Here is a 72,089-nt window from a genome sequence, read left to right as displayed (position 1 = left end):
GAGCTAAAGACAAAACAGGCTTGGGGGCAATGATTGTGCAGTCACCCACTGCCTGAGATACTCCAGTCTGAATCTCAATGTGTAAGGAGCAGTATTGGTTTGATGGTAGCACCATGCTGGAGGTGGTGGAAGTGACAGTGAATGATACTGGATGATTTATGCACAGCCAATAAAATTTTGCCTCTGAGTGAATATCTCACACAAACAATCCTTGGCAAATAATTGTAATGTCCTCTGACTCACAAAATCCTGACTGCCATAAATTCCTACATTACATAAAATACAAAAGGTGGTGTTCAACATTGAAAATAAAATCTGTATTTAAAAGAATTAAAATTAAAATAAACACAAACCACACAAGTCAAAATGACATCTGTGCCTCGCATGTGGGAGCAATGAAGTGAGATTGTGTGGCAGATTTGGGGCATGCATTTGCTACAAATAGCTCTGTCTCGTTCCAACACGGTGACAGGTTTTAAATCTGTCGCTGTGATTTTTTTTTCCATCACTGTGTTTTCTTTTGGAGTTCTCAAACAATGTCATTGTCTGAAGCTTTACAAAAAAACAATGCTTATTTAAATTACACTGATGTAATCCTGTGTAGAATAACATGAGGTATGTATATTTTCCTTTTATATTACTTGTGAGAGTTTCTGGTTTACAAACAGTTCCTAAAGAATGCAAGTCATTTCAATATCCATTTATCTGCTCACCCTGCAGTAAATATACAGGTTTTCAGATACTAAAATTTCTTTTTAAAATTATTCTTTGACTGCATGCATGTGGCACTGTCAAGGCTAACATTTTTCCCCATCCCTAATGCATTGGAGAGCTGCCTTCTTGAATTATTGTTGTTCTTGAGATTTAGGGATGGTTGTGGTGCTGTTAGAGAGACACTTCCAGGAATTTTCAATGCAAAACAATGATGATACACTTCCAAGTCAGGGTCATGTCTGATTTGAAAGGAAATGTGTAGGTGTAGTGTTCGCAGGTCTCTGGTGCACATCTTAATCTGGGTGATTGAGGTCATGGGATTGGAAGATGCTATTTGAGATAGTGGCTACAATAGATGGTGCATGTCTGGGCCAGCAGTGGAAAGTATGCATGCTTGTGGAAGAAAAGATGAAAACCAAGCCAAGATAGAACATTGAAATTCTCATTATTTCTCTTTCTCACACAATTCCTTTACTGGAGTTGAAAAGCTGATTCCACACTGCCATGTAAAAAATAACACATCACTTGTGGGTGGCACAGTGGCCCAGTGGTTAGTACTGCTGCATGACAGCTCAATTCCCGCCTCAGGCAACTGTCTATGCGGAGTTTACACGTTCTCCCCATGTCTGTGTGGGTTTCCTCCGGGTGCTCCAGTTTCCTCCCACAGTCCAAAAATGTGCAGGTTAGGTAAATTGGCTGTGCTAAATTGCCTGTAGTGTTAGGTGAAGGGGTAAATGCAGGGGCTTGGATGGGTTGCTCTTCGGAGGGTCGGTGTGGACTTGTTGGGCTGAAGGGCCTGTTTCCACATTGTAAGTAATCTAATCTTACTTTAGCTTTTAATGCACTAAACGTGAGGCACTAAGTAGAGAATCAAAATTAACTGCATTGTTGAAACTTGTGTTCAGTTGTTAAGGGGACCTAGTGTTTGTGATAGATTGTGCTGCATTTTGATGTTATCTGGAGATGTCAGGTAGAGTCAGTCAGTTGATGAGGCCTGGAACAGAAGGAACGGTCTGGAACTGATACCTTTCGCACTTTCACAATTCCCCTGGTAAGAGTGAGGACCACAACCACACTCTGAGACAGAAAGAGCAGAAATAACTTGTAAGTGAATAATTCAGAACTGGAGAGTGTCATAGGAAGAGAACAATAAATAAATCAATAAAGTACTCATAGTTTGAACACATACTACAAATTCACAATGGAAGGAAAATAAAAGGTACTCAATATTTTATAATATATGTAACTGGATATAGAGTAATAGTACTGTGTATTATAGAGCTTTGTAATTGTTGAAAGAGATATATAAGGACTTTGCCTTTTTTAATTCTGTGTTCAATTTGAAAACTGAGGACTGAAAAGAGAAAGAACTATTTTAAAAATCAATACTTGCAAGGACACTGTGTGGTTTGAAAAGTAAGTAACTTGGCATTCATTGAGTAAGCAATGGTTTGAAGAAGCAGTGACTGTGGAGCAACAGATGATTTGTTGCCAAGAGTGAAGGGACACTGACATGACTTTTGCTCAGAACAACTGGTTGTTCGGTCATGAACTGGTAACTGTTGGCCTGCCAACAACAGGGTGATTCATTCTCAGAGAATTGAATGGCTTGGAGCTGTGAAGAAGGAACAAACAGAGAGATGTGTTCAGTTCTCCAGAGTTTGGGAGCAGTCTCTCTGTTCTCTGCAGTCAAAATTCAACCTGAAGTAAATAACTCTGTGGGGCTCAGTTTCCAGTGAGATACCCCAGTGACTTATAACTGACATGTCACCCATGTCACCAAAGCATTTTCCTTTTAAGTTAGACTGGACTCATCCTGCCTGCATTTGTAAAACTCAGCAGAAAATGTCTTCCGTTGATGTGGTGACATCCATTGAAAAACCATGAGTGTGTTAGGAGCGACATGAACAGCCAGTTTATTGGTATATCTCAGGATGGTTGACTTGCTTTCTTAGCACTCACTCACTTGAATGCTCACAGTATCTCTGCCTTTCCTTCTGTCAGGCATATAGCTGGATTGCACAGTCAAGGGGAGCTATGGTCAGTCAGGAGGCTGCTCCTTCAATAGTCAGAAAAGGGAGGTTTCCCGAGGAAATACAGAAGGCACGGAGAGTTAGGAATGTCGACGGATGGTTGGCAGTGAATGAGGGAAGATGTCACATCCAATAGCGAGAGTAGTAAACCTTGAGCCGTGGAGAGAGCTATATGAGATGGAGTAAGTTAGAGTGAATAGAGGAGGTAGCAGAGAGAGGTTGGTGGCACATACTGTCACAGAGTTCAGATAGTCACTAAGCTTCTTGCAACATTGTTGATCATTTCTCCAGGACATGGACCCCATATGAACCCAAGGAAGTTGGCAATATTTGGCATGTTGTGCAATGAGACTCTAAAAATGGCCCATGCAGCAGGAATGCCGGAAGGTCCTGGCACCAGTGAGCATTTCAATGTTGCTAATCTCAGGAGAGAGTGAGTCTGGGTGCCAGGGCGATATAGTGCATGTACAAATTGGCAAACTGTGTAGAGTAATCTCATCAGAGCTCATAGAGGGAAACCTGCATGACACACCCTGAAAATGACTCATTCACTTTTTGGTAAAATCTATCCCCAAGTCTCCCTTTTTGATAATCATTAACTATAAAGTTTTTGAATCAAGAATTAACTACTTTTTATTAAGCAGTCTGTAAAGTTGTAAATAAAGATGTTCTTATTTTATTGAAATCCCTCAGAATTATCTCGCCTCATCAAAGCCATGACTGTAAAACAGTAGATGGAATGAATGCCTCCCTTTATATCCATGAAATCTATTTACATCTTGCAGCGTCATTAAAGTGTTGGAGTATATTTAGCTCAATATGCCGTGACATTTACTTCAGCAATTTTCTGAAGGAGGAGAAAAGAGTTTGAATTGATAGTGCTTCATCACAACTTTAGGACATTTCTGGAACTTCATGGTTATTTATTATGAAGAAGTCAAGCTGTCTGGCAAATCCAGCAAAAAAAAACTGTATAGTAATGTTCAAAAAATTAAAGTATGTTTGGGAATTTGATATGAAGGTGAAATGTTGGCCAGGTCTGGAAGAGCTCTGTTAAATAATATTCTAAGATATTTTAGTTTCCACCCAAACAGAGTCGAAAAGTGTGGCGATGGAAAAGCACAACAGGTCAGGCAGCATCTGAGGAGCAGGAGAATCGACATTTCGGGCATAAGCCCTACCCAAACAGGCAGAAAAGAAAAAGCATGTAGTTCAGTCAGCATCCATTGATACAGCTTGACAGAAGGTAGTTCAAAGCATTTTGAGTTTGACCATTCTAATTGCTGCAAATTTTAATTGATCCAATGGATTAATTATGTGTCACAATTATAACTATAGAATCTACCCTGATTTATGTACAAACTGGCTATTCAAAACTTGCAAATCACAGCAAATGTGAGAATCAGCTGACTTAATGCTGTTTCTCCAAAACAATTTCATCATGACCACTGACTTTTTTTAATCCCCTTACATAAACTGAAAGGAAATAGTATGCTTTATAAATTGCAGAACGCACTGTTTATATTACAAATTATTTCAAGTATATCTTGTTCCCAAGTGAAAGCTTTCAGTGCAATAAAAAACTGACTTATATCCAACTAAGTTAGCAGTAGAAAATGGTGATTGAGAGTTTGGACTGTTTCATTACAACCCAAGTGTTGTCCTTCAGGTCTGATTTGTAAATGGCAGAGGTTACAATGCAGTGAATAAACACTGAGAAGGTTCACTTTATCTTAATGGAGTGCTGCAGACTTCTGCCTTATTGGTTGCTGTCACCAACAGGGAACAGTGGATTCCCGAAGGGGAAGTCTGCTTATGCGGGAGTGAGAAAACATCTCCATTTTTAGCAACCTCTGGAAATAATGCACAAACTCAGTGTCAAGGTTGATTAAAGCTTGCAGTAAGGCATTTACCTTGATCTGCTTTACTCTGAATAAGGGCACGATCAACAGCAGGTGGCTCCTGCTTTTTTCAATGGATAGTACAGCAGAGCTGCTGTTTAACACAAAATGTATTATATCTGATTGGAGCTACTGTACTCCAGCAGGACTTGATTATCCAAACAAAGGTGATGTAAAATGCAAATTGTCACTTGCGCCCTGACATTCCTCGTGACCTGTGAGATTTATATCGACGACATTTATAACCGCACAACTGCAAAGATTTACAGCTGGGAATATTTAGACTCAAACTGGAGTGTTATTTGTTATATTCACAGTTACCATATTTATGTTTAGATACAACAAATGTTGAAATGTATGTTACTTTATTTCATACATGATGAAGAAAATTCATGGGAATGTCGTTGCTGAGTTAAAAAGTATTAAAATAAGTTACCAAAATAGATTTAATCAATTGAAATGTAATCTGGCAAGTACTGATCTATTACAATGGAGGGTGGTGATGGGAGACTGGGGCTTAAACCAACCAAACCAATGGTAAAAACTCCATTTCCAGAAATCCTTAACAATTATAACGTTGATGTGATTTTGCAATTCCTGCTGTTCTCTTTCTTCATTCATTCACGGGATGTCAGCATTGTTGGCAATGCCAGCTTGTATGACCCATCCATAACTGCCTTTAAGAGGGCAGTAGTGAGTCACTTCCTGAATCACTGTAAGCCACATACTGTTGGCATGCTCCTGTAGAAATAGATTTTCAGAAATTTCAACCTCAGGCAATAAAGTCAAATTTACAAATCAGGAGGGACTTGACAGGGAGCTTGTACAGTGCTGGCTCCATGTGCCTTGTCTTCCTGAGTGGGTGGTCATGATCATGGGTGTGAGGTCTAAGATGGTGGACTGAGAGTATCATGGATTTTGCAGCTGATCCTGAGATTACAAGATTTCTTATTGTTGTTACATTTCAGTAGTATGAGATCTTTATTTTGATTCCTTTTGATCTTTTACAGTCAAAAGTGTTAAAATAAAACACAAGTGCCAGAGGAAGAGTTGGATGCAGGTACAGGTACAATATTTAAAATATATTTGATTACGTACATGAATAGGAAAGATTTGGAGGGATATGGGCCAAGCGGCAGATGGTCGTGATCATGGTCGGCATGGACTGGTTGGACCGAAGGATCTGTTTCCGTGCTGTATGACTCTATGACTCAATGAATTGTGGAGTATATTGTGTTGATGCTGTCATAGTGGTGAAGGTAGTGATTAATTGAGGTGGTAGGTGGGATGTCAATCTTTCTGCAATACGTTATGGACAGCTTTATTTTCATTGCATGTTTTCTTTCCTTCACAGTTGCGTTCGTGCTGTTTAAAACTTCCTGTGTTTGTGCAGTAGACTGATAATGAAAGGAGATGGAAATGTGTTGCTGGAGAAGTGCAGCAGGTCAGGCAGCATCTAGGGAACAGGAGAATCAACGTTTCGGGCATTAGCCCTTCTTCAGGAATGAAAGGATGCTAGGGTGACATTGCTTACAGCACATTTAGTGAGATTGCAGTGTCATTTATATTGCTAATAAATTCTACTTGCTACATTGACATTGTGTTCCCAGAAGAAATATACAGAAGCTAATGTAGATGTTTGTAACACATTGAAGGGCCACCTGTAAGACCTGGGAACTGAATCTAGGCTAATGCTTCAGTTCCGAACAGCAGAGAACACTGCACTGACTGAGCTGTTACCTTTCCAGTCAGACCTTGGACTAAAGTTCCCTTGAACTTTCAGGAGGACGTTAAGTGCACTGGTAAATCTAGTTCAGGATATCAGGAAGGACTTGCCTGTCCCCCTTCAGACAATGCTGTAGGATCTTCTATATCCATCAGAGAAGAGAGATGAGGCCTTGGATTAACATCACACTGCAGAGCAGCAGTGCTCCCTCATTACTGCAGAGGCAGGGTCAGCCTGGATCATGAGCTTAACTCTCTGTAAAGGGACATGAACCCACACACTTTTGATTTTTTAAAATATTTTACTAAACAATTCATAGTTCACAAAACAGTTAACATTAACAGCTGTATATAGAAAAACATCAATTTTACAAGGAAGAGGAGGAGCAAAGCCAGGCCCCAAACCATACCGTTCAACCAGTTTACAGGGAAATGAGGAACCTCAAATCCCAGTTTCAATCATTACAGAACAGTAATAATAACATTTGGACATACAAGACAGTCCAATTACATAAGAAACAGTGCATATAATACAGACCTCCAGAAACTCAGCAAGCCTCCCTGTCCCTCCCACCTTCCAGCCACTCTAAGGCAGCCCACCCCTACGCACGTTCTGGCTCTCGGTCCACCCCATGCCCCTTCCAGTTATCGGTCTGCCCTGACACATCTTTCGACCACCTCTGGGACAGCCCGCCCCGGTACCTGCCCGGGGTGACAGCGGTCAGGACGGCCTAACCACCTTCTGGCTTCACTAACCGCCCTCATCTCCTTCCGACCACCTCTGGGACAGCCCGCCCCGGTACCCGCCCAGTGTGACAGCACTGAGGACGGCCTACCCGCCTTCTGGCTCTCTGTCTGCCCATACATACCATTGGGCTCTCACCCACCCCGATGCACCATCTGGCCCATGGACTGCCAATCATTGCTGGACATCTTTAACCAAGAGAGTTTGCGAAGAGTATTTAGAGTCAAAATTAGAGTGGTGCTGGAAAAGCACAGCAGGTCAGACACCATCTGAGGAGCAGGAAAAGCGACGTTTCAAGCAGGAGCCCTTCATCAGGAATAATGATTGGCCACAAACTGTCAGAGCTCATGTATCACAGAATCACATGAGAATTGTATTCTCAAAGTTTAGTTGATCATTTCTTATCAAGAGATTGTATTGTACCTTTGCTGATCTCTCTTCACAGACACACATTTCCTGCTCCTTGGATGCTGTTTGACCTGCTGTGCATTTCCAGCACCACTCTAATCTTGATTCTAATCTCCAGCATCTGCAGTCCTCACTTTCGCAAAAGTAATTAGAGCCTACTAGTCCAGAAAAGATCAGAAACATACTGATGAGAGGCTGCAGAGAATCACTTATTGCCTCCAAATCCAAGAGAGAATGATGATTGTAACTGTTCACAACTGTCTCAAATAAATTCTTCTTACAATGTGTTTTCTTCAAACTGCAGGAGCCAGTAATGATCCATTACTAATCAGAATAATGTTTGAACTTTATTTTCCATTGACTAAGGGCACAGAGGAAAGCAGAGACCAAATGGAAGTGGCATTTCATAAGATGTGAATGAAAAGAAATCAAACAAATTTCCTCTGACAATTTTCTTCATAACCTGCAATCTAATGAACATTACCTTATATAAAGATAATTAAACATATCACATTGAATCAAGTACTCCAGGTGGTCTGACTATACTTTCCTGTTAATAGTGATATACATCATATTCCTCCTATTACATCTTGAGAAAATCATAATCTCACCACATGAGGATGTAATTTAATAAAATAATGTATTTTAAGATAATTTGCTAAAATATTGAACAGCTATATTTAAAACACTGGCTAACTTGGTATGAAGAGATTTAACTAATTTAATGTATTTTTAATATAATGGATTTTGCTCGGTGCAAGCTAATGTAGTTAGCATATTGGTAATTGTAGCTGACTTCAGAGGCTTTTAATAGTGTGGTAACTTCAGGAAGTTGTATTGTCATTGATTCATACTTTCTGTCAAGCACTTAGAAAACTAATGGTCCGGTTCGTTCCCCCCATTATTGACCTGAATTACAAAGAAAGGGTGCAGGCAAAAGTGAAGACTGCAGATGCTGAAGATCAGAGTCGAGATTAGAGTGGTGCTGGAAAAGCACAGCAGTTCAGGTAACATCCGAGGAGAAGGAAAATCAATGTTTCGGGCAAAAGCCCAAAACATTGATTTTCCTGATCCTCAGATGCTGCCTGACCTGCTGTGCTTTTCCAGCACCACTTGAGTCTACACTCAGAAAAGGTGCAGTCAATTCTCTAGGACACATGTAATAAATCTTCCTTCTGCTTTTGTTTATTTGCAGTTATCACTGGATAGATGCCCAGAGGACAGGTAAGGGTTTACCACATGGCTGTGGGTCTGGAGTCACCTGGAGAACAGACTGCGTAAGTATGGACAATGTCATTCCCTACAGGACATCAGTGAATTTTAAATGACAATCTTCATTGGTTAGTTACTTGGTCACCATTAAGACAGCTCCTGAATTCAAATTGCACCAGTGTGGAACTTGAACCATGCTCTCTCAACTTTGACTTGGGTGTGGGATTGTTTGCCCAACGATATTGCCAATGTACTGCTGATCTAGAAGAAGGGAATTGAGTCTTCAAAAACAAATCAATGCAGTCTTATTTTGTGAATATTCATTACATCTTAGCAGCATAGCTACATTTCCTTGTTCATTAAGTGGTCACTAAAACATTTTACAACCATAATTGTGTTATATTCATCCAGTAATCAAGTACACTTATATGGGCTTAAACCCAAGAGAAAATAGAGAATTAGGAGAGGGGGTAATTTCAGGATGTAAACGTGTAAGGAAATACCAATGAGTATTTTGTATCAGTGTTTACTGTGGAAAAGGACATGGAAGATATGGAATGTAGGGAAATAGATGATGACATCTTGAAAAATGTCCAAATTGCAGAGGAGGAAGTGCTTGATATCTTGAAATGCATAAAAGTGGATAAATCCACAGGACCTGGTCAGGTGTACCCAAGAACTCTGTGGGAAGCAAGCAAAGTGATTGCTGGGCCTCTTACTGAGATATTTGTATCATTGATAGTCACAGGTAAGATGCCATAGAATGAAGGTTGGCTAACGTGGTGCCACTGTTTAAGAAGGGGGTAAAGGACAAGCCATGGAACTATAGACCAGTGAGCCTGATGTCGGTGGTGGGCAAGTTGTTTGAGGGAATCCTGAAGGATGGGGTGTACATGTATTTGGAAAGGCAAGGACTGATTAGGGATAGTCAACATGGCTTTGTGTGTGGGAAATCATGTTTCACAAACTTGATTGAGTTTTTTGAGGAAGTAACAAAGAGGATTGATGAGGGCAGAGGGGTAGATGTGATCTATATGGATTTCAATAACGTTCAACAACGTTCCCCATGGGAGAATGATTAGTAGTGTTGGATCTCATGGAATACAGGGAGAACTAGCCATTTGGATACAGAACTGGCTCAAAGGTAGAAGACAGAGGGTGGTGGTGGAGGGTTGTTTTTCAGACTGGAGGCCAGCGACCAGTGGCGTGCCACAAGGATCGGTGCTGGGTCCTCTACATTTCGTCATTTATATAAATGATTTGGATGTGAGCAGAAGAGATATAGTTAGTAAATTTGCAGATATCACCAAAATTGGAGGTGTAGTGGACAGCGAAGAGGGTTACCTCAGATTACAACAGGATCTGGACCAGATGCGCTAATGGGCTGAGAAGTGGCAGATGGAGTTTAATTCAGATAAATGCAAGGTGCTGCATTTTGGGAAAGCAAATCTTTGCAGGACTTGTACACTTAATGGTAAGGTCCTAGGGAGTGTTACTGAACAAAGAGACCTTGGAGTGCAGGTTCATAGCTCCTTGAAAGTGGAGTCATAGGTGGATAGGATAGTGAAGAAGGCGTTTGGTATGCTTTCCTTTATTGGTCAGAGTCTTAAGTACAGGAGTTGGGAGGAAATGTTGCGGCTGTACAGGACATTGGTTAGGTCACTGTTGGAATATTGCATGCAATTCTGGTCTCTTCCTATCGCAAAGATGTTGTGAAACTTGAAACGGTTCAGAAAAGATTTACAAGGATGTTGCCAGGGTTGGAGGATCTGAGCCATGGGGAGAGGCTGAACAGACTGGTGCTGTTTTCCCTGGAACGTCGGATGCAGAGGGGTAACCTTACAGAGGTTTACAAAATTATGAAGGGCATGGATAGGATAAATAGACAAAATATTTTCCCTGGGGTGGGGGAGTCCAGAACTAGAGAGCATAGGATTAGGGTGAGGGGGGAAAGCTATAAAAGAGACCCAAGGGGCAACTTTTTCACACAGAGGGTGGTACGTGTATGGAATGAGCTGCCAGAGGAAGTGGTGGAGGCTCGTACAATTGCAACATTTAAGAGGCATTTGGATGGGTTTATGAATAGGTAGGGTTTGGAGGGATATGGGCCAGATGCTGGCAGGTGGGATTAGATTGGGTTGGGATATCTTGTCGGCATGGACGGGTTGGACCAAATGGTCTATTTCCATGTTGTACATCTCCATGACTCTATAATATTTTAATATGTATCAATGATGGGGCTATATTTATTTACAATCTGTATTAATGTTTTAGATGAGGAACTTGAATGAACTATCATCAAGTTGCTGGATAACACAAACATTTGTGGAAAGGCAAGTGGTGAGGATGGCACAAAGAGTGTCAGAGTGAAATTCCAATAGTCTGTCAGGAGAACTCCATGATTTGGAGATGCCGGTGTTGGACTGGGGTGTACAAAGTTAAAAATCACACGACACCAGGTTATAGTCCAGCAGGTTTAATTGGAAGCACACTAGCTTTCAGAGCGACACTCCTTCATCAGGTGATAGTGGAGGGCTCGAACGTAACACAGAATTTATAGCAAAAATTTACAATGAGATGTAACTGAAATTATATATTGAAAAATTGATTGTCTGTTAAGCCTTTCATCTGTTAGAATACAGTGGTAGTTTCACTTCTTTCATGTGTAAATCACAAAGGAGAACTCCAATGGAACTGACAATGAAAGTGTGAAGTAAATTCACTTACTTTTCATAATTGTAGATGCAATAATATGGATCTACCATGATCAAAACAGATAATGAAACAGCAAATGTTTTTCTAAAAACTGCATATACATCCATCTACAATGTTTTAGCGAGGCCAGCACAGCGTTTCGAGGATATTGTTGCAGAGGTTTGTTCTGATCAGCCCTTCGATAAGATTCTCCAATTCATCACAGCTGTTCCCAAATCACTAAACGCCCAGGTAAGGAGAGATGAACTGGTTCCCCTTCTTCATTAACCTGTCCCCTTGGCTGTTTGAAAGTGGGTTAATTTTGAAAGGATACTTATCTCCTAGACTAAATCAATTTACGCTTTTTAAGTAGCCACGTTAATCAGGCTTTCACAACTGAACAAAACAGCTAGTTTATTAATCTTACACCTGAGAAGAAATAATAATTCAACACATACACACACTAACATTAGGAAAAAGAATGGAGTCCAAAAATAGATAAAAGGATAAGAAAAGGTTCCAATCAGTCTGTGTTGCTTGTGAAGAACAGACAGAAAATATTGCAGCCCCATTGTCAGAGGGCGGCAGTAACGTTGAGTGTGGTTGAGCAGTGAATTTGAAGATTCTCAACTTTATAGATGGATTGGAATCCTTTTGTCTGGGGTCATTTTGGCAGTTGCTGGCTGGCAGCATTCAGAGTGAAACCTAGTATTTTACCTTTTACCTGCAATGCAAATGTGTTTAATGTCAGTTCTCAAACTGTGACTTTTACAGCACAATACTCCATACATTAGCTCATCAGGCCACACAGAGACCAAGGGTTACAGAGTCAGTTTTAACCACATTGTTCATATATTCCTGCAAGGGTAAAGCACAAAACACAGAATTATTATGTTCCAGAAGGAGGCCATTAAACTCATCTTGAGTGCAGGAGATAGCAAACCACTGAGGGTGCATTGATGCCTGGTTAACTTCACTATATCTCTTCTCTTTTAATCTTTTTGTTTGTGGTTTCTCTGACTCGACAGTATGACATTCCATGGACACAGGACTGCCACAATCACAGAATCCACACCCACAGTTATCTTTTAGCAATATTAATCCTCTTCTAAAAGTTCAGTGTCTCCATGAGTGCTTCAGTCTTCTGATGCTTGTCATAATGAGTTGAGAACTGAAATAGTGTCTTTAAGTTGCAGAGCAGTGATTAGATCATATTTGAGGGTTCTCATTACCTACTCAATCCATCAGCAACCAATGATGTCCCCTCAAATAATCAAGACTGATTAATAAATGAGAAGAGTTATGAGGCGGGGCATCAGACAAGTGCATCTTGAAGCACATCCAGAGGTCAGCATAAAAAAAAATTGGGAATCATTATCAATTGAAGAATTGGGAGCGCTTTGATATTATACTATTTGTGAATAACCTTGCAATGCATTACTGTCAACAGCATGTACCATGGGCACTTACAGATATATTGCTGAAAAATGTGTTGCTGAAAAAGCGCAGCAGGTCAGGCAGCATCCAAGGAGCTGCAAGAATTCCTGAAGAAGGGCTTATGCCCGAAATGTCGATTCTCCTGTTCCTTTGATGCTGCCTGGTCTGCTGCGCATTTCCAGCAACACATTTTTAAGCAAAGGATGAACAAGCTAGTAATTTCACCTCATTACCAGATTCTCATCATGTTGTGCAGTTTCTTTCAGACTTCTGCCGGTTTTCTCAAGAGTCAACACTGGCAGGATTTTCATCCCACCAGCCTCTGCATTCAAAGGATAATTTGCCGCCATTTCAGACAACTCCAGCCGAATGCCACCACTAAATACATCTTCCCCTCACTCTCCTGTCTACATTCTGCAGGGATTGTCCCCTCTGGGACACTCTCATCCATTCCTTGACCACCAACACCACCCTGTCCCTCCATGGTACCTTCCCATGTAACCACAGAAGGTGCAACACCTGTCCCTTCCCCTCCTCCCTGCTCACTATCCAAGGGCCTAAACAGTGAAACAGCATTACACCTGTACCTCCTCCAATCTTGTGCATTGTATTCGCTCCACCCTACTCTACATTGGGGAAACCAAACACAGACTCGGTGACCGCTTTGTGGAAAACTTCCAGTCCATGCACAAGCATGACCCTGACATTCCCGTGGCCGGTCATTTTAACACAGCGTCCTACTTGCATGCACCACATATCTGTCCTCGGCGTGCTGCAGTGTTCCAGTGAATCCCAGCGCAAACTTGAGGGGCAACATCTCATCTTCAGGCTTGGCACTTTACAGCCTTCTGGACGTAATAAAACTGTGACCCCACTCCCATTCCTTCCCTTCCTTTACTGTACTTGTTAGATTCTCTGTATTCCTGATGAAGGGCTTTTGCCCAAAACGTCAATTTTACTGCTCCTCGGATGCTGCCTGAACTGCCGTGCTTTTCCAGCACCACTAATCCAGAATCTGGTTTCCAGCGTCTGCAGTCAATGTTTTTACCTACATTCTCCTTCACCATGTCCTCACTCCCCTCCCCCGAGCACAGTGGGACTGTCTGTCCTTTCCAGTCTGGCAGTTGGACACACCATTGTTACGCCATTCTCACATTCCAATCAGTTAACCGGCACTACCATAATCCTTTCTCCCCCAGCACTCCAATCATACCCCCAACCCACTGTTACATAAATGTTTCTTCCTCCACACTTCACTTCAGCTCTGATGAAGAGTCATTTCGATCTAAAACATTAGCTTGCGCTCTATCCATAGACGTTACCTAACCAACTGTGATCTTTAGCATTTTTGGTTTACAGTACAGATATCAGCATCTGCAGTAATTTGTTCCTACAGGATACATCACTTCATTTTGGGTGGAATCGTACCTGCCCCTCAATGATGTGGACTGTGGGGAAAAATGACACTTCAACAGGGGCACAGCACTGACCCCTGCCTACCTTGAACTGTAACATGCTCTTACCTGCATTGATGCCTTTCTTGGATGATGTGGGGCTGGGAGAAAGACCTCAGTCTGAACACAGCACTGAAATTTCCTCCCATCTATTTGTGACATGCCTGGTGCTGTATTCACTGGGATAAAGTCCAATGTCAAATTGCTATATATGGATTTGGAGATGCAAAATTAAAAATCACACAACACCAGGTTATAGTCCAACAGATTTATTTGGAAGCACTAGCTTTCATAGCGCTGCTCTTTCATCGGTGGTTGTGGAGTACATGATTGTAAGACACAGAATTTATAGCAAAAGTTTATCGTGTGATGTATCTGAAATTATACATCGAAAAATACCTTGATTGTTTGTTAATTTTCTCATCTGTTAGAATGACCATGTTAGTTTCACTTCTTTCATATGTAATTCACAAACCTTTTTAAAAGTTACATTCTCAAGTGAACTTTAACAATTGGTGTCCCTTTACCCCTTTACACTCACAGACACGTATATGCACTCTCTCACAGGCACTCACAACCACCACCACACCTCTCCCCCGCCAACCCCCCCCACACACACACACACACACACAGACACAGATCAATTTGTGGGGTGAATTTGTACTTGCAGAGTTACATTGTACTTTGCTCAAAAACTGCACGAATCCATGTAGGACTCTGTTAATTTATTTTTTAGATTAGAATCAGTCTAAACATTTTGACATAGACAGCAGCACACAAGGGTGCTAACACCTTCATTATCTGTGCTGACACCAATTGTTAAAGTTCACTTGAAAATGTAACTTTTAAAAAAAAAGGTTTTGTGATTTACGTATGAAAGAACTGAAACTATCATGGTATTCGAACAGATGAGAGACTTAACAAACAATCAACGTATTTTTCAATGTATAATTTCAGTTACATCACACTGTAAACTTTTGCTATAAATTCTGTACCATACAATTGTGTACTCCACAACCACCTGATGAAGGAGCGGTGCTCCGAAAGCTAGTGCTTCCAATTAAACCTGTTGGACTATAACCTGGTGTTGTGTGATTTTTATCTTTGCCATGTACAGACATTCCATAGCCCTCTTTATCAGAGTGCTCCATATCCCCTTGTGTAGAGGAATAAGCTAAACCCTAATTTCTGAGTGATGTGAATGCTGACTGCTCATATGATCATGGACCTGTTCTATGTTCCCTTACAGGTTCGGTGCAAACATGACCAATTCATTCAGCCACAGCAAGGTTATCATTGCTGCTGCAGTGATGTGGTGAAGTTGCAGAGAGACCCCAGCTGGCCCAGGACCAGCAGACAATAGACAATAGACAATAGGTGCAGGAGTAGGCCATTCTGCCCTTCGAGCCTGCACCACCATTCAATATGATCATGGCTGATCATCCTGAATCAGTATCCTGTTCCTGCCTTATCTCCATAATCCTTGATTCCACAATCCTTGAGAGCTCTATCCAACTCTTTCTTAAATGAATCCAGAGACTGGGCCTCCACTGCCCTCTGGGGCAGAGCATTCCACACAGCCACCACTCTCTGGGTGAAGAAGTTTCTCCTCATCTCTGTCCTAAATGGTCTACTCCGTATTTGTAAGCTGTGTCCTCTGGTTCGGCACTCACCCATCAGCGGAAACATGTTTCCTGCCTCCAGAGTGTCCAATCCTTTAATAATCTTATATGTCTCAATCAGATCCCCTCTCGGTCTTCTAAACTCAAGGGTATACAAGCCCAGTCGCCCCAGTCTTTCAGTGTAAGGTAATCCCGCCATTCCAGGAATTGACCTCGTGAACCTACGCTGCACTCCCTCAATAGCCAGAATGTCTTTCCTCAAATTTGGAGACCAGAACTGCACACAGTACTCCAGGTGTGGTCTCACCAGGGCCCTGTACAGCTGCAGAAGAACTTCTTTGCTTCTCATGTTCAGCTGCTGAACAGCCTCCACATGAGGAGGATGTAGGTGAAAGACCCTCAAGGTGCAGAGGAGGCTGAGAATCTGTCATCCCTGAATCAGGTTTCTCCAGGTGAGTGAGGTACAAATGTCCGTGTGGAATGATGGTATCGCTGGATAGTGTCACTGATCTATACCAGCTGCTGAGGTGGGACCTACAACAGGAAGAAATGTTGGTCATCCATTGACCATCAGTGTGACAGCTGCTTTGAACTTTTATGTAACCTGCTATTTTAAAAGTTCTCATTATGGATCTATGTGGGATCTCTCAATACTCAACCTACAAATGGATCAAGGCTGTTACCGATTCAGACTGTGCCAGATTACACCATGTCACCTTATTTCCCAAAGATGGGATCAGTGTTACAGCCCAGGCAGGAGGCTTTGGCAAGAAAACCATCTTCCCCAGGTACAGTGCACTATAGACAGTATCCACACTGTATTTAGAGGACCATAACATAACACAGCTCAATTCACTAAAAGGGGAGTGTACCATTACATCATTGTGAAAAACAGCTGTGATCATTAGTTACACAACTTAGAAATCTACACAGGAGCTGCCATAGTGCTAACATCCTTGAGAGCTAAGATGTTCCTGCTGCATTTCACAGGCTGAGATCAAAGATTCCCCTCTATGACCATAACCGATAACTCCATCACGCAACCCCTTGACTGAGGTCAAGTGTAGTTACAACACAGTCCCTTCTTCAACAAGAGAGATCAACAAGCGGCCAGCATCAGGATCCTTTGATACTTCTCTTACAGCAATTGGGTGAACAGGATGAATGAGGTGTCATCGTTAATGAGGTGTCATCGTTAATGAGACAGGTTTGGGACCATGACATCAGGAAATCTCCTTGGCTTCTCAGAGAGAAACAGTTGGATAATTTATATTCAACTAATCTTGAAATAAAATAAGAAGCTAGAATTATTAATGGTGAGTGTGTAACTGAGTGGTGGTCATTAAAACCCACCTTGTTTGTTAATGTCTTTGAAGGAAGGTAGCCTGACATCCCTACATCACTTGGATGATTTATAAGTCCAAGCCCAAACAGATTTTGATAACATTTGCCGCCAGAAATGGGCAAAGAAACAGCTAAGTTTGAGATGGGTGATGACTGTTGGCCTTGCCAGTGTTCTTACCTCCTGAATGAATAAATCATGATTGCACCTTCACAATGTGTATTTTTTAACTAGCTGCATGTTAGGATTGAAAAGAGCATTATCACACAATATCTGAGATGGACTGTGAGTCAATTTCATTGTCACAAATAAAATCACATCTCCAGCAGCAATTCTGTGGGACAATGATGGCTCAGTGGTTAGCACTGCTGCCTCACAGCACCAGGACCTGAGTTGAATCCCAGCCTCAGGCGACTGTTTATGTGGAGTTTGTACATTCTCCCCGTGTCCGCGTGGGTTTCCTTCGGGTGCTCAAGATTCCTCCTGCAGTCAAAAGATGTGCTGATTATGTGAATGGGCCATGCTAAATTGTCCATAGTGTCCAGGGATGTGTAGGTTAGGTGCATGAATCAAGGGTAAATGTAGGGGAATAGGATAGGGGAATGTGTCTGGGTAGGACACTCTCCAGAGGGTCGGTGTGGACTTGTTGGGCCAAATGGCCTGTTTCCACATTGTAGTCATTCTATAATACCATGACACATGGGGTGTGTTGGTACCCCCTGATGTGGATTCTATTGGACTTTGAGAGAGGTGGGACTGTACACAAGACTATCACCTCGATCAGAATGGGCTTTGTGAATTCTTAGAACATAGAACATAGAAAAGTACAGCACAGAACAGGCCCTTTGGCCCATGATGTTGTACCGAGATTTAATCCTAATGTAAAATATGGTAACTTAACCTGCACACCCCGTCAACTCACTGCTATCCATGTACATGTTCAGCAGTCACGAAAATGTCCCTAATGACTCTGCTTCCACCACCACAGCTGGCAACGCATTCCATGCATTCACAACTCTCTGAGTAAAGAACCTACCTCTGACGTCTCCTTTATACCTTCCTCCTAATATCTTCAAACTATGATTCCTTGCACCAGTCAATCCTGCACTGGGGAAAAGTCTCTGGCTATTGACTCTATCTATTCCACTTATTATTTTGTACACCTCGATCAGGCCTCCTCTCTTCCTCCTCTCCAGAGAGAAAAGTCCGTTGCTGTTAATTCCAGACACTAATTCTCAAATGATATTGCATTACATTTGGTTGTTAAATGACATTTTTCTTGCAAATTTGTATCTGATTTGAGGCAATTTAGTTAATGTAGCTTCCAGTATTGAGATATTTAGTTACACTATTCACTTCTTTTTATTCTTCCCAGTATCAATATGTAGCCATCTGGAGCACCAATCATACTGGAAATGCTTCTCTAAAACTGCCAGTCTGTGACTATTTTAAGCTGAAAATCACACATTGTGGTATTAATAACAAACATTGGTATAAATACTTGTGCATGTTTAACAGCAGCATTATTTAGTTCAATAATTTTAATATCATGGAGGTAGATTTGAATCCATTTCAGTGCCACATATTAAAGTGTTCATTTGCGCACCTCTTGACAGCAATTTATGAGATATAATGCCTAATAATAATTATGCTATTTAAGACTGAGCAAGTCAAATGCAAAGGTTTTTATTTAAATGGTGTTAAGAAATTTAACAAGTGAACACATGATCTTTATCTCATAAAAACCACAGTGGTGAGGATTAGATTCCCTGCAGTGCAGAAACAGGCCCAACCAGTCCACACCGACGAGTAACCCACCCAGTCCCATTTCCCTCTGACTAATGCATCTAACACTGTGGGCAATTTAGCAGGGCCAATTCACCTGACCAGTACACCTTTGGACTGTGGGAGGAAACTGGAGCACCCGAAGGAATCCCACACAGACACGGGGAGAATGTGCAAACTCCACACAGACAGTGGCCCGAGGCTGGAATCGAACCTGGGACCCTGGTGCTGTGAGGCAGCAGTGCTAACCACTGAGCCACCATGTTTCAACCAGAAGGAGTAGTTGACGGAAACCTCCCATCTCCAAGTTTCCCTCCAAGTCAAGTACCATTCTGACTTGGAAATATATCACCGATCCTTCACTGTCACTGGTCAAAATCCTGGAACTCTCTCCCTAACCTCAGTGCTACTGTATCTCTACCAAATGGTTACCGCAGTCCAAGTAAGTGATTCAAGTACATCCTCTCAACTACAAATAGAGATGGGCAATAACTGTTGGCCCTGCCAGTTATGAGCACATTGCATAATGAATAGAAAGAATAACAGATGTAGTTGAGGTAGTGGTTGCAATATCACCGGACTAATAACCCAGAACCTCACATTAATGTTCTGGAAACACAAGTTTGAAGTCCATCATTGCAGATAGCAAAAATTAAATTTTAAAAAAACTAGAATAAAGAATGAGTGAAATGATGATGATGTAACCACTCTCATTAAAAACAATCTGGCGGCACAGTGGCACAGTGGTTAGCACTGCTGTCTCACAGTGCTAGAGACCCAGGTTCAATTCCCGCCTCAGGTGACTGACTGTGTGGAGTTTGCACATTCTCCCCGTGTCTGTGTGGGTTTCCTCCGGGTGCTCCGGTTTGCTCCCACAGTCCAAAGATATGCAGGTTAGGTAAATTGGCCATGCTAAATTGCCCATAGTGTTAGGTGAAAGGGTAAATGTAAGGGAATGGGTCTGGGTGGGTTGCGCTTCAGCGGGTTGGTGTGGACTTGTTGGGCTGAAGGGCCTGTTTCCACACTGTAAGTAATCTAATCTAATTACATGTAATCTAATCTAAACTATTCCCCTTTAGGGAAGGGAATCTGCTGTCCTGACCTGGACTGGTGTATTTGTGACTCTAAACCGACAGCAATGTGCTTTATTCTTAACTGTGCTCTAAAATGGCCAAAGGGCAGTTAGGGATGGGCAATAAATGCTCCAGACAGTAATGTTCACATCCCATGAATGAAAAAAAAATTACTAAACATGAGGGAGAAGATTAGAAAGATATATTGCAGAGTACAAGATTTCTCCTTTCTCCTTTAAAGCCTGAATAAAAAGCTGGAAAATCTCAGGTCTGCTAGTGTCTGTGGAGAGGGAAACCATTTTTAATCGAATTGAGTCCAGTTCTGAAGAGATGTCAAATCAGAATTGAAACACCTGTGTGGGGTTTGCACATTTTCCCCGTGTCTGCGTCGGGTTCATCTGGGTGTTTCGGGTTCCTCCCACAGTCCAAAAATATGCAGGTTTGGTGGGTTCGCCATGCTAAATTGTTCATAGTGTTCAGGGATAAATGTAAATGTCAGGGGTAAATGTAGAATAATAGGGTTGGGGAATGGGTCTGGGTGGATTACTCTTTGGAGGGTCAGTGTGGGCCAAATAAACTGTTTCCACACTGGAGGGATTCTATGATTCAATGATTCAGACTTGCTGAGTTTCTCCAGCATTCTCTGCATTTGTTTCAGAATTCCAGTATTCACAGTACTTTGTCTTTATTTTTTGAAATTGACTCTTTGAGGGGTTTTTTTGTCACCTGCCCTATTATGTCCTAACTGCCTACCTCAGTGAACTGTCCTGGCATGTTGTATTGTGTTAAAGGTGTCACATGAATATGAGCTGTGTGAGAAAGCTCCTCTTGAAGTGTAGAAATTAGCCTTTATTATGTGGCGGGTTAAACAATTGCTGGCTCAAGTGAAATTGTCAGAGATATTCAGCCCAATGAATCAGAGACCACAAGCGAGGATTGCGGTGAAATTGACAAGTGGTTTATTTAAACAAGGTGATATCGCGGAAGACAAATTGACCAGGCTGACCCAGAACAGATTCTCTGCACAGATGGCCAGAATGTGCTTCCCCAAACGGAAGGTGCAGGCAGGCTTTATAGGGGTACAACGCAAAGGTGAGAATTGTAAAGCCCACGTCTCAGCAGCGGATGTCCTGACCTTCCTGAGAAGATATGTCCAAGTCGAGGGAGAAAGTACCGATGTGATTAATCCTTTCGGGATCTGGACCAGCAAATGACAGGTCAGGGTAACCCTGAGGGTCGATGCCAGTGGGAACATCCTCCACCCACCCTCTATCTTTGCCATCGGAGGAAGCAGAGGTTACCTGACACACGCAGGGCTGCCAAAAGTGTGCCGAACCTGCGGGAGGTCAGGCCACATGGCGGCGGATTGTAAGGTGACCGTCTGCTGAAACTGCAAGCAGGAAGGCCACCCGACCAAGGAATGTAAAGAGGCCAAGAACTGTAATCTGTGCGGAGAGGCGGGCCACATGTACAAGGCCTGCCCAAGACGAGGGGCCGCCACCTATGCACAGATGGCCGGAGGTGGCAACACGACCCGTGGATCACCTAAGTAGGGCAAGGTACCACAAACCGGCATGGGAACGGTGTCTGGAGGCACCCAGAAGGAAGGGCAGGCTGTAGCGGAGCAGACGGCAGACAGCGGGGAGGTGCAGCAGCCGATCCAAGCCCCTTCAAGACAGACGGAGGAAATGGAAGAGGAGGGAACAAAGGAGGCAGAGGATTGGATTACTGTCAAAAGCAGGAAAAGGAAACCTCTTAAGGCCCCCAAAGCCACCCAGCGAAGGGGGAAGCGACACCTACACGACGAGGATACAGGCAGCTCTTCCGACGGTGAGGACGGGCGCAAGGAGGGTCGTCACCAGAGGAAGAGACAGAGCGCCGTGGGGAAAAGGAGGGCAGCACCGCCCAAGCAGGAAAAGACAATCCCTCTGAGGGGATGGGTAAAGGCCTCCCCCCACCCAGTGAGAACCAAGAGGTACCCACCCGCCCACAGCTCCAAGTAACTGGGAGCAGCGGTCCTGTGACAGCCCCGCTGTCAGATGGAGAACTGGACTGTGTGAACCCTGGGCCCGACCTGAAGACACCAGAGTGGGGAAATGACCCCAGTGTGGAGCCGGACAGCTACCTCGGCCCTGGGAGGGTCCAGCAGTTTGCCGTCACCACGGGGATGCACACAGCTACCCCAGAGAGGCAAGACCAGCAGCAAATGGACAGTGTCAACCTTGTAAAGTGTTAAAATGGGGATAAGAGTTGCCAGCATCAATGTGCGTAGCATCAAATCGGCTACCCAATGTGTTTCTACGATGGCCTTCCTGGCCAACATTAAAGCCGACGTCCTGTTTCTACAGGAGTGTGGGATACCGCACCTCAGCAGCTACAGGAGATGGCCGAGCTTGTGGGCACATGGGCCATCAGTTTGGTCGGGGGGCAACGCTAGCCGCGCCTCCGGCCTGGGTATCCTCTTGCGAGGAGGCAACTTCACCATCTCCAAGGTTAAGGAGGTGGTGGGCGGGCACCTCCTCGTCACCGACGTCATGTACAGGAATGCTCCCCTGAGACTGATTAATGTGTACGCCCCAGCGGGTAAGAGTGAAAGGTTGGCCGTCCTGCAGCAGCTTCCACTGTTGCTGGCTACGTCCAGGCCGGTCATTCTGGCCAGAGACTTCAACTGTATCATTGATGCAGATGGACGATCCGGCAGGGGGGGCAGTAAACTGGACGCCACGTCCAGAGCCCTCATGGACACGGTAAAAGATGCCAAGCTGCGCGACATCTTCAGCACCCCTGCAGACGGAGCGTAGCGTAGATACACCTGGTCACGGGCAGACGGGTCTATCCGCTCAAGGATAGATTACCTGTTTGTGTCCCGAACGCTCTCGGTCAGATCCACCGACGTCAAGCCGGTGTTCTTCTCTGACCACTGCCTCCTGCTGGCCGACTGTCACCTACAGGACGAGCAACGGGCTGGTAAGGGAACGTGGAAGCTGAACACAAAGCTGTTGACCCCGGGAAACATTGAGGAGCTCAAGAGGGACTACGCAGGTTGGAGAACCGTGAAGCCCCTCTTTGAGTCCCCAGCGGACTGGTGGGAAACAGTAAAAGGGAACATCAAGAGGTTCATCATCCTCAAAGGTGTTCAGGAGGCGAGAGGGAGGCGGGGAAAACTGTCCCAGCTCCAGGAAAGTATGCAGAACCTGCTCCTGCTGCAGACGATGGGGGTCGATGTCATGGAGGACCTCAAGGAGGTGAAGGGCCAGCAAGCCTCGCTCTTTGCTTCGGAGGTCTCCAAGATAATCTTCCGGTCCAGGGTCCGCTCGGTGGAGCAGGACGAGATGTGCTCACGTTTCTTCTTCCAGAAGGTGCACAAAGAGAGCTCCGTGCTCAGCAGCCTGAAGGAAGAAAATGGCTCGATAACATCATCTCAGGCTGACGTCATGAGGATCAGCAAATCCTTCTACGCCAGTCTGTATGACGCGAAGCTGACCGACAGCCCGGCCTCCCAGTCGTTCCTGTCCTCTATCACGGAGGTCTTAGACGACAAACACGGGAGAGGATGGACCAGCCGCTATCTCTGGACGAGCTGACCAAGGCCCTCGAGTCCTTCGAAAAGAATAAAACTCCCGGAAGCGACGGCTTACCGGTCAAGCTCTATTCCGCTCTTTGGGACTTGATTGGCCAGGACCTGCTGGAGGTGTATGTCAGTATGCTTCGGGCAGGTACCATGAGTGAATCCATGAGGAAAGGCATCATCACCCTCGTCTACAAGCGGAAGGGGGAGAGGGAGGAACTCAGAAATTGGAGACCAATCTCACTGTTGAATGCGGATTACAAAATTCTGTCAAAGGTAATTGCCAACCGGGTCAGGTCTGCTCTGGGGTCGGTGATTCACCCTGACCAAACCTGTGCTGTACCGGGCAGGAAGATCGCTGAGAGTCTCGCACTCCTCAGGGATACAATCACCTACGTGCAGGACCGAGGGTTGGACACCTGCCTGATCAGCCTGGACCAGGAGAAAGCCTTTGACAGGATATCACACAGGTATATGAGAGATGTTCTCTCCAAAATGGGCTTTGGGGAAGGAATCTGCAATTGGATCAGACTGCTCTACACCAACATTGTCAGTGCAGTCTCAATCAATGGGTGGGAATCAGATAGTTTCCCAGTCAGACCTGGAGTCAGGCAGGGCTGCCCTCTCTTCGGGAAAAGGAGAGGGCAGATCCTATCGAGTGGTTCCCTGAACAGACTGTCAAAGCCATTTGGCATAATGCCTCATCGCCAGAACTTTCCAACAAGCACCAAGACATGGCTTGGCTGGTGGTGAGAAGGGCTCTGCCTGTGAGATCCTTTATGCACGCCCGGACACTCAGCCGCACCGCACGCTGCCCTCGAAGCGGCTGCGGGGGGGACGAGACTGTCACACACCTCCTTCTGGAATGTGCCTACGCAGAGGAAGTCTGGAGAGGAATGCAGTGGTGTTTATCGAGGTTCGTCCCGAGCAGCACCGTGACGCGGGTCTCCGTGCTCTACGGCCTGTTGCCCGGGACGCACACCGAGACGAACATCAACTGTGCCTGGAGGATCATCAACTCAGTGAAGGACGCTCTCTGGGCGGTCCGAAACTTGTTGATCTTCCAGCTGAAGGAGTTGACCCCGACTGAGTGTTGCAGACTGGCACATTCCTAGGTCCAGGACTACGTGTTGAGGGATACGCTGAAGCTTGGGGCAGCTGCCGCCGAGGCACGGTGGGGAAAGACCACCGTGTAGCATCTGCCTGCCTAAAGAAGAACAGGGGGCCCGCGCAGTCATTTGGGTTTCGCTGATGCCTCAGCTAAATATATGGATATATGATTGATAAATGTACAGACCTGTATATATGAATGATAAATTCTGATCTCTGTATGTAAATATTTACGTATGCATGGCATGACCAACTGTACAGACCATCAAATTATTTTATGAATAAAGTATATTTTTGAAATAAAAAAAGAGAATTGTAAAGCAGTTACAGTACAATGGGGAAAATTGTAAAGCGGTTAAAACAAGAATAAAGTGAATGGAAACTAACCAAGTGTCCGGCAGTAACAATTCATTTGTAATTGACACAAGAGATTCCAGCCAGCTCTGTGAGTAGGTGAGAATGTCTTCTACAGGATTCTTCATTGTATTTCTCAGCCGTGTGAATTAGTGTAAATGTCCCTTCTCCTGGCATCCAGGTCTGTCCCATTGTGTTCCTCCTATGAGCAATGTCTTCCGAGGCCTCTCAGTCTGCCTCTTTGTTTATGCACTATTGGTTTCAATGGGAAATGAGCCTGCCCTTAGGCTATTGGGACTGCAGTGCTAATCGGGGCTGGGAGCTAACTGTGAAGGCTGTTTGGGAAGTGTGTTCTCTGGTCTGGAAATAGCTTGACTATGTCTGGTTTCTATATTACCCTGTTTGGCCAAGACTGGGGCATTGTGGGTGTGTTCTGTGTGTGTGTTGGCAGGCTTGATCTCTGTGTTTCACAGGCCTGCTTCTGTATTTTTATGTGGTCATGCTGTCGGTGGGTGGGGTAACAGATTTATTTGCCACAGAAATAAGTATGTATATTGAAGAGATCACATGTGTCTTGAAGCTGAGCAAGATAACTGGAAATTGTCCGGTTTCTTTAATGTCTCCTTTCCAGTCTTGGTACCTGTGTGCAATAAGACATTTTTTCCAGCATTCTCCAGTTTTATTATAAAGTGTCTTGTGGAATATTCAATGCCTTGGGATATTTTACATAATCATAACCCAATTGACTTCAAGAGAGAGCTAATATTTTCACTATATTCCATCTAAGGTGCTGAAATACAGTGAGAGAAGAATAATGTAATTTCTTATTGAAATGGAAAGTAAACAGATATAGTTACTTATGCTACTCATTCCATTTGAATGTGAAATTCTCTTTACTTGCCAGAGTGCAGATAAAGTATGAAAAACATTTGAGGGAACCGTTACTGCAATCCCAAACTGCTATTAAAATAACAACTAATATTCCCGGCCAGTGTCCCCCTGCATTGATTATTCCAGTCCCACAACTACTTTATGTGCTGCTCTGGAGAAAATGATGTGGGATCTGCACTTGGGAAAGTATTCATTGCAATAGATTACTGTATGGCAATGGTAAATGGGTCACAGATCCTATTAAATGAATCCAATTTTCAACAAGAAATGGAAGAGGGAGGAAATGTTCAAAGTTTTATGTGCTGGTATTGGTTTTATGGCCTAAAATAGATTGATTGAAACCAAATATGTTTGGTTGTGCTCATTTACAACCTTCTCACTGTTTGATAACCGTGGTTTATGAAAAAAAATCAACATTCTCTCATACAGTCTGCCCACATACAACTGTAACATTTTACTACCACTATTACCATTAGATATTGACTGACTGTTTGATGAAGTTAGAAACACATCAGCCCCTGTTTGATGTTTATTAACATATAAACAAGTCATACATATTCTGAATGATTGCTATCGTAACAGTTTCACAATTATAATTTAAAATCAGTGACAGTCTATCAGTTGTAACACTACCTATGCAGACAAATGCTGTTTTCTGAAAGACATTAATGTAAAAGATGACTGGAATCTACTTAGAACATTGTTTATCTCAATTATGAAGTGAGAAAACAATTATAAAATAATAATTCCTGCAATTATCTGACAAAGAAAATCAATCGTATCAACCCAAATTCAAAGTGGTCACTGAAATTATATAATTTTGAAGTTTAATGACCTAGTCCTTTAACCTAGCCTTGCTAATTCAATCTGAATGATAACAGAAATTTCTGGAGAAACTCAGCAGGTCTGCCAGCATCTGTGGCAAAATAAAACAGCTCATGAAAAAGGGTCACTGGACCTGAATCGTTAACTCTGACAGATGCCATCAGACCTGCTGAGTTCTCCATCACTTTCTGTTTTTGTTTCAGATTTTCAGCATCCTAGTTCTTTGTTTTGTTATATTTCAATTCAAAGTTAACCATTCAAGCACCTGGAATAAAAATGCTTTAATCTAATGCAGTGTCTGGTATTGTACATCATTTTAAACTACAGTTTCACTTCAAGTTGAGGAATTTTAGGTCCACTGAAAGTAAACTTTTAAGGTTGTGGAATATAGGGAATTTCTGTTAATGCCACATTTAGCACTTATAATCATTGTTCTGATTGTGCCTTTAACATTAACCAATTCTTCTTGGTGTTGTACGTGGGCTCAGAAGGCTCTGAAAGGGTTAATGCTGAAAATGTGTTGCTGGAACAGCACAGCAGGTCAGGCAGCATCCAGGGAACAGGAGAATCGATGTTTCAGGCATAAGCCCTTCTTCAGGAATGAGGAAAGTGTGTCCAGCAGGGTAAGATAAACGGGAGGAGGGACTTGGGGGAGGGGCGTTGGAAATGCGATAGGTGGAAAGAGGTCAAGGTGAGGGTGATAGGTTAGACTGGGGTGGGGGCGGAGAGGTCGGGAAGAAGATTGCAGGTTAGGAAGGCGGTGCTGAGTTCAATGGATTTGACTGAGACAAGGTGGGGGGAGGGGAAATGAGGAAACTGGTGAAATCCGAGTTCATCCCTTGTGGTTGGAGGGTTCCTAGGCGGAAGATGAGGCACTCTTCCTCCAACCGTCGTGTTGTTGTGGTCTGGCGATGACCAACCAACCCAACCACCCTGTGGCTCAACACTTCAACACCCCCTCCCACTCCACCAAGGATATGCAGGTCTTTGGACTCCTCCATCGCCAGACCATAACAACACGACGGTTGGAGGAAGAGCGCCTCATCTTCCGCCTAGGAACCCTCCAACCACAAGGGATTAACTCGGATTTCACCAGTTTCCTCATTTCCCCTCCCCCCACCTTGTCTCAGTCAAATCCATTGAACTCAGCACCGCCTTCCTAACCTGCAATCTTCTTCCCGACCTCTCCGCCCCCACCCCAGTCTGACCTATCACCCTCACCTTGACCTCTTTCCACCTATCGCATTCCCGACGCCCCTCCCCCAAGTCCCTCCTCCCTACCTTTTATCTTAGCCTGCTGGACACACTTTCCTCATTCCTGAAGAAGGGCTTATGCCCGAAACGTCGATTCTCCTGTTCCCTGGATGCTGCCTGACCTGCTGCGCTGTTCCAGCAACACATTTTCAGCTCTGATCTCCAGCATCTGCAGACCTCCTTTCTCCTTCTGAAAGGGTTAATACCTAGTTCAGTGAAACAGGAAACTACTGTGCTAATGACTTGGTGGAAGAGTAAAGTCCGATGTTGTGGATGAAAGTGAAAACCTCTCAACAGTTCTGTGGTAATGTTCAGCCTGTACTTTATAACCTGCAAATAGTAAGAAATGGAACAAACTATATCTTATTCACTCCAACAAGATCCTTCTTGTTAGACTTGAATGTGGTCACCTTCACATATTAAACTATATAAGACCCTTAAAGAGCCAACACATTTGGAACGTTCAAATGCCAGTATCAAACAATAACTACAAAAACTCATTACATAAGAACTGTAATCTGCTTTAGAGCCAGAAAAACAAAAATTGCTCTTCTGTTGTGTTATTGCTAATCTTTACTCATTTGCTCCAAGAATTAACGAGCAATACTCAGATCAATAATTCCTTTAGCTATAGCAAATCATGATCAGATAGATGTTTTCAAAAACACTGTAGAATCCATTGAATTATCACATGCAAAATTCAGTAAACAACAGCAGAGTTCCAGAATTTTTGGTGAGTCAGGGATACACAGGGTAGATTTTCTTCAGCCCCTGAACGATGTGCACGATGATGAGTCATTTGGGAAAATATGGCGAGATTGACACAAATAAGAGAGAAAAACAAAGGCAGATTTTTCACCCAAAAGTTTAACAAGACAAGAATCTCACTAGTGGATAGTGACAGGGTGACTAATACACATGAACATCTCATGAATACCTATTATCATCTCACTGTTATGCATTTCCAATTCTCCTCTGTGGTGGAGAGGAACTGGATGGGACAATTCCTGACATGAAATTCAGATCATGTACCAGGCAACTTCAACCCTGTGTTTGCTCCTCTGGGTCTCTGTGTTAGCCAGCAGTGTGTAATACCTCAGAGTGTACTCCATAAGCAAAGACCACCTGCATCCTTTGTCTTTTATCCTTTGAAACTAGTATCAGATCAGTCACATGTGATCATCATGGCACATTCTAAATCACTTAGAATACAGTTGTGCACTTTAACATTGCACTTGAAAGTATTAGCAGGGTTGGCATGGTGCCTCAGTGGTTAGCACTGCTGCCTCACAGCACCAGGGTCCCAGGTTTGATTCCAGCCTCAGGCGACTATCTGTGTGGAGTTTGCACATCCCCCCGTGTCTGCATGGGCTTCCTCCCACGGTCCAAAGATGTGCAGAATTACTGAATTACAATGGGCAATATTGAATTGTCCATAGTGTTAGGTGTGTTAATCAGAGGAAAGTGGGCCAGTGTGGACTTGTTGGGCTGAAGGGCCTGTTACTACACAGTAGGGAATCTAATCTAATCACTTGATATTTATGTTGCTGCCAGGGCACTACACATTTGGGAGCAGACCCCCAGCTCATCATTGGAGCAGAGTACATTTCGGCACTCCGCATTTACTCAGTTAGTGCTCCCTGCCTCTGCATCTACACAGATATTCACAGCATCTCTGCCTGGCCTTACCTTCCCTCTTAGCACTTTGCCATGTCATTCGGAACTTAGAGGCTCACAGTGCTTCTGTCGAGGTTTGCTGTACAGTGCCAGGCAGACTGTCTGGTTGTCAGCAGTGATTAGCCAAAGGGATGAGCATGTTACTGCATGGGACTATGCTACGCCATGGTCACACCTGCAGCATGTTCCAGCAGCTCACACAACAAGCACACTATGCTTCAGCCAAATGCCTATGTTTTAAAGTCTAAGGACAGCAGTCTCAATGAAGTCAACGAGATGTCTTCATTAAGTGGCTACTGCTACAGTGAGAACCAAAAAACAATTGCTGGAATCCAAAGTAGACAAGTAAGGGGCTGGAAGAACACAGCAAGGCAGGCAGCATTTGGAGGTGGAGAAGTCAACGTTTCAGAGTGAGTCAAGTTGACCATCCAATATCGATTCAGGAGCTTGACCACTGTCATTTAGATACTTGCGATGTACAGCGTCGGGGCTTTAATATCATTGTGGTCTGTAGAGTGGGCCACCATCTGTTCTGCATGACCAAGGCTTCGTGGTGAGTCAGTTGGAGAACTGCACAGAGATTAGTTGGCATGCTGTTCACTTGTCAATTGGAACTCTTTCCAAATTAATCACGGCAGTGGGCCACGATATGTTCACTAAAAGTTAATTGGGGGAGGGATGACTATCAGGGAGTCTGCAGTGGGGTTGCTAGTGATGTCAGCTGTGGGAATTGGAGGCAGCATGCTGGGATGCAGTGGGGATAGTAATTGTGAAGGGGCGGTAATTCCAGATACAAGGGTGGGAGACAACCCTGTAGTGTTGTTTCCTCAGTCAGCAACAGAGATGTGGCAGTAATGTGTCCACCACAATGTGCCTTCAGGTCTAACCTGGCTGAAGCATGCAGTGAGATGTCAGTGGCTGAGCTGGTGGAGGAAGTAGTCTTGACAGGTTTAACTCAGAGGGAACGGTGACTTCCCCTAAAGGTAGAGAAGTGTTGGAATTTGGGATCCACTTACTACTGATTTTTTTTCCTAGTATCTTCTGTGTAGCATGAGATCTCATTAATAGCAGTAACTAACTTTACAAAATTAAAAAAAGTAAATGAAGACAAAAGGAAGATCCAAAAATTATTGTACACCATTGTATCCTTTATCACAGAACAGAGTTGAGGGAAAATAATAACTGACCTTTAGATGAAGATGGACAAGAGGACACCAGTCAACTTGATTGAAATAAGTCAAGTGAGGCTGGTATCCCGTCACCAAGTCACCCTTTATTTAAACATGAGCAGTCCTTGATTTTAATACTGCATCTTGAGAGTCAGCTCTAAGAGTACGAATCTCTTACACTCCTCTTTTCATCTATCAACCGGATTAACAGCCCCAATCTGGTAACTCACATTCTGTGAGATACATTTGGCTGTCCTCACTGCAATCATTGCACTGACACCAAAAGTAATTTTCTAATTGGCTAATAGGATTCCAACAAATGAGTGCCAACTGTCCAATTTTTAAATCTATTATATGTATATAGGATATGGGTGTCACTAGCTGGGCCAGCATTTATTGCCCAATATTAATTGCCAAGAGTCAGCCACAATGCTTTGGGTCTGCAGTCACATGTAGGCCTGACCAGGGAAGGATGACAGATTTCCTTCCTTATCGGGCAGTAATGAAGTAGATGTTTATTTTTATAACATTCAATAATGTCTACATGGCTGGCATTCAATTAGCTTTTAATTCTGGGTTTTAACTGAATTCAGATTTCACCATCTGTAGTGGTGGGAATCAAATCCCTTGCCCCAGAATATCAGACTGAGATTCTAGATTTTAAAAAATGTGTTGCTGGAAAAGCGCAGCAGGTCAGGCAGCATCAAAGGAACAGGAGAATTGAAGTTTCACGCATAAGCCGTTCTTCAGGAATGAGGAGGGTGTGCCAAGCAGGCTAAGATAAAAGGTAGGGAGGAGGGACTTGGGGGAGGGACGTTGGGAATACGATAGGTGGAAGGAGGTGAGGGTGAGGGTGATAGGCCAGACAGGGGGTGGGGGCGGAGAGGTCGGGAAGAAGATTGCAGGTCAAGAAGGCGGTGCTGAGTCTGAGGGTTGGGACTGAGATAAGGTTGGGGGAGGAGAAATGAGAAAGCTGGAGAAATCCGCATTCATCCCTTGTGGTTGGAGGGTTCCTAGGCGGAAGATGAGATGCTCTTCCTCCAGGCTTCGTGTTGCTATGGTCTGGCGATGGAGGAGGCCAAGGACCTGCATGTCCTTGGCGGAGTAGAAGGCATCTGTTGTCAAATAAAAATTACAAATGTTATGTAGAAATAGCTTAACAAAATATAAGGAGTATTTATGCTGTGATGTTTTTATCGCTGTTCGCTGATATTCTGTAAGTTATTGTGAAGCGCAGTAATATTACTGATCTGGTAATATTATCAAGATACCTGAAATTAATGCCACTCCCTCTTTATTGAACAAATCAAAATACTGAGGAAGTTGGAAATCGAGTAGTCACAGGGATTGACAGCTCAGTACAAAAGGCTCTTCAGCCTATGATGTGATTTGGAGATGCCGGTGTTGGACATCGTTAAAAATCACACAACACCAGGTTATAGTCCAACAGGTTTAATTGGAAGCACACTAGCTTTCGTTCCGAAAGCTAGTGTGCTTCCAATTAAACCTGTTGGACTCTAACCTGGTGTTGTGTGATTTTTAACTTTGTATAGCCTATGACAGTCAGACTCATTAAATTTTAAATTTAATATTGATCTCGCTCTCTGGGCACCTTCACTGCAAATGTAAAATTGTGCTTTCCGCTCCGTTCTATTATCCTAATGAAACTTTGTATCGTATTATCTGCCTGTACTGTACACAAAACAAAACTTTACACTGTAACTCGGTACATGTGACAATAATAAATCAAATTAAATCAAACCAAATCAAATAACATTCTAATCTGATTTTCCAGTGCTTGACCCATATCTTAGTATGTCATAGTTCAAAAGTGCACATCAAAATGCTTCTTAAATACAATGCAGCCCTTGACACAAACCCTTCTCCAACTGGAGAATAGCAGGTGTTGTCCCTTTGTTGAAGAAGGGGGATAGAGACAACCCTGGCAATTATCGACTGGTGAGCCAGACTTCGGTTGCGGTAAATATTTGGAAAAGGTTATAAGAGATAGGATTTATAATCATCTGGAGAGGAATACGTTGATTAGGAATAGTCAACATGGTTTTGTGAAGGGTAGCCGTGCCTCACAAACTTTATTGAGTTCTTTGAGATGGTGACCAAACAAGTGGTTATATATGGATTTTAGTAAGGTGTTTGATAAGATTCCCCATGATAGGCTATTGCACAAAATACGGAGTTTTGGGATTGAGGATGGTTTAGTGGTTTGGATCAGAAATTGGCTAGCTGAAAGAAGACAGAGAGTGGTGGTTAATGGGAAATGTTCATCCTGGAGTTCAGTTACTAATGGTGTACCGCACAGATCTGTTTTGGGCCCACTACCGTTTGTTATTTTTATAAATGACCCGGATGAGGGCATAGAAGGATGGGTTAGAAAATTTGCGGATCATACTAAGGTTAGTGGAGTTGTAGATAATGCTGAAGGATGTTGCAGGTTACAGAGGGACACAGATAAGCTGCAGAGCTGAGCTGAGAGGTGGCAAATGGAGTTTAATGCAGACAAGTGTGAGGTGATTCACTTTGGAAGGAGCAACAGGAATGAAAAGTATGGAGTTAATGGTAAGATTCTTGGTAGTGTAGATAAACAGAGAGATCTCGGTGTCCATGTGCATAGATCCCTGAAAGTTGCCACCCAGGTTCATAGGGTTGTTAAAAAGGCATACGGTGTGTTAGCATTTATAGGTAGAGGGATTGAGTTTCGGAGCCATGAAGTCATGCTGCAGCTGTACAAAACTCTGGTGCGGCCGCACTTGGAGTATTGCATACAATTCTGGTCACCGTTTAATAGGAAGAATGTGAAAGCTTTGGAGAGGGTTCAGAGGAGATTTACTAGGATATTACCCACTATGGAGGGAAGGTCCTACAAGGAAAGACTGAGGGATTAAAGGCTGTTTTTGTCAGAGAGAAGAAGGTTGAGAGGTGACTTAATTGAGACATATAAGATAATCAGAGGGTTAGATTGGGTGGACAGGCCTTTTTCCTGGGATGGTGATGGCCAGCATGAAGGGACATTGCTTTAAATTGAAGGGTGATAGATATAGGACAGATGTCTGAGGTAGTTTCTTTACTCAGAGAGTAGTATGGATGTGGAATGCACTGCCTACAACAGTAGTAGACTCGCCAACTTTAAGGGCATTTAAATGGTCATTGGATAAACATATGGGTGAAAATGGAATAGTGTAGGTTAGATGGGCTTCAGATTGGTTTCACAGGTTGGAGCAACATCGAGGGCCGAGGGGCCTGTGCTGAGCTGCAATGTTCTATGTTCTATGTTCAAAGTTCTGACTCTTTCATTGGAATTGTGCCCTTGGACTTCTTATGAAACCATTAGTAGCGTCCTCGGTTGAGGGAATTGATGGTGATGTGGGAAGGGAAAGACACCTAATTCTCATTTTTACTGTGATGTTAACCTTGGAGCTATTACAGATGTAGTTCTTGGTTTTCTGAAAGCTTTAGAAATGCCTGGGTATCATAAAGTCAGCAGAGGTCTAACATTTTTATTTCTCTGTAGCTTTTGTGGCATTAGGCTCCCTCTTATCTAATGAAAATGATACAAGAGCTTAAGGGGTTTCACCAAGTAACTGACTAACAGCTCATAGAAGCAGCTCAGTCCAGTAGTCTGATTTCAACAGAAGTCAATAGAACATTAAGTCAAACAAAAATAAGATGGAGCCATCCGGAGAAGATGTAATACATTTAAAAATTGATGAAGTGTGGTGCTGGAAAAAAGCACAACAGATTAGGCAGTGTTGGAGTAGCAGGAGAGTCAATGTTTTGGGCTTGACCTTTCATCAGTACAGCACCACATTTTATCAACTCTGACTACTCCAGCATCTGCAGTCCTCACTGTCTCCTGTAATGTGTTTAAGGCAATCACATATATTATTATCTTTGAGTTCCTCCACGTGATAAAGTTATAGAAATGTATAACACAGAAACAGATCCTTTGGTCCAACTCACAGACGTTGACCGGATATCCTAACCTAATCTAGTTTCATTTGCCAGCATTTGGCCCATATCCCTCTAAACCCTTCCTATTCATGTTCCCATCCAGATGTAGTTAAATGGTGAAATTGGACCAGCCTTCACCACTTCCTCTGGCAGCTCATTCCACACACGTATCACCCTCTAAATGCTAAAGTTAAACACAATTTTACCTAGACTTTTTTGTCAGCAATTTTCGTTTTTATTTCAGATTTCTAGCATCTACAGTTCTTTCAGTTCTTTTTAAGTCGAGACTGATGTTTCAGTTCAACGCAGATAATTACTCCATTGTTATTGCTCTGTCAACTGTTTAAATACTGATCATATCTCATTTATTCCAATGGATGAAGTGAACATTAAAAACCCCTTGGCACTATTTAAAGAAGAACCATGAGTTTATCCTGCAATCTTGCCAATATTTCTCACACAACCAGCACCATTGAAAGTAGATTGACTAGTCATTAACAACATTCCTTTTGAAAGGATCCTATAGTTTGCAATATGAATGTGGCACTTACTTCGATTCATCCGTCACTACATTTACAAAAATAATATTCAGAAATATTTTGTGGGATTATGAGGATATTAAGTGAATACCATTTTTCCTAATTTTTCCTTATGATAAGTTAAGACTCGGATAGAATCAGATACTTCAATCAAAATAGGTCATCATCCTCTGCTGTCAAGTCTTCCAATAAATGGCAAACCACAGGGGACATGAGAGAATGTGACAAATGATAGATATTCCCTGGTGTAGTTTGGAAAGATCATGTGGTGTGAAAATTTCCTTTCCTTTCCATGTTCCTCCTGGTTGCATCAGGCCATTCTGTGCAAGATTATCAGAGAGAGTGAAACACGTCTCTATTTACATGTAAAGGGATCTATCAGCACTGGTCAGACAGTAGCAACAAATGAAAGTAAAATTTCTTCACCATCATTAGACCTGCAGTTTTCCCAAAAACTTAAATTGTTTCCTCAACTAAATCTCTCAACATGCTTAGAGCCCTCAGGCAGAATATCAATTCTCAATACTCTGCTTTGTGAAATTTTAAACCTAAGCAATACACAAGAAACAATAAAGGCTGGTGGGATAGGATAAACAACCAGCAAAGGGGACTGACTCATGGAGAAAAAACAAATTGAAAATGAGAAGAATCTCTCCTCATTGGGCCAATGGGATGAATAGTAAGCCTTGTTATTTCTGGAGACATCACAAATGTTAAAGATATTTTCAAAATTTGCCAAACTTGCAGACCTAGATTCATCAAAAGCATACACGAGGTTTCTGTACTCAGTAAGAGTTACTATTTATTATTGTAATTAGATACTAGCTATGAGTAAACATTTATAAACAATCAACATCCAACATGACTTAGTAAAACTCTAATCCCCTTAAAAATCAAATTCTGAAGAAGGGTCACTGGATCCAAAAAGTTAACTCTGATTTCTTTCCACAGATTCTGCCAGACCTGCTGAGCTTTTTTCTACGAATTTCTGTTCCTGTTTTTGATTTCCAGCATCCATGGTTCTTTGCTTTTTTTTAATCTAGGTCATTGATAACCAGTTACTAGTACATAGACCAATCAACTTTTTGTTGCCAGCAAAATGTCAGCAAATGCACCCCTTTGACTGCAATTCTTGCAATTCTGCAAGAGTTCACAATGAGTCTTACCAATTCCACAATGGCTTTAACTAATGTTTAGTAGATGCACCATAGAAAGTATCCTGGGTAGATGCATCCCAGCTTGGTGTGGCAACTACTCTGCCCGAGACTGCAAGAAATCACAGACAGTTGTGAACAAGGCCCAATCCATCATGAAAACCAGCTTTCCTTCCATTGATTCTATCTACACATCCCACTGCCTCAGGAAAACAGTCAACATTATCAATGACTCCTCCCATCCCGGGCAGAAGATACACAAGGTTTAGAACATGTACCAACAATCCAAGAACAGCTTTTTCCTCATTGTTATCAGATTTTGATGTAGAATGCAGATAGTGGACTAAGATGGACAAGGAGAAGAAGTCACATGACACCAGTCCAAGTTTATTTGTAACCCTTTGTAAGATGAAGGAACAACACTCTGAAAGCTTGTGATTTCAAATAAACCTGTTGGACTATAACACTGGTATCATGTGACTTCTGACCTCATCAGACTTATGGACGCACCTCTCATATATTGGAGTTGATATTTCTGTGCACCTTCGCTGAAACACTATATTCTGTGTTCTATTATCTTGATGTACTTGTGCCTGGTTAGCAAGTAATACAAGACTTTTCACTGTGTCTTGGTGCATGTGAGTGACAATAATAAGTTAAAACAAATTAAATTACTACTTGTTTAAACGGTTGTTTAGTGATGCCTGTTTGAATGTCAGGATATTTGCTTCTCAAAACTGCTGCTATTCTTTCAAACTTCTTTAAAAACCACATTCTCGTTTCTGTTCACAACTTTTATGAAGAAACATAAATGAAAACAGACATGGGCCTTACAGAACAATAAACTTTAAACAACTGTACCTATTCCAAAAGCTTATTTATGTTACAGTAATTTTATACCACAGTAACAAGAACCTGCATTTATATAGAATCTTCACTGTGGTAAAACATAATAAGGGCCTTCATAGGAGCATTTTCAGATGAAGTTTGACACCAAGCCACAAACCTTAAAAAAGAAACTTTCAACTTTTGCGTGCCTCATTAATAACAATACAATGGTTCGATAGAGCGCCTTATTGAAAGATTAACATTACAAGAATACGTTTCTCACAAAATCTGCAGTAAGTCTTGGGAGCCTACTCTGCAGCTCAAATGCACTTGGTTTGAGGCTACTGCCAATGGAGAATGAATATATGGTACACATCGTATTGGACCCTGTGGAGTAAAATGACGGTGCATTCCAGCTTTTTGATCTTTATTCAAATATTTAACAATAAATACATATCAATTTTTTAAAGTCAAAGTGCTTTATCAGGATAAGGTTAAAAATCACATAACACCAGGTTATAGTCCAACAGGTTTAATTGGAAGCACACTAGCTTTCGGAGGCTTCCAATTAAACCTGTTGGACTATAACCTGGTGTTGTGTGATTTTTAACTTTGTACACCCCAGTCCAACACCAGCATCTCCGAATCATATCAGGATAAGGGCAGTGTTATGATGTTACTTTGAGAGAACAAAATTAATTCCTGTGGGTTTTGACCTTAAGATGAACTACAATAGTAGGGTGAACTAATTCCATACAATAACAGTTTTATGTGCATGTAGTTTCCTGGAGGAGATCTTGATGTTTTCCATTTGTTCATTGGTACTGTCATTTTTTAAAGAAATAATACAGATAAGGTGGAAAGATAATCTGGAATTTTAATGCGAATCAGGGACATAAGTTACTTTGAGAGACTGAAAAGGCTGGGCTCATTGTATTCAACTAAGAGAGGTAAAGGGGGGGTGTTTAATAAAGGTGTTCAAGTTTATAATGGTCAAGTTAATGAGGAGACACTGCTACCTTTGATGAGAGCACCAATGACTAGACAACACAAACTCGGGATTCATGGAAACAGAATCAAAAAGGGAGGATGGAGAGAAAGATTTTAATAGAGCGAGTTGTTGTGATAGAGAATGTGCTGACTCAAAACAGAGGCAGATGTCATATTGACTTTCCAAAGGAAATTCAATAATTGTAGCATCACATAGGATAGACCAGACCCTGAGGTCCATCAAGTAATTACTACCAAATCTACTCTGAATCTATACTAGTCTCACAAATCCCGAACTAGATCCTGGAAATGAATGTTATGAAATTTCAGATACTTACTCAAGTACTTATTCAAGGTTTGAGGTTTCCTGCCTCAATCCCCCTCCCAGGCAGTGTATTCCAGACCCCACCATCCTCTGAGTGAAAATATTTATCTTCAAATCCCCTCTAAATTGCTTTTCAGTTTAAAATTATGTTCTTTTGTTATTGACCCTTTGACCAAGAGGAACAACTGCTTCCTATCCCCCCTGCCCATGCCTCTCATAACCTTACACACCCCTATCGATACCCCCTCTCCTCCAGCCTTCTCTGCTCCAAAGAAATCAACCCGAGCTTATCCAGCTTCCCTTCATCACTGAGATGTGCCATCCCAGGTAGCATCCTGGGGAATCTCTGCTGCACCCCCTCCAGTGCAATCAAATCCTTCCTAAAGAGTGGAGACCACATTGCTCCAGCTGTAGCCAAAATCCTGTACAATATCCTGTGTTATGTCCAAATTGTTTATATTAATCAGGAGCAAATGAGCTTCCTAGAGCACATGGCTATTTCTAACTGGAGATTCTGGTTCAAAGAAAGAATTGAAATTAAAAAATTAAAACGCACACATGACAAATCAGCATCAATTTGTGGTGATTTTCCACATTATAAAATAAATATAAATGAAAATGATTGCCCATTAAGTATTGTTCTGGCAGTCATTGAGCTAGGAATCTGATGGTCTCTGATAGGTTTCTCAGACACAAGGAAGACACCTCGGCATAAAAACATGGCAGGAGATGGATTGCACTGCTCATCCTTGAGGGATGTAAAATGTCAGTCAGAACAGAATGTCAGGATCTGCAATGGGAATGGGTCTCAGTTACTTTGCATGGGTCAACAGAGCCCCAGTTACTGTCTGAGGTTACTTTTATAAAATTAGCTGATTCTGGCAGGCTGTGGTGGCTCAGTGGTTAGCACTGCTGCCTCACAGTGCCAGGGACCTAGGTTTGATTCCAGCCTCGGGTAACTGCGTGGAGTTTGCATACCTTCCTTATGTCTGCGTGGGTTTCCTCCGGGTGCTCCGGTTTTCTCCCACAGTTCCAAGATGTACAGTGTGGTGAATTGGCCATGCTAACTTGCTCCATAGTGTTCAAGGATTTGTAGGTTAGGTGCATTAGTCAGATGTAAGTGTAGAGTAATAGGGTAGGGAAATGGGTCTGTAAGGGTTACTCTTCGGAAGGTCCGTGTGGACTTGTTGGGCCAAAGGGCCTGTTTTCACACTGTAGAGATTCAATGAATGCAGCCCATGCTTTCAGAAGAATGTAGTCCACTCATGGCTTAAACAACCAACCTTTGATTGGATGACTGAAAACATCTGTCAAGAAAATAACTTTTCCAAAAAGAAACATGGAATGTGAAGCTGGGAGAATGATACAGAAATGGAGTGTGAGGCCTGGTTTCACTGAAGTGACAAAGGTCACTGACTAATGTACTAATTGTCTGCATCATTGACTTTTCATGGTCAGTTACTGCTTCTTCTGTTTAACAATCACTGTCCCTCCCTTTCCTGATTGTGGCCTACCATCCTCATGCCCCATCAACAACACCTCCCCCCTCCACCACAATCGTTCTGTCACCTGATCACTCTTATTGATTTCCTGTCTCTGCTTCCTTCTTCTCCTGATCACCCCCCTGAAATCACTTCATTGCCTCCTCTACAAACCAGCCCGCTTCCCTCAAGATTAATGTCCCCATTTCCATGCCATCTGTTCCCCTTTCTATTGATTACTAGGTTATTGCTACAGACCACACAGTGACCCCAAACCTTGTCAGAACCTGAGGCTGAAATTCCTTTATTTAGTGAGGTGTTTGTACAGATGCCCCTGAAATCTGAAAAATGTTGTTTCCCAACTCACAGCTAAAATGTCAGTGTACCTTAAAGACTTATACTCATTATATCATCACTACAGCATATAACATGTGACCCGGGAGCACAAATGTCTCGGGCTCCAACATATCTCAAGCTACTTGAAGCATGACATGCTGTTGGTTGCATGCTACTCTTTATAACTGAATAATTTTATCTGAGTGCAGACACAGAAGTGTCTGCGAATGTAACATCAGAACATAACAGTAGGCTGTAATAAATTGCTGTTGGAATTTCCCAAATCTTGTTATCCACACCCAGTTTCCTTTGTTACAAGGATAACAGGCATTCCCTGGCAGAGGAAAAATTCCCATCGAAGACTAGAATCAGCTGGATCTAGTCATTCAGAGAATGTTCAAATTGTGATTTTGAGACCATTATCCCACTTCTGAATTCCCCAATAGCGATATTGGAGGATTGCACTGATACTCACTCCTGGGTTTTACACAGAGCTGGTCCCAATGGCTACACAGAGTTCCTCAGATGATCTTGGTGTTCAAGGTGAAAGTGCAGAAGGTAAGGTCCAAAGAGAGCAAGGTCCAGTCAGATTTTCTTTCTGAAGAAATTTAGCCAAATTTAGGCAGTGACCAAGGCCCAGTGAAAGACAGTATTTAGAGAAATTGAGTGAAGATCGTTTCAAGCTAGGCAGTATAAAATAAGTAGTAATTTTAAAGTATGAAATAATCTTTTATCTTTCTTATTCACAAATCACAGCATCACAAATGCGCTGACAACAAACTAGATGGTGAAAGACTGATCTCCTTCAGAAACTTCCTGCATTGGAGCAAAGGGAGAACGCAACATTCCTTATGGGAATAATTGAAGTAAATTAGATTAATGAGTGATTCAGTTATAATTCCTGCACGATAGATTTACTTTAATGCACACACTCACATCGAACATTGTTTTAGACTCTTTCCAAAAGCTGGGAGAAGTTCATATGAATGTAAATGACTGAAAAGTAATTTCAGTTTAAATTACAGTGGTCATGTCACCTACAATAGCAGTAGATACACTGCAATCCTGATATATTGCTGATTTGAAGGCATAATTACAAGAACAACCAATGCTGCTAAATCTGATAGTTGGTCCAAGCTCAGAGAGATTTGTTATGCTCCTACAATTCACTTTATATCACCTTGTCAATGCTTGATCCTGAAATCCAATCGCTTCAAGTCTCTTAATAAACCACATCTGAAAACCCATTAAACACATTTCCTTTCACCCCTACACTAATTTTAACCACAACTTCAGGTCAATTGGTCATGTGTGATTCACTGAAAGTTTCATGGTAAATTCCAATTTAACCAAAGCTTTCATTTGAATCTGCACTTTCAATTTTGAAGCTAAGTTGTCTGAACACAAAGTGACAACACACAATAATTACAAGAAATCCTCTCAGACTGAAGAGAGGAAGAAGAGTAAGCTATAATTCTTTGTCTTCTGGCTTTCTCCAACAAACACTTGCAGACTATCAGTGTGTGGAGATAAACATCTGTAACCAAGCAACACTATAAGCCAGAATTGATTCAACCACATATTGCTGGGTATTCCTCGTGATATTCCAATCTGCAGAATGAATTGGTCCAGAATACTCCAGCCAATCAAACCTCCTCCCTCTTTCTGGTTCAAAACACTTGCTGCTGTAGAAGAGCTTGCATTTAAAATAAAACCCGTAAAGTTTGAGATAAAGATGTTACTGTGAAAAATTATTGATATTTTGAAATCTTGGTCCCATCCGGCATGCCTCATGCAGATTTTAGAATCTTGTTCCAATATCACATCTAATAGTTTCCTTTCATAATGATGTTCTCTAAGCAGCAGTTCACTGTAGAGTAGACAAGGGCATGCTGGGATTCCTGAAGAAAGGCTTATGCCCCGAAATGTCGATTCTCCTGTTCCCTGGATGCTGCCTGACCTGCTGCGCTTTTCCAGCAACACATTTTCAGCTCTGATCTCCAGCATCTGCAGACCTCACTTTCTCCTCATGCTGGGATCTCAGCATGAAGAATTGAATGTATAAACAAGGAACAAGAGGAGGTCACTTGGCTTTTTGAGCCTGCTCATTGTGATTATGACTGATCTGAGTGGTCAACCTGGTGAAGCCACAATGCAAAACTACTCAAATGCCAATGGAGGAAGAAATATCAATACAGCCAGCTAAGTGATGCAATAACAAACAGAGCAGGCCTAAGGTCTGCTGCCCTGCTACATTCAACTGTGAATGATGCTGGACGGTTAAATGACTCAATCAAGGAGGAAGCTCTTCTAACAACAAATATCTGCATTCTCAGTAATGGGCAGAGCCCAGCATGTCAGTATAAAAGACAAGGCTAAAAGATTTGCAGCAAGATATGCTGAGTGGATGATCCATCCTGGCATCCTCTCGTGGTCCCCAGCATTACTGATGCTAGCCTTCAACCAGTTTGGTTCACACCAGGTTTATCAAGAAGAAAGTGAGGACACTGGATTCTGCAAAGGTTCTGGGGCCTGACAATTTCCCATCAACAGTCTTGAAGACTTGTGCTCCCCTGGCCAAACTGGTCTAGTCCAGCTACAACACTGCCACCTACCTGATAACATGGAAAATTGCACAGGTATGCTCTGCACACAAAAAGCAGAACAAATCCAACCTGACCAATTACCACCCCATCTGTCTACTCTCAATCATCAGTAAAGTGATGGAAGGTATCATCAACAGTGTCATCAAGCAGCACCTGCTCAGCATCCTGGTTAATGGATTTTACATGGATCGTGTACATGGATTTTAGGAAGGCATTTGATAAGGTTCACCATGATAGGCTAATGCGGAAAGTCAGGAGGCATGGGATAGTGGGAAATTTGGCCAGTTGGATAGAAAACTGGCTAACCGGTCGAAGTCAGAGAGTGGTGGTGGATGGTAAATATTCAGCCTGGAGCCCAGTTACGAGTGGAGTTCCGCAGGGATCAGTTCTGGGTCTTCTGCTGTTTGTAATTTTTATTAATTACTTGGAAGAGGGAATCGAAGGGTGGGTCAGTAAATTTGCAGACGATACGAAGATTGGTGGAGTTGTGGATAGTGAGGAGGGCTGTTGTTGGCTGCAAAGGGACTTAAATATGATGCAGAGCTGGGCTGAGGAATGGCAGATGGAGTTCAACCCTGTCAAGTGTGAGGGTGTCCATTTTGGAAGGACAAATAAGAATGCGGAATACAGGGTTAACAGTAGGGTTCTTAGTAAGGTGGAGGAGCAGAGGGATCTCGGGGTCTATGTTCATAGGTCTTTGAGAGTTGCCACTCAGGTGGATAGAGCTTGTAAGAAGGCCTATGGTGTATTAGCGTTCATTAGCAGAGGGATTGAATTCAAGAGTCATGAGGTGATGTTGCAGCTGTAAAGGACCTTGGTAAGGCCACATTTGGAGTACTGTGTGCAGTTCTGGTCGCCTCACTTTAGGAAAGATGTGGAAGCTTTGGAGATTTACCAGGATGTTGCCTGAAATGGAGAATAGTTCGTACGAGGATATGTTGAGAATGCTAGGCCTTTTCTCATTGGAACGGTGAAGGATGAGGGGTGACTTGATAGAGGTTTATAAGATGATCAGGAGAATAGATAGAGTGGACAGTCAGAGACTTTTTCCCCGGGTACAACAGAGTGTTACAAGGGGACATAAATTTAAGGTGAAGGGTGGAAGGTATAGGGGGGATGACAGGGGTAGGTTCTTTACCCAGAGAGTGGTGGGGGCATGGAATGCGCTGTCTGTGGGAGTGGCAGAGTCAGAGTCATTGGTGACCTTTAAGCGGCAATTAGATAGGTACATGGATAGGTGCTTAAGCTAGGACAAATGTTCGGCCCAACATCGTGGGCCGAAGGGCCTGTTCTGTGCTGTATTGTTCTATGTTCTATGTTCTATGTTCTAAGCTGCTCAGTGACACTTAGTTTGGGTTCTGGCAGGGTCACTCAGCTCCTGATCTCATTACAACCTTGGTTCAAACATGGACAAAAGAGCTGAATTCCAAAGGGCAGGTGAGAGTGGCAGCTCCTGACATCAAGGCTACATTCGACCAAATGTGGCATCAAGGAACCCTAGCAAAACTGGAGTCAACAGAAATTACAGGGGACAATCTTCACTGGTTGGATTCATACCTACCACAGAGTGAGATGAATGCTGGAGGCCAATCATCTCAGTTCCAGGACATTACTGCAGTAGTTCATATGAATATCTGTACAAATAAAGTACCAGCAGAAGTAAACAACTTGTCCATTCCAGCCTGCTCCACTATTCAATAAGAACATGGCTGATGTTTGTTTTTCAAATTCAACATTACTCTCTGCAACTGATCACTTTGGTTCTCTGACCTAACAGGAATCTATTTAAAGACAGAAACATCTGGAGAAACTCAGCAAGCTCAGCAGCAGAGGCGAAGAGAAGAATAAGGTTAACATTTCAGATAGGAAGGCAAAGGTGAAGGAGTGAGTGGAATAAATTGTGAGGGTGCCCAGATCATAAGACAAAGGGATGGCTAATGGTGGGAAAGGAGCGTTTGAGATGTAAAATAGATTAGTTAATAGTTGAAATGTTACTCGAGTTTCTTTGCTGAAAGTGAAGACAAGCCAACAAGCCATAGGATGGGTTCATCAGAGTGGAGGACAGAGTTAAAGCTTTGAAGTTATTGAGCTCAGTGGTGACAAGTGGTGTTCCGCAAGGCTGACTGTTGGGACCACAACCTTTCAGTTTATACATTAACGATCTAGATGAAAGAACTGAGGGCATCCTAGCTAAATTTGCAGATGATATAAAGATAGACAGATGGATAGGTAGCATTTAGGGAGCAGAGAGGCTGCAGAAGGATTTGAGGTAAAAACAATGACTGCAGATGCTGGAAATCAGATTCTGGATCAGTGGTGCTGGAAGAGCACAGTAATTCAGGCAGCATCCGACGAGCAGCAAAATCGACATTTCGGGCAAAAGCCCTTCATCAGGAATAAAGGCAGAGAGCACCACTGATCCAGAATCTGGTTTCCAGCATCTGCAGTCATTGTTTTTACCTCGTTGATTTTAACCCTACTGCGAATCCTCTTGCAAGGATGCCTGCCTTGAAGAAGTTTTCCTCCTCTCTCTACAAGAATCTCAGGGAGTCCCTCTCCCACTGCAACTCCCAGGTCATTTCCTCTGCCCTGAAGCTCTTCCGCACTGTCCCCTTGTCATTTACCCGGACTTGTCCGACCTGCCTAGCTCCTTTTCCACCTATTCACTCCACCCTCTCCTCCCTGACCTATCACCTTCATCTCCTCTCCCACTCACCTATTGTACTCTATGCTACTTTCTCCCCACCCCCACCCTCCTCTAGCTTATCTCTCCACGCTTCAGGTTCTCTGCCTTTATTCCTGATGAAGGGCTTTTGCCCGAAACGTCGATTTTGCTGCTCGTCGGATGCTGCCTGAATTGCTGTGCTCTTCCAGCACCACTGATCCAGAATGCAGAAGGATTTGGACAGGTTAGGAGAGTGGACAAGGAAGTAGCAGATGAAGTACAAAGTGTGAGACCAAGCGTTTGGTAGGAAGAATAGAGGCAGGGACTATTTTCTGAATGGGGAAAAACTTCAGAAGTCTGAAGTGCAAAGAGACTTGGGAGTTTTGGTCCAGGATTCTCTCAAGGTAAACTTGCAGGGTGAGTCAGCAGTTAGGAAGGCAACTGCAATGATGGCATTTATTTTGAGAGGACTAGAATATAAAAGCAAGGATGTACTTCTGAGCATCTATAAGGCTTTGGTTGGACCACATTTAGAGTATTGTGCACACTTTTGGGCCCCATATCTCAGCAAGGATGTACTGGTCCTGGACCATGTTCAGAGGAAGTTCACGAGATTGGTTCCAGGAATGAAAAGCTTAACATATGAGGAGCATTTGAGGACTCTGGGTTTATACTCTGTGGAGGATGGGGGAATCAATTGAAGCTTACAGAATACTGAATGGCCTGGACAGAGTAGATACTGGGAAGATGTTTCCTTTGGTAGGAGAGACTAGGACCCAAGGGCACAGCCTTAGGGTAAAGGGAAGACCTTTTAGAATAGAGATAAGAAAAAACTTCTTCAGCCAGAGAGTGGGGAATCTATAGAATTCAGTGCCACAGAAGACAGTGGAGGCCAGGTCATTGAGTATATGTAAGATGTTGATAGATAGGTTCTTGATTGTCAAGGGGATCAAAGGTTACGTGGAGAAAGTGGGAGAGAGGGTTGAGAAATGTATCACAACAGTTGAATGGCAGAGGAGAGTTAGGACTGAATGGCTTAATTTCTGCCCCTATGTTTATAGTCTTGATGTAAATTGTAACAAGTTGAAGTTCCAGCATCGACCCATGTGGAAAATGTGAGGACTGCAGATGCTGGAGATCAGAGTTGAAGAGTGTGGCGCTGGAAAAGCACAGCAGGTCAGGCAGCATCCAAGGAGCAAGAGATTCGACATTCGGGCATAAGCCCTTCATCAGAAATGACCCGCATGGAGTCCACTCATCTGATCCTGTCAAATAAAGACCCAAATACACACCCTTTCCATTTTCTGCAGGCAGTAAATCATCTAGTTATTCTATTTTGTCACGCATTATGCCATGAATTTTTATTTTTCACAGTAACCTTTAATGGGAAATTGTCTTCTGGAAATCCAGTATGTCTATTTTATCCACAGCACATATCACTCCTTCAAAAACTCCAAAACCTGGTTAAACACAATTTTCCATTGGTGAGACAATGCTGACTTTTTGTGATTAATGTGAGTTTTTCGAAGTGCTCAGGTTTAGTCTCCTTAATAATCCATTGCAACATTCTCCCCAGGACAGAAATCAAGTGAAATGGCCTATAGTTTCCAGTTGACTGCCTCCCTTTCTTCTTAAATACAAGAGTTAAGCTTGCTACGTTCCAATCTGATGGAGCCTTTTCTGAATTGAGGGAATTTTTGAAGATGAACACCAATAGGTCAATTGGTTCACTAACCAGCTCTTTCATAACTTGCAGGGTAGACAGTTTCTGTGTCAAAACATGTTGTTTTACACCTCTGGGACCTGAAACCATACCTCCTTTCCCAGAGGTAGGGACACTACCACAAATGTTCATTTTTAAGTAATCTTCAGGGTAGTTTTCCAGGACCAAGCATGTTTTAGCAATTACTTTCCTCCATCATAATATCAAAAGTGTGGATGCTTGCTGATGATTGCACTAAGTTCAGCATCTTCAGTATTCTCAGATACTGAAAGAGTCCATGCCCAAATCAACAAGACTTGGACAATATCTAGGCTTGGGTTTATGGTGGGAATTAACATTAATGACACACAAGTGCCAGACAATGATTATCTGCAATGAGAAATAATCTAACCATCACCCCTTGGCATTCAATGGTATTACCATCACTGAATTCTCCACTTTCAACATCTTAGGGTTTACCATTGATCAAAAGCTCAATTAGACTAACTACATAACCACCATCACTACAAGAGAAGGTCAAAGGCTAGGCAATCTATGACAAGTAACTCACCTCTTGACTCCCCAAAACCTGTTAACACTTGCACGGCAATTTCAGAAGTGTGACGTGATATTCCCCATTTGCCTGGGTAAGGCCTACACTTAAGAACTTTGTCATCATCCAGAACATTCATTCCTTTCCCCACAGACACACAATGGCAGCAATGTGTACAATGTGCAAGGAGCACTGTAATTACTCATCAAGGCTCATTTGTACCTTCGAAACTGACAACCACTTCCATCCAAAAGGGCATGAGCAGTAGATACATGAGAAAAACACCACCTGCAAGTTCCACTCCAAGTCACTTAACATCCTGAAACTCCTTTCTTAACAACATCATGACTGTCCCCCTCATTCCTGATCTCTGCAATGGATCATGGAAGCAGTTCATCACCTGCATCTCAACGGCAATTAGGCACAAGCAATAAATGTTGGCCCAGTTAATGATACTCACATCCATGAATAAATAAAAATGCATTCAAATAATTTTCACCTTTTTAAATGTTAAATTTATTTCATTTGCTACAACATTTTGGGTTTATGATATACAAATCTGTTAAAGGGACAAACATTTTCTTAAATGGCTTTTTTCATCACATGACCACTTGGATTCATTTCAAGAGTGATATAATTAAGAAATTAATTAAGAAACTTGTACACAGCCTTGGTTAGACTGCATTTGAAGTAACTGTGCACAGTTTGAGCTTTCACATTCTGCAGAGAGATAAAATGTTTGAAGAAAATATTCAAAGTCAGAATGAAAAGAAAGACTGACAACCCTCTGCAAAACAGTGAAGACATGAGGATGATCCTATAAAGGCCTTCAAGGTTATAAATAGCTGGTTTGTGCAGTTGTAGACAAGGGGTCAAATCTTCTAGGCGGTCACTGTGACATGGTTTTGGTGAGACGTGTGACAGAGTTTGACAGGAAATCTGGTGAGGCCCACCTCAATATTGGGAACAACCAATAATATTATTTTAACAAGTAGCTTGAAGAGAGATTTTCGTTCAGTAGTGGCAAGATGGATAATGTTAGAGCAGGCTGGGCAGGATCTGGTGTCAGGGTCCCCCCCTGTTGGGCAGGGTCTGGTGTCAGGGCCCCTCCTGTTAGGCAGGGTCTGGTGTCAGGGCCCCCCCTGTTGGGCAGGGTCTGGTGTCGGGGTCCCTCCTGTTGGGCAGGGTCTGGTGTTGGGGCCCCCCTGCTGAGCAGGGTCTGGTGTCAGGGTCTCCCCTGCTGGTCCAGGGGGGAGTGGAAGTCCTACCTCAGCACCACCCCGTTCAGCAGGAGCTCCAGGTCCCTGGCCTCACAGTGGGACGGTGACATCCTCCATCTGCAATGTCCAGGGGCAAAGGTCAGGGACTGTGCTCAGCAGCTCCAAACCCACACAACCTGTCCCGGGGGGGGGGTAAAGCCAGACTGAGACAACCTGACCCAGAGGCAGTATTGAGGATGGTACAACAGGTTTTTAAGGACAGTGTAGGTGCAAGGCAGGCTGGACCTCTCATGGATATCTGCTGAGTGGTGAGTGGATGCAGGAATAGCAGGTAATAAGATGGGTTTGAAACTGAAGGTGAGAGATGTGATTGGTAATTAATGAGGCACGGTCAGTGAGATTGAAGCAAGAATGTTTATCAGGTCTCATCTAGACAAACTCTCCAAAAAACTCGAAGCAATGCAGACTTTGCCAAAAAAAATCAAGTCCAGCCCCAGATGTTTCCCTTTCTTGGGTGACCAAAACTGAAGCTTGCAAATCTAAGATAACCACAAATAACTCCAACAGAGGAAGCTAGTGAGTCCAGAGGAAAGTGAGTGTGAGGAATTTGCTAACACAGAGATTAGTTCAGAGGAATAATATTGATGCATAAAATGCAAAGCCATTTAAATGCACGCAGGAGAAATAAATAGAGGGATATACTGATAGACTCAAATGAGGAAGGAGTGAGAGGGGGCTTGTGTGGAGAATAAATATTAACATAGAGCTTTTGAGCTGAATGGCCTGTTCTGTATAATTTTAATTGTCAGTCAGTATTATAGATGGACAAAGATACATACATGCATATGTATCAATTTTCACTCTTTATTAATTTTAAACTGATTATGTAAGTAACCGTGAGTAAGCATGGTCTCCATATTTTGCTCACATCCAATTTTTCACTAAAATTGGTCAGGACAGTACTTTCAGTCACATAATTATCACACAGATCACTGCTGATAAAATTCATAACTCATGTCGGCACAGTTAATTGCCGAGGTCACTGTTGAGTTCTCTGATGCACTGCATTTCCGATGTCAACTTGAAAAATGTGGCATAAGTTACCCGAGTGGCCTGACCAGCCTTAAGTTAAATGTTGTATCTTCCAATTTACAGGAGAAAATAACTTCAGTCATTTACTTCCAGCTCTGATGTGACTAACAGAGCTGCAGAAGTAGAGGAAAACTGGTAAATCTTCAAATAAAATAATTAAATTCAATGAGGTGCCGTGCATTTTTCTATGCATACCCTTGCCAGTAGACTGCAATAAGGGTAGTGATTCCTTGAGATGGCAGTGTACTGGGATCTGTATGTTACATGGATGTAGCAATGCACTTAAGCTGCTAACAGATACAATAAAGTTACTCAGTAGTGAGAAATTTATGTAAAACCTAGACTATTCATTTCAACATGTTTATAGTCATTTTAACCTTTTTTTTATAACCCTCTTTTAAATGTTCCCTTCTTCCAGTCCCTGATTAGCCACTCACTCTCATTTGTTCTACATCTGTAGAATACAAAACTCTGAGTACTTGCATTAAATATTCACCTGAATTGTACCTCCATGTCCTTTTATTTTAAAATTTGTTGTATTAAAAGACACACTCTCCATCTTTACATCAAACCATTAGTAACCGCATCCCTAAGAAGCATTAGCAATTTCTCATTGCTTAATCAATGAAGCATTGCAAATGTTTGACAGCTAATAAACAAATGTTTAATATTTAATCCAAGTAATATTCCCATTTCATCAGCGTATGCACTCCTGAAATCTATTATTAGCATCTCATTGCTTCCTGCATTTCTGAATCTTGTGATTAGCAAATGTTGGGCTGGTGTTCTGTAAACCCAAGTTCTGAGAGCCTTCATTCCCTGTTGTGGCATCTGAGACCGTCCGTGGATGTTCAGCATGAAAACTGCCAGAAACATACAACTGACTGGGAACATTGATCAAAGTCTATCCTTTTTTCCTCCCACAGAGGAGAGAAGCTCTGAATGATGGCTCTTATGTACCCTTATCAAAGAGGGAATGTTGGGCCCGGAGCTAACAATAAAGCCTTCAGGACATGACATCAAGTTCAACAATTTCAGTCCATTAACCCTGCCCTCTCTTGTGATTGTCAGAACCTGCCCTCCCCACACCATAACCTATTTGTATGGATTTGCTATCACCTATTTCCTATTATTTATACACCTACTGTTACGAGTTATTTGCCACTTATATTCCTTCTCTGCTCCATGAGCACTCCCTGGCTATTCTCACTATATGTTCCCCTTGCTACTCCTCCCCCTTTGCCAACAGCATAAAAAACTTGCAATTGTTCAGCTCCTTTTAGTTTCAAGTAAGTCACGTTCGACTCAACATTTTATCTGTTTTGTAAATGCAAGGGCAATGAAGGAATAAAGTGACTGATGGCTGTCCATTCCATGAAATACCATCTCCAATGATTGAGAGTGAATTTGAGACTCAAGTAGCAAAGGTCCACTATCAGTTACATCAGCATGGAGACTGAATCATGGAGGAAGGAGGAGGATATGAGGTCCCCATCTACCTCCTTCCCACCTGCCACGTAACTCACTCAGGTGGGAAGGCATTAAATTCTCCCAAGGATTCCATTTTTTTAAGCTTTACCAATTTGAATTTCTTTCAACAAAAGCTGTAGTACTGACGCCAACAGATCATTCTGTTACTGGGTACCTTCACAAAGGTACCATTCTGTTTATATCGCATCTCTGCAGTCCTCCTAATAAAAAGCACATCACCATATTACCTCATATTAAATTGCACAGAGGACTCCAATTCTGAGTCCTCTGTGACCAACAAACAATGTATTTTTGGACTGTATGCCCATGGCTCCATGGTTAACCTGCATTATTATATTTCAACAACCTTTTAAAAACATGCGTTGTTTCAGATGGGGCCACCATGATTGACTTGTGCCTAACAACGGAAAACTTTTAAAATTGGTAGGAAACTCATTATAAAAGTGATTTTGTTGCCTGTGGTAAGGCGGTCGTTCCCAAGCTTTTCAGTAACTCAGCACACTGCACTGAGACATACTGGGGTTATACAGGACATTGGTGAGGCTTCTTCTGGTGTACTGCATCCAGTTCTGAATGCCTGTTTTAGTAAGGATATTATTAAGCTGAACAGGGTTCAGAAGAGGTTTATCAGGATGCTGCCAGGAACAGAGGATTTGAATTAGAAGGAGAAACTGGATAGGCTGAGACCTTTCTCAGTGGAGTGTAGGAGGTTAAGAGATGACCTTACAGAGGTTTGTGAGGGGTATAGACAAGATGATTGGCAGTGTTTTTTTCTCTGGGGTGTGGATTTCAAGGCGAGGGGGCATATTTTTATAAGGTGAAAGGAGAAAGATTTCAAAAAGACATGAAGACCGATTTTTATACACATTGAGTGGTTAGTGTGTGGAATGAACTTCCAGAGGAAGTGCTGGAGGTGGGTACAAAAGACATTTTCATAAGTACATCAATAAAGAAATGCTTGGAAAGACATGGGCCAGGAGCAGTCAGATGGGACTAGTTTACGTTTGGGATTAAGGACAGCACGGACTGGTTGGACTGAAGGGTCTGTTTCTGTGCTGTGTGACACTTTAATTCCATAACACACCTACATTTTTCTTCTAACGTGAATTTCATCCTTTGGCTGTGTTTAGAATAGTCACATTCTAAAATCAAAAGACCAATACCATGCTTTTAGTTTGATGGTTACTTTTCACAAGTTTCATGAGTTGTAACTTTGGTTGAATCAAGTGTCGTTCAAGATGGAACAATGTTTGTTTTACATTGATTGTCATTACCTTTGTACATGATCCCACAGCAGACCTGGACAGCTCTCTAGCACACCAATGCTGTGGCACATCAGGTAAGATCCACTGTCATAACATAAAGCCAAAACAAGAAACCCCTTTTCTACAAACATGCTTTGTGGTTTGCAGAGGTTTTGTACTGTGCTTGACACTGCTTGTAATGTGATTTACCCCTGCAAGTGTTAGCAATCGCAAAACACATTTGAAAACTTTTATCCACATTTTTGCTATTCAGGAGCAGCAGAGAGTAATTTTCTACTCTTGTAGCAAAGTGGTATCCCAATGGAGGGGACCACCCATTGGAATGACATCAATTGACAATTAAAGAGGGGATTCTGAAACAGCTACTCGATGTAAAATGCAGGTTAGTGTCCAGTCAGGAAACTGGGCCATGCCCTCAGTGAGGCTGTTCCATCAGTGGATCTCATCATTTTTTATCTCTTTTGCTGAATTCATTCTTGTTGGCAGGACAGGTATTTATTGTTTGTTTGTAATGAGGGGAGGTGATGACCTAGTGGTACTATCACTAGACTATTAATCCAGAAACTCAACAAGTGTTCTGGGGACCTGGCACGGCAGATGGTGAAATTTGAAATCAATAATATTCTGGAAATACTAATCTACTAATGACCAAGAAACAAGTGTTGATTGTCAGAACAACCCACTTGGTTCACTAATGTCCTTCCGGGAAGGAAATCTGCCATCCTCACTGAGTCTGGCCTATCTGTAACTCCAGATCCATAGCATTGGAGTTGACTCTGAACTGCCCTCTGAAATGGCCTAAAAAGCCAGCCAGTGATGCCTACATTCCACAAACAAATGAAAAAAGATTGTGCTGCACAAGAGATGTTAGGTTTCTAACAGCAGTTAGAAGCACAAAAGTCCTCATGTTGTGATACAACAAAGAACTGTGGATGCTGGAGATCCAAAACAAAACTGAAGTTGCTGGTGAAACACAACAGGTCTGGCAGCATTTGTAGGGAGAAGATGGTGTTAATGTTTTGACCTAATGCTATCCATCAGTCCTTGACGAGTGTCCTGAGAAACAGGTACAAACAATCTGACACAGTCCACAATCTTCCGAACTCACCCAAGCCTCAAGAGTTCACACTTCTTCACAAGTCAGAAGGATATGACTTTAAAACTCACCTTCAGGAAAATCACAGCTTGCACTGCATTACTCTGATCTAGAACTGAAAGATTCCATGGAACTTTTCTGAAAGAAAAAAGGGTGTTTTTTCTCAGTATCCTGATCAATATTGATCCTTCAATCAACATCATTAAAACAGCGAGTTATCAAGTCATAACCATATGGATGTTTGTGAGAGTTTGATGTGCACAAATTGGTTGCTAACAATCATTATATTTCCGGAGGTTTTTCATTGCCAGTAGATTACTTTGGGATGTTCTAAGGTGGTGGAAGTTGCTTTTGAAATGAACATCTTTCTTTATTACTTAAGAAGACCATTATCAATTAGATTTGCTTGAGAGAACACAACTTAAAACATGTATTATTAATAGGTCATTTCAGTTAATAGGTTCCTCAGCCTGACTTGCCTGATGAAAATCTATGCTTCACTTTTATGGCTTCTTCTCATCGTATCAAACTCTCATTGTAACTTCAAATGTACAATTGACTCTGAGCTATCTACTCAATAGCACTTTAATGAAGGAGAAGGCCAGTGTGTTTGATTGGTCATTAATTGATCAGATGAAAACAACTCGAAGCCATCAACTGGATGAAAAAAAATGGAGAGAACTGAAGTTAAGTGTTTAAGTAATGTGCTGTGTGCAACACTCAACATCAAATATTAAGTAAAATGCAAATGCTTGCTATCTGAACATTAAACAGCAAGTACTATCAATGCTCAGGGGGCTGATTAGCATCTCAAAAGAATAAGGATGGGTGAACATTTCAAATACAATATTTCTAATCTCTATCTTCCATTAATTTTGAAGTCAAAGAGTTTGATTCTCTCCTGCAGGAAGTGGTAAAGGAAATCAGCTGGGAATATGACCTGATTCAACAAGGAGTGACTGCAGCTGATCAGTAACAATCCAGTTTTTCCATGCCCACCAGCACTGGCGCAGTTACTGGCCACTTTCTGGCACAAGCAAGAGGCAGCAGAAGTGTGGGTATAGCTGAAGATTTGGAATTTCCTGCTGTCCAACCTTGTTCCAACACATTGCCAAGCTACTATGTCGAAGTTGGTGATTGGCCACAAAAATGTTCTGCTGGCCCCAAGCTTCCATATTTGAAAAACAGCAGCTTTTAACGGATGTTAGCCCTGCCAGGACAGTCACCATCCAGTGGGACCTTTCAACTTGCCAAGGTCTAAAGAATTGCATCGTGAAGCTGTGTCTCATTAAAAGTCCCACTGCAGTCTCTGTGGCTGGAATTGGAATAGACCTATTTAACATAGGCAGAGTTTCTTTTAATGAATCAATGCTTTACATTGGTATAGTGCCTTACACATCTTCACAGCTGGATCCCAAAGCAGCTTTTTGACTTCAGTTATTGTTAGAAAGTAGGAAATGCATCTGGAAATGCACTGAAGATATCAGAACAGCAATGAGAGCACAGCCTGTTCTTGGGGATAAATATTGGACTGAATAATTAGAGGAGTATGTCTTTTCTCTTCCTGGAATAGGCAGCTGTGGGATTTGTGACATCCATCTGAGGAGTCAGATGAGACCTCGTTTTAACATCTCATCCAAAAGATGTTCCCTGCCAGCAGTGCATGGCTCCATCTGTATTACACACTACTCTAGCCTGTTGTCACAAAGTTGGTCCCTTTTTTTCTAAAAGCTATTCCTTGGCTCAAGGATACTCTGTCCTTGATTTTTTTCAGAGGGGTAATAAATCGGGCCGGACTCCAATCAGTCTGGTTTGGTACAGAGGTGAAAAGGATTTTGAGTGGCCTTTTGTTTTATGTAAACAGATGAGACTTCAGGCCAAAGTGGCCATGTTTTAGAAGTGACCTGTATAATGAAAGGGTCAGCTCTCTAAATGGGCAGTTTAGTTCAGTCTTGAACTGGTGAAGAATTCAACAGGGAGCTGTGCAGAAACACTCTCTCTCTCTCTTTCTGCCCTTCAACTTCATTTATAAGCATGTGTTCCATTTATACTGGTTTTTAAAGGGGGTTTGCTTATTGGGATTGTGTATATTCAGAGCAGCATAATTAAGTCTAGTTTAGATAGACTGAGTTCTGTAGGAGTTCTTTATTCTGTTCTTTGTGGTTCATTGTGTAATTTTGTGAATAAGTTTTTGTTTGTTTTAAAGTCTTACCAAAACAAATTGCAAAGTTATGGTCAGGGGCTGCCTGCTTAAGAATGTTTTGAGTGGTCTGGCCTAGTCCATAACAATGTCACCAAGTTTCAAGTGTGGGAATTGATCCCACTATCTTCTGATTCAGAGATGAGAGTGATCCACAACAAGTCACAGCTTGTGTCCGCATGAAGATATAAAGATACTGTGTCAGTTACCAGAGATGATGCAACATTGTGCAGTTTTGGGCCCTATATCTCAGGGAGGATGTACCATGGAGAGGTTTCAGAGGAGGTTCATGAGAATGATCCCAGGAATGAAAAGCTTAACATATGAGGAACATTTGAGAAATCTATACTTGTCGGAGTTGAGAAGGATGAAACTTACAGAATACTGAATGACCTGGACAGAATGGATGTTGGGGAGATGTTTCCATTGGTAGGAGAGACAAGGACTCAAGGGCACAGTCTTAGAGTAAAGGGAAGACGTTTTAGAACAGAGATAAGGAAAAGCTTCTTCAGCCAGAGAGTAGTGAATCTATGGAATTCATTGCCACAGAAGGTTGGGGTCACAAGGTCATTGACTATATGTAAGACAGAGATAGATAGATTCCTGATTGTCAAGGGGATCAAAGGTTACAGGGAGAAAGCAGGAGGATGGAGTTGAGAAACATATCAACCATAATTGAATGGTGGAGCAGACTTGATGGGCTGAATGGCTTACTTTCTGCTCATATGTCTTATGGTCTTATGGACTTACGGGATGGATTTTGATGCTCCAGCATGGCGTAAGCCAATGTCTGCCTGGCAAGGAGACAAAGTGGAAGGTGGGACTAGATTATAGGACAGCCACATTCGCAGCCCCCCCACCCTGACCCCATTCTCATTGTGTGGTATTTCTAAGGGCACAGATATTATGAAGCGATAAGGACATCTGGGTTCAGTAAGATTCTAAGTTCCACCAAGCTTAAAAAATGATGTTCACTTCAAAAGTCATAATGTAATGCTCCACAATACATTAATATGCTTTCAATGTAGTGATTGGTGATAGGGGCATTGTTTTCAAAGATAAGTGACCATTAAATTAACCAGCATTATGAATATGGAAAAGTCTTCAAGTGCATTTAAACAATGTAGTTATCAAGAGTCTAAAGCACTATTTTGCAGTGAAGTATTGAGATTCAGATTTTAACATGTCAATTGACCATAGGCATTTATTTTTTTAATTAATTGGCATGTTTTTCACCATGAACTATTGGAGCAAATGGATAAGTTTTCCATCATATCAAAAGCTCTTAATGTATCCATCTCTGGACATCTGTTGGCAGGGTGATCTGGCAATAGAATCTAACTATGAATGTTTGGCTGATTTCCAAACATCATTAGTGAGTTTAACTCAGCAGGGATTTGAAAAAAGCCATCAGGGGTTTTAACAGCTTTCTCAGCTCCCAGAAGGAAGTGTGTTTGGATGTCTGTTTGTTTATTTGACAGTTCTATGGACAGAGGGTTTTTTGTTATCTCTAGAGCTTGAATAGCTGTTAATCCATCAACTTTTTGAGCTCCTAAGTCGATTAAAGTATTGTTTTCATATGGAGTTTGGATGGCTGTTTTATGAGCATTTCAAAGTTTTCACAGGTTTCATAATGGATACTCTGAAAGTTACCATGGGAAGATATGGGGAGAAAGAATGACACATGGACAATCAGGGCCTAAGGGGATAGGGACAGATGCAGGTGAAGAGTATACTTTCTGTCATTCCTTCATGGGCTGTGGACCAGCCCACTCTTAATTACCCAGACGGCAGTTAAGAGTTAACCACTTGGGTCTGGAATTACACGTAGGCCAGACCAGGTGAAGATGACAGTTGCCTTCCCTAAAGGACATGAATGGACCAGATGAGTTTTTACAATAACCAGCAGTAGTTACATGCAATTAGTTTTTTTTAAAAATCCGGATTTATTGAATAAAAATTTTCACCAATTGCCATGGTAGTATTTGAGCCAAGTCCCCAGGGTAGGATTACTGGCCCAGTGATGTTACCATGATAGCACCATCTCTTCCTAGGGGAAAAGAGGGGGAGTTAGAGAGAAGAAGGTGAGAAGTGAAGGCTGGATTGCATGAACACTGATGTATACAGCATTAATCACTATTAGATATTAGTAAGCCCGCATCATTAATGATGTTAGATCACTTGAATCTGAGTGAAGAAACTTTGAGTGAAGTTGCTCATGATCTGTTTCTCTGCATTTATTAACTGTAATTAGTTAATAAATGTATATCAGTTTCTACTAGTGTGGTGCCTAGTCCTTTTCTGTAGAAGACTTCCAGAACTTTATAGTGAAATTAATATTAAATAATAATAAGTGCCTGTGATAAAAGGACAATTATGGGTGGATTTTAATTTGTATATAAACTGGGAAAATCAATCTGGTAATCATTATCTTGATGAGGATATAATAGTAGAATGTTTTTGGAGTAATTGAAACCAGGTAGATCTCATTGACCATGAGATCCTTGGTTGGGTTGTTAACCAGGGCCAATCAGGGAGCCCTGGCTAACTAATATAAACAGATGATTTAGAATCTCTTCAGTTCAGGGACTGCCCCCGAGCCAGCTAGCCACAGCCAGTGTACTGTACCCAAGTAAATAAAGAGTGATTTGGTGATGGGATATCAGCCTCTGTGCAGTTACTTAGGTTTCAAACAGTTTCATGAATTGACCAGAGGTCAGGATGTACCAGACTTGATGTTATATCACATGACAGGATTAATTAATAATTCAAGTAAAGAGCATTTCCAGGAGGCAGTGATCTGAAGATGATTGGATTTCACCTGCAGTTTGAAAAGGAGACACGTGAGCCTAAGATGAGTATTTGGAACTGAAAGAAGGGAAAATATATGGCATGAAGGCTGAGTTAGATGAAGTGAACAGGAGACGACCAATATAGAAGCAATGGCAGCCAGTTGAGGGGAGGTATCCAAATAAGTACGCTCCTATTAAAAGGAAAAAATTTCCAAGGGGAGAACCTAGTTAACTAAAGTTAAAGACAGGATCAAACTTCAGGAAAAAGCATCAAAGGCCATAAGATACAAGAGCAAAATTAGGCCATTCAGTCCATTGAGTCTGCTTTGCCATTTGATTGTGGTTGATATGTTTCTCAACCTCGTTCTCCTGCCTTCTCCACATAATCCTTGATCCCCTTACTGATCTTAAACACAATCAGTAACTTGGCCTCCACAATCTTCCACCACATTGAGTTCCACAGATTCACCACCCTCTGGCTGAAGAAATTCATCTTCATCTCTGTTCTAAAAGGTCATTTCTTCACTCTGAGGCTGGGTTCAAGTCTTCATGTCCACTCTATCCAGACCTCTCCGTATTCTGCAGGTTTCAATCACCCGCTCCCCTCATCCTTCTAAACTCTATCAAGATCAGACATGAGTCCTCATCTACACTTCATATGACAAGCCCTTCATCACCAGGGTTATTCCTATAAAACTCCATTAGATCCCCTCCAAGGTATGGACATCCTTCCTTCGATATGGGGCCAATGGCAGCACATCCTTCCTTAGATACGGGATTGAAAATTGTTCAGAATATTCCAAATGTGGTCTGGTCGGAGTCTTATACAGTCCCAGCAGTACAACTCTGCTCCTGTATTTTGCTTCCCCTTGAAAATGAATTTGCCTTCCTAACTGCCAACTAAACTTGCATGTTAACTGTAAGAGAATCTAAAACTAGGATTTCTAAGGCTCTTTGTCCTTCAGATTCCCAAAACCTATCATATTTAGAAATAGTCTATGCCTCTCTTCTTCCTACCAATGTGCATAATCTTGCACTTTCCACATTGTATTCCATGTGCCACTTTGTTGCCCTCTCTGCCAGCCTATCCAAGTCCTTCTGCATCCTCCCCACATCTTCAACACTTCCTCAACCTCCACCTATCTTTGTGTCATCTGCAAGTTTTGCATCAATGCCCTCTGTTTCTTCCACCAGATCATTAATGTATAACATCAATTGTAATGATCTCAACACTGACCTGTGCAGAATTCTGCTAGTCACTAATGGCCATTTGAGAAGGGTCCCTCTATCTCTACTCTCTATCTTCTGCCAGTCAACTAGTCCTCTATCCTTTACCCTTAACACCATGGGTGTGTATCATACTTAGTAGCCTCTTGTGTGGCATCTTGTCAAAAAAATATAACTATGCAAAAGTAAGTGGCAGGTCAGATGACTGATCAGATTACAATGAACATCAAAGAATGACTGTAAGGTTCATTAACATGAATAAATTATAAAGATTGAAAGGATATTTAGAAAGGAAGTTTAGAAAGGTAGAAATTAAAATAAAAGATAGCAAGAGTTTCTATAAGTATTTGAAAAAGGAGAATAAGTAAACAAAGTGAATCGTGGTCCTCTTGAGGACAAGAATAGGGGATTAGTGGAAGATGATACATAATATAGAATGTTTAGAATAATAACTGATATTTATATGATCCTGAATGGTCTTGCCAAGGTGGACATGGAGAGAAAGTTTCTGCTTCTAGGCTGATCCAAAAATTAACGACATTGTTTTCAAAACTGGGGTCAGTCTTTAAATTATTGACAGGGAGAAACACTTTCTCTAAATGTGACATTTTGGAACTTAAACAGATCAACTATTGAATGGCCAAATAAATAATAAGTTGAAAGGCCAATTGGCTGACCTTCGCTCCTAATCCGAATGCCCCTACGTATTTCACAAGCATTTATCAATCACAAACTCAATATCAACAATAGTCTGCCATCAATTACTATTTCCATTTGAGTGTTCTGAACCTCTCCCAATCTTTGTGTTGGTATTTGTTTCTGAACTTCTCAATCATTGTCAGCACCACCTCCTCTTTCCATGGCATCTTCCCATGCAAGTACAGAAAATACAATATTAGTCCTTTCCTCATCGTCCAAAACACCAAAGCCTCCTCTGCCAAGAGATAAATCTGATTTCTGTGTATCTCTTTGAATTTAGCCCATCATATTTGCTGCTCCAAATACAGTCTGCTCTTCAATGCAAGACTGAATGCAAAGTGTTTTGTGGAAATAAAATGATAATAACAAGTGTAACCGTATACTTCTCATCTGTTGTCATTTCCAAACTTCATGTTACTTTCACACTGGTGTCCTTTGTTCAAGTCTTCTGCAGTGCTTCAGTGAAGCTAAATGTAATCTAAAGGAACAGCCACACCTCTTGGTAAGGCATTTTCCTCCCTTCAACAATTCCAGATTGAAATCTCTGTTCCCAGTTTCTTTGTTTCTCTATTAAATTCTTATTCTCTTTCATCTCATTAACCTTTGCTTTCAGACGTCAGCTGTTCATCATCCTGTCATTCACGTCTCATCTGATCATCATTTTTAATTCCTTATTTGAATCGTCCGAACTCCCTTCGGTCCTGAACCACAAACTCTGTTGTAATGTCATCTCTCCAACCTTCCAGCCTATCACAGCCCTTCACTTTTAATAATTTTCCTTTCTCCAATATTCACATGTTTAAAATCTACCACAATCTCATTCTGATTAAAAGATATGGAACTGAAACATTAACTCTGTTTGTGTTACTCTACAGACGCTGTCTGTTTTAGATCTTACATTTTTAACATGCTCAATATTTTTAAGAATTTTGTTCCTGAAACATTGTTTTTATTTTTTAGACTGATTTCTTTGAGCAAGTCCTTCAAATTGCACTACCTAGTTTTTAATATACTGTTTATATGTGTTTATCTCTACAACTGTGTCCACATAAAGCTATTTATACTGTTATTATAGGTTTGACTGTAACTTCCAGAAACATTAGAGTGTGGAAATCAATGGATAATGAAGAGTATTACACCTTATAACTACAGATAGTATTATTGTGAGGGCTATGATTTTACATGGTTCAAATGTAGCTGTTTTACACAATGGTACTCTGGAGCTCATACAGAGTGCATTGCTGGTTATTGATTTCTCTGTCATCATTATTTCTTTAATAACAAATGCAAATCAGTGACCTTGATTATTTTTGATTGCTGACTTTTTAGTGAAGTTAAAAGAAGTTGTTTAGGGTGGGCTACTTGGGGATGTAGTTCTTCAGAGCTTGTAGTAGTCTGTGACTACGTGAAGGGTCCTATTAACATGGGAACATAAAGGGGAATTCTCCCAAGATGTCCTCAAGCTTATAATTATAATTTCACCAGCACAGAAAACAGAGCTGCAGTTCTGAAGAATCACTCCACTTGAACGTTAACTCTGCTTTCTGTCTTCACTGATGCTACCAGACCTTTTGAGTTTCTGCAGCAATTTCTGTTGTTTTTTACAGATAACAGATTATCTTGCCGGTACCACAGTGCTGTGCTTAGGAGTCTGTAGTACCCACATTGGTTGCTGCATTTCCTATGTTCCATGAGTGACTGCATTTGAAAAGTAATTCATTGACTGCCACTCACTTTGTGGACATTGTGTGAAAGTTTTTATCTCAAGGTAAGTTATATCTTTCCTTAGCAAGGCCTCTCTTTGGGATGAGATGAGTGAATGGTTCACTGGTTTTGCTGGTGTTGTTGGCCAATTACATTCTAAGGAACATTTTGGGAGACCAGGAAATCCCATTGGATCATTTAGGCTTTGGAATAATCAAACAAAAACTCAAACCAAGTGTTATGGAAATAGCATAAACAGCAAAAAAGATGTGGAAAATGTGTGACAGGAAGGTGTTATTGGTAATATAACATGTTAAGGTTGTGCAAATTACCCACTAGAGATTTATTATATTATAGTTAATCTATTTGTTTGTCTGTGGATTTGACTTGCTAGTAAAATGTTTATTATCTCGAAGGGGCCAGCTCATTAGCTCTTCTGTTCATAAGCTTTATATTTTCTGATTGATTAAATTGTTTTCGTGCATTTTTGAATTTAAAAAAAACTTACACCAAATAGGACACCTCACCCAGAAGGACCAGCTGTGCAAAATGTCTCACCAGGAACACAGAATTTGTTTGAAGTCAAAGTACTTCCAGTCTGTTCTCTTCAAACATCTCAGCCCCAGAACAGAAACTACCTCCAGCAAAAAAAGCTAGCGTGAGCATTTCTTTATTGCTACCACCACACTGAATTATATTTTAATGAGTTTAGCAATCTGGTGATTAAAGCGACACTTGGAGAAATGTGATTTTACAAAGCTGTTTGCAAGTGTGAAGGTGAGGATATCACTATGGAGACTGCCCTTGTTGCATCACTTGAACCTGCTGCTGCTGAAGTCTTTTTCATCATCACCTTCCTCATTCAAAAACGTTCCACTTCTTTGTGAATCAAGATCATCACTTGAATTTAACTCAGATAAAATCTATCAAAATCATACCTCGTTCAAAAAAACACTCTGTCTGCCTGTTCCACCAGTCCCAAAGTCTCCTTTCTGGCTTTTTTTGTTAAATAGCAAAAAGAAGGAAAAAACAGGAGATTGAAATGTTTTGCCATCAATTTGAATGCTGAAATGGAATATTATTCATGTGCATCTTACAAGAAAGGGGATGGTAGAAAGGTTAAGTGAAGGTTTCAGGGAACAGAAATGTAAATAAAACATCCGCTGTTGCCCAGGGACTGAATTAGCACTTTCCCACTTGCTACTGACTTCAGCATTTACGCAATGAAATAAATTTTCTCTCAGCTTTCATCTTAAAAGATTGATCTCCCAGATTGATATGGACAGCCAATCTTTGAACTGATTATTGGTAATGGCAATATTTAAAGCATGAGGAGATTAGATCTCAAATTTGATCTCAGTAGGGACTGGCATGCCATAGGCCATGTGATAAAGACCATTTGAGTTTAACAGAATGGTGTGGGTGTTGGAGCAAGGGAGAAGGATGCAGGGAAGGTAACAAAGTGGGGAAGACCAAGCAGAGGAGGTGAAGCAGATTGGAGGTAAAGGGGAAGAGACGTGAGTGGAGGTTCAGGGAGAGGAGAATGTCACGAGGTGTTTATGAGAGAAGAAAATGGGAAGTTGGTGGGAGGGGGGAAGAGAAGTGGTATTGATGAGAAAGTAGTGAAGAAAGGGGGAAGCCTGGAGAGTGCAGTGGAATGGATGAAGCAGATTTAGAGTTAGAGAGGAAGGTATCAGGAGGTGGTGGGAGGTGTGAGGGGTGTGTGAAAGGGGCTGAAGGAAGGTTGGCAAATCCCCCTGCCATTTTAGCTATTGGGTCTGATTTCAATCTTCGATATCCTGCCACTAGCTGAAACTGTGCGAATGTATCCCTGATGATCTGATGGGAGGAGCTGGGAAATGGGCTGTCAGCAGAAATTGTAATCGGATCATCAATCGAGGTGAAGTGATCAGGGCGGGCAGAGGGCTGGCTGGCTGCGGCAGGTGGTTATAGTGGGCAAAAGGGTAAGGAAGAGCTAGCCTGGAACAGGGGGAAGTTAGAGAGAGCAACAAAGCCAGTGGAATCCTTGCAAATCCCAGTGGTACATCCTCTTTATTCTGTCCTTTGAGAAAAGAGTTAAAGGAATTACAAACAGAATCCTGAAATTCACCTAGTTCCTTAGGCAACACGTTCTTAATCCATGATCTATAAGCATCTCAAAAGAGCAACAGATACATGTTAGCAACAACTCCTGCAGGTTCCCCTCCAAGCCACTCACCATCGTGACTTAGAAATATATCGCTGTTCCTTCACTGTCACTGGATCAAAATCCTGGAACTCCCTCCCTAAGGGCATTGTGGGTCAACCTACAGCACATGAACAAGAAGGCAGCTCACCACCACCTTCTCCCGGACAATTAGAGATGGGCAATAAATGTTGGTCCAGCCAATGATGCTCACATCCCACAAGGAAATTTTTAAAAATCCACCTCACCCTCATTCAGACCTTGAGCCAAGTCAAATGGGTCGTTTTGGGGAAGATAGTGCTGAACTGGTAAGCACTGAGTTAAAACTTTGGGATAAGTCAGTTATATTCTCATGTTTAGATATTTGTAGGTCCCTCTCCTTCCTCTTGCCATGCTCACACCTTTTGTGAAACACAGGAGCACTAATCCTGGCTGACAAAATTGCAGAAAGCTCAGGGGGTAAGGGCAGGTGGAAAGCCTACCTACACACCCCTGGTTCTCATAGATAGAAAGTGAAAATAGGACAATCTTTTATACACGCACAAATTGTTTTATGAACCCCACACAGTAGAATCAGATACAGAACCATTAAACTACTGGTACAATCTTTGTTCTTCATTGTATTACAATCTCAAACATACAAGGCAGACAATTTATTAGGGACAGTGGTAACTTTGCCTCTGTTAAGTACTTCAAAAGCAAATACATCATTTTCTCTGTAACTGTGCCACATTATTTTGCAGGGTTATTTTGGTATATGTTTCCAGCTTAAGTTTTCAACAGCTATTTTAGAATTTTATATTTTTAGGATCCTTGTCAATGACATTTCTTTATTTTCAGATGAGCGACACTTCATTGTAGCAAGTGGTGTTTAATTTCTTAATCAATATTTGGATCTTATTGAACTATTTTGACAAATAAATTTTTGCTTCATTGATATGAACAACAATGACCTGACCCTCATTGTCCCATGGGGTTTACTCACCTGGATAGACTCCAATCTACCCTCCGGTGATACTGAATTTGGTAAACTTGGCAGAAGTTGTGTTTTAATCTGAGCTATGGAGATATGGTGAGGCACTAGAAGTAACCGTGGTACTCATGGGTTGGGAAGGTGCCAACCAGTATGTTATGTAGTAATTCTGCTATAAGTGGAAGGGAGATGATGGCGTACTGGTATTATCACTAGACTATTAACCCAAAGGTCCAAGTAATATTCTGGGGACCTGGTTTCAAATCCTGTCAAGGCAAATGGTGGCATTTGAATTCATTGAAAATCTGGAATTAAGAGTCTAATGATGACCATGAAATGGTGCTGACTGTCAGAATAATCCATTGGTTTGTTAAAGTCTTGAGGGAAGGGAAATTGTCATCCTTACCCGGTCTGGCCTTCATGTGACTCCAGACCAACAGCAATATGCTTGACTCTTTACTACTGTTTAGGCAACTAGGGTTGGGCAATAAGTACTGGCCTAGCCCACCGTGCAGTGGCATGGTGGCTCAGGGGTTAGCTAGCAATGCTGCCTCACAGCACCAGGGACCTGAGTTCAATTCCACACTTGGACGACTGTCTGTGTGGAGTTTACACAATCTCCCCATGTCCACGTGAGTTTCCTCCGGGTGCTCCAGTTTCCTCTCACAGTCCAAAGGTGTACAGGTTAGATAGATCGGCCATGGGAAATGCACAGTTACCGGGATATGGTAAGGGGATGCATCTGGCTGGGATGGTCTTCGGAGGGTTGGTGTGGACACAATGGGATGAATGGCCTGTATCCACACTGTAGAGATTCTATAATCTCCATATCCTGCGAATGAATAAAAAATCCTTAACTGTTGAAAAATTATTTGATTTGTTTGTTAGTTACATGGTCATCTCATTGCACTCCATGTAGACTTCAACGTGGGGAATGAGTACTTGGCAAGATCCTGATGGGAGTGCAGTAGCAGGAACTGTGAAGTACAATGCCTTTCTGGCCAATATCAAAACAGACATTATTGTGTGTGCTACATGATATTTTAGTTTCTATCAATTGGAATATCAGTATGTAGGAGTCGATGTGTGCCCAGTCGATGTGTGGCAGTGATGATGATTTTTTACATCAACAGGTTGACAAGATGTCAATTCGTTTAACAGAGGAATTAGCAGAATGAAGAAAAGAATCTGAATGATCTCTAATCTGAGATTGGGTAGGAGACAAGTAGGTAAAATGCCTGATGCTTTGGCTTTCAGTAGTGTCCATCCAACAGGCAGGTTCTGGAGCAGCATGCTTTATAAAGTGGGGCAGGGGTGGTGAACAGGTTGGGCGAGGGTTTTGTCCTTATGATCAATATCGGAAGTTTTCTGCCGTGAACTGAGTTTCATCTTCACGGCAATTTTCACTGATCAGCTGTTCATAAATGTTTGAAATTGGTGAGCTCATTAACGCTGTGTTGTTTCTAATTTACTTTTTTTTAAGTAGAGTGACCTACATGACATAGTGTCCTTACAGTGTTTCTAACCAAAGTTATTAGGTAGGTAATGAAAGTTTAACAGGTCACTAGGGAAATCCGAACACAATATTAGCTGCTGCTGGATATGTAAGAAAATTACATTACTGATATTAAACAAGCCTGAAGACTGACAGAGGCTTGCTTCTCATGTTATGAACACAATACGGAGTAGATCCACATTGTTTCTTCCATCCATTGCTGTGATTGAGTATTTGTTGATCACTTGCTGTCAGGAAAATATAATGACCTGATGTTTGGTTCTGGGTATGGAATCGTTGAAAGACTTTGAGCTACAGAACATCATGTTGCATCTCTCAATTTTGCATGTTCTGTGAAACACTTCACAATAAGGTTAGTCAAGTCATGTGGCAAATATAGACCTAACTTGCACTCAGCCAGAAAACATCCTTTAATGAAGGTGTTTCTCAAGGTTAGAATGTTATTAGTGCTCAGGGAATGCGTGCATTTGTCTGGTGGGAAAGTGTAAATCTTTACTTTATACAAACTTAATTTATTTTGTAGTTGTCATTAAAGTGAAATGTACAGTTTAAAATCTGCAATTGCCAGTCTTTAGCACTTTTTACTGCCCACCCACACCCGAAGTTCCAGTGAAAGAACAACTGTGTTAAAAACCTTACATCTCGGGAGCATATTCAAGTAGCCAATGAAATGTGACTCAGCACTTGAATGTGTGACTTACAATATCATTCTGGAGTTTAGTGCCTCAAGGAGGTAACAGAAAGAAAGAAAGAGGTGCCTTGTTGCTTTTGCCTAAACAAAGCAGCTGATTGATGACTCGGATAAGTGAGTTTTTCTTTTCTTTTAAATAAAACTAAGGTCTTTATCTTGCATTTGGGTCTCTAGTCTTGTTTTTTTTTGGTCTTTTTTCCCTTAAAAATAGCTCCTCAGATATAAAAGTGAATCTGGTGTGTAAAATGAAATCATGAAAGGCAAAACACAGAGACACATCAAGTGTAAAAAGCAAGGATACCAGTGCATTGCTTTAATAAATTTTAGCAAGATCGGTGATACATTGCTGCTGTAGCATGTGGGAGCTGCTGAGCACCAAGTCATCCAGCGAGAACACGTCCATGCTGTGTGTTTGTGGCTCGAGAAAATTTGGACCTGAGCTGAGGCTGCAGTTTGAGAAGGAGTATTATCCAGACACTTTTCTCTGGGAAGTGCTCACAGCCTTCAAATTAGGCATTTCAAGTTACAAAGGAAATCAAAGGAAATAGTTGTAAGGTATAAAGTGGAGTTGAATCAGATTAGCCACGGTCTCATTGAATGGCAAAGCAGGCTCAATGATCGTCTTTCCCATTTATCTGTTCCACTCTCCTCCCCGACCCATCACTTTCCCCCCCAACCTCCATCTACCTATCGCATTCCACACCCCCAGCCTCACCCTCCTCCCATCTCAGTCCCCAGCCCACATTCCTGATTAGCTTCTCTACAGTGTGGAAACAGGCTCTTCTGCCCAACTGGTCCACACTGACCCTCTGAAGACTAACCCACCCAGACCTATTCCCCTTTGACTAATGCACCTAACACTATGGGCAACTTAGCATGGCCAATTCACCTGACCTACACATCTTTGGACTAAGGGAGGAAACTGGAGCACCCAGAGGAAACCCACACAGACACGGGGAGAATGTGCAAACTCCACACAGACAGTCACCTGAGGCTGGAATCGAACCTGGGACCCTGGTGCTGTGAGACAACAGTGCTAACCACTGAGCCACTGTGCCGCTTATGCCTGAAAGGTCGATTTTCCTGGTCCTCAGATGCTGCCTGACCTGCTGTGCTTTTCCAGCACCATACTCTTCACCTCTGATCTCCAGCATCTGCAGTCCTCGCTTTCTCCTCCCTGATGGGCTGAATGGCCTACTTCTGCTCCTATATCTTATGGTTTTATGGAAAATCTTAACATTCTTCTGATTAAAGATCTAACTTTGTATTTATTCTAAAGATAGTAACTGAGTATGTGTGTCAGATTGTACGGCATGATGATGTCAGATCACATGGGACTGAGATCTGATTGTCTCATCAATAATAATCTCTAATACAATGAAAGTGACTCATCATCCCCATTCTCAAGAACAATAAATGATGGTCTTACTGGTGAAGGCAACATCCTGTGCATTGGCAAAATATTTTTGTTTTGCAGCACCTTCCTTGTGTTGCTCTGAAGAGACAATCATGATGATGTGCTCAGGTCCTGGAGGGATATTGGGTGGGAGAACAATTTATAATGGGAATGGAGAAATAGCAGATGAACTAAATTCATACTTTAGTTCTGTCTTCACAAAAGGAGAACATAATAACATCCCAAAATATGGGAGATCTCAGGCTTTAATAAGAAGGAATTGAATTAAATTAGCATGGTATTGGGAAAATTAATGGGATTAAAGGTAGATACATTCCAAGGCCTGGTAACAGAGCATATTAGGAAATAGCCCTAGAAATAGTAGATATACTGGTAATAGTCTTCTAAAATTCTATAGACTCCAGAACTGCTTCTATGGATTAGAGTATCATGAACGAAATCCAACCATTTAAGAAAAGATGTTGTGGTTCTGTTTGCCGAGCTGGAAATTTTTGTTGCAAACGTTTCGTTCCCTATCTAGGTGACATCCTCAGTGCTTGGGAGCCTCCTGTGAAGCGCTTCTGTGGTGTTTCCTCCGGCATTTATAGTGGCCTGTCCCTGCCGCTTCTGGTTGTCAGTTTCAGCTGTCCGCTGTAGTGGCTGGTATATTGGGTCCAGGTCGATGTGTTTGTTGATGGAGTTTGTGGATGAGTGCCATGCCTTTAGCAATTCCCTGGCTGTTCTTTGTTTGGCTTGCCCTATAATGGTAGTGTTGTCCCAGTCGAATTCATGTTGCTTGTCGTCTGCGTGTGTAGCTACTAAGGATAGCTGGTCGTGGCGTTTCGTGGCTAGTTGATATTCATGGATGCAGATCGTTAGTTGTCTTCCTGTTTGTCCTATGTAGTGTTTTGTGCAGTCCTTGCATGGGATTATGTACACTACATTAGTTTTGCTCATGCTGGGTATCGGGTCCTTCGTTCTGGTGAGTTGTTGTCTGAGAGTGGCTGTTAGTTTGTGTACTGTTATGAGTCCTAGTGGTCGCAGTAGTCTGGCTGTCAGTTCTGAAATGCTCCTGATGTATGGTAGTGTGGCTAGTCCTTTGGGTTGCGGCACGTCCTTGTTCTGTTGTCTTTCTCTTAGGCATCTGTTGATGAAATTGCGGGGGTATCCGTTTTTGGCGAATACCTTGTTCAGTGTTCCTCTTCCTCTTTTTGCAGTTCTGGTGTACTGCAGTGTGTTGTGGCCCTTTTGAATAATGTCTTGATGCAACTTCATTTGTATGTGTTGGGGTGGTTGCTTTCATAGTTCAGGGCTTGGTCTGTGTGTGTGGCTTTCCTGTATACCTTTGTGGTAAATTCTCCGTTCGGTGTTCTCTGTACCATCACGTCTAGGAATGGGAGTTGGTTGTCCTTTTCTTCTTCTCTCGTGAATCAGATTCCTGTGAGTGTGGCGTTGATGATCCGGTGTGTTTTCTCTATTTCTGTGTTTTTAATGATTACAAAGCTGTCATCCACATATCTGACCCAGAGTTTGGGTTGAATTTGTGGTAAGACTGTTTGTTCTAACCTTTGCATTACTGCTTCTGCTATGAGTCCAGAGATCGATGAGCCCATGGGTGTTCCGTTGATTTGTTCGTATATCTGGTTGTTGAATGTGAAGTGTGTTGGGAGGCACAAGTCCAGTAGTTTAAGTATGCCGTCTTTGTTGATAGGTTCAACGTCCTGTTGTCTGTTCTGTATGTCCAGCAGGTTGGCTATTGTTTCTCTGGCTAGGGCTTTGTCAATAGAGGTGAACAGTGCCGTTACGTCGAATGAGACCATAGTTTCTTCCTTGTCGATGTGTATATTTCTGATGTCCAAGAATTCCTGTGTTGATTGTATAGATTGTTTGGATCCGCTGATCAGATGTTTCAGTTTCTGCTGTAGTTCTTTAGCCAATTTGTGTGATGGTGTCCCTGGTAGTGATACTATGGGTCTGAGTACTATAAATGCCGGAGGAAACACCACAGAAGCGCTTCACAGGAGGCTCCCAAGCACTGAGGATGTCACCTAGACAGGGGACGAAACGTTTGTAACAAAAATTTGCAGCTCGGCGAACAGAACCACAATAACGAGCACCCGAGCTACAAATCTTCGCCCAAAATTTAAGAAAAGAGACAGAGAGTAAACAGCAAATTATAGACTGGATCGCCAGACATTGGCAATGAGAAAAATGCTGAAGTCCTTTACAAAAGATTAAATAGTAGTGCACATAGAAGGTAGTGACAAGTTCAGATAGAATCACGAAGAGAAGTCAACCTTGACAAATCTGTTGGCTTTTTTGAAGGTGTAACTAGCAGAGTGTATCGGGGGAGTCATTGGATGTGGTTTATTTGGGTTACCGACAAGCTTTTGATCAGGTC

The sequence above is a fragment of the Chiloscyllium plagiosum genome, unplaced genomic scaffold (assembly GCF_037043375.1).
Source record: "Chiloscyllium plagiosum isolate Xiang-an unplaced genomic scaffold, Cpla_swu_hap1 HiC_scaffold_34, whole genome shotgun sequence".
NCBI lineage: Eukaryota > Metazoa > Chordata > Chondrichthyes > Orectolobiformes > Hemiscylliidae > Chiloscyllium > Chiloscyllium plagiosum.
Note: the sequence above shows the minus strand (reverse complement) of the source record.